The following is a 55,506-nucleotide window of genomic DNA, read 5'->3' on the forward strand; positions in this document are numbered from 1 at the left end:
AGGGGATTGTCAAGGGCGGGGGGGGGGGGGGGAAGGACACATATGTAATATTAGTCCAAATACTTATTATAATATTTTTTAAAAAGAATAAAAAAAAAGCCACAGAAAGTTATATCTCAAAGTCTGGAGACTAGATGTCTGACAAGGATGCTAGCACCATCCGATTCTGGTATGGGCTCTCTTCTGGGTTGTAGACTGCTCTCTTCTCATTAACCCTCAGTGGAAAGAGAGCTGGAGAGTTTTCTGGAGTTTCTTTTCTAAGGAAAACAATTTCATTCATGAAATCTCTACCTTCATGACCTAATTACCTCCCAAAGACCCCCTAATGGGGGGGGGGGATCTCCTAATGCCATCACAATGGAAGTTAGAATTTCAACTTATATATTTGGGGGGGATACAAATATTCAGTCCATAGCTCTCATTTTAATATATGCTAATTATGTGTTAATTAAATTAAAATATTATATATGTAATTACATACATAAGAGGGAGTCCACTGTGCTTTAGGTAGCGAACAGGCCTACCCTCAGGAACCTATTTCTAGAGTTTATAAAGCTGGGGAGGTAAATAAAACATATAAAGTAGGAAACATGCACAGAAAAGATGACAATCACCATTCCAAAAGATCTTGTTAGATTTGAACCGTGAACTGCATCTAACAAGCTATACTTTTAAAATAAAAAACCCTCTACTGTTGTACTGAGACAACACCCAGTGAGGTAAATAAACACACCCAAACTCAAACAACCATAAATGTATAGGAGAGGAAAAACATGACTCATCAGGTATAAAAAGCAAGCTCCTGAGTTCAAAAACAATTGAACCTATCATTTTAAACTTCAACACCTTGTCCAGAGTACATCTTTAATAAGTAATTGTCAAACTGAGCCAGATCATGTTTAGGGAATTTTGCCAATACTCACTCTAAGGAGAGTCGAGAGAGTAATGTGGCTTTAAAAAGGGGGAGGGGGAAGTGGGACCTTCCAATAACTGTATTGGTGGAAAGAGTAAGTTTATAATCTTGCTCAGTTTTTATTGGTCAGGCCGAACTTAGGGCACTGTTCTTAGCTCTGGAGCTGTACTGTAGGAGCAGATAGATAAGCCACGTAAATAGAAAAGAGACAAAGCTATTGAAAGAACCCAAAACTACAGCGTATAAGAAACAGCCTTAGGAAGCTAATGTTTAACTTGTGGAAGAAACCATTTTGTTATTTTCAAATACATGAAATGTAATAAGAGTAACAGTTATCATTTAATAAACAGCTATTATTCCAGTGTGTATATCAGTTAATCCTGCTAACAGATATATGAGGTATCTTTTTTTTTTTTACTGATTAAAATACTGTCACCCAGTGAGGTAAATAAACACACCCAAACTCAAATAGCTAAAAAGGGACAAATCTTAGATTCACTAATGATTCGACTCCAAGGCCAGGGCTATTTATGTTGTACCCATTTTTTGCTCACGTGATGTAGCTTAGGCTGGTTCTGTGTGTCCTCAAAAGACTGAACAATGGCAGACAGATTTCAGCTCAATGCGAGTGAACTGATATTAGTTCATAGGGCAAAATATGGTCAGGTATTTTATTAGTTTCTAGGAGCTCTCTGTAGACTTTTGTTGCTGAAGGCATTCCCTTTAATATAAAAGGATAAATAAAATACTGCACATTGGTAAAATAGCCTATGATAAGCAGAGTTTACCTATGAGTTATCTGTTTTCCAGAGAATGATAAAAGTGGTATTAGAATTAAATGTTCCTTCCAAGCTTCCTAACGCACCCCACTCTCTGCTTTCTACAACCAGTTGGGAGTAATTTGTAGTATTTAGTGCCAATACTTATTGTTCAAATATATATACATACACAAATATACACATGTATGAAAATGAGAATAACCTCAGAATTAGTATGAATTTTACAAAAAATAAAAACTGCCACCTTAGCCCTGATTGACTTACAAATCTATTTCCAAGATAGAAGTGTTTATGGACTTGAAAATGAGGTAGCACATGTTAAAATGTATCAGTATTCCTCGACCAGGCGTGGGCCACTCCAGTTAAGATTATCTATGAGGTTCCTCCTGGAATCTCTACACAAGAAAACAGACCGAGTGAACTCAAATGCTGTTTGGTTTTTGACACGGTTCTCCTGAGAAGCACATGTCCCTACAGGAGGTCTGGAGGTAAAATGAGTAATTCCAAATGGATCTATGAGATTTAAGACGCGGAGGGTAAGCATTATTTTTGGTTGACTTTCCTGGATGCCACAACCAAACCCCTGATTTCTGTAACCAGCCCTGGTGCCTCTTCCCCACCAGACATAAATCAGATGCAACTAGAGCTTCTACTCTAGGAGAAACCTAGGCACTAAGGAGGAAACGTAATAGGTTTCCTTCACAGAAGTTTACTGCATGTTTCTCATTTCTTTTTCGGAGAAAGAATCACTCTGGCTTCAGGCAGGTTTGCAGGGTTGGAAATTCCCATTTGGTGATGTGAAAAGCACGGTTCCCTGTTCGTGAATGTGCAGGAAGGAAGACTAGAGAAGAGGGATTTGTGTCCCCTGCACCCGAATGATTGCGATAGGCAGTAGGGATGGAAGCGGCTGGGGAGTTAAGGGCTGCTCCAGTTGTCTGAGGGCCAATGTCTACAGAGAAACCGGCGCTGGGAAAATAGAGTGATGTCAGCCCCCTTTCTTGTGCTTTTCTGCCGTCAGAAACTAACTCTGTCTGCCTCACTCTCCACGCCTTCCTTCCAACTCCCTTCTCCGTCCTGCCCCTCCTAAGAGGTGTTGCACAGAGTGCCGAGTGGGGAGAACAACTCCTTGGATCGCTTGTGCGCAAAATCCACCCCTTCTCTCCCCTCTTTCTCCTCCAGCCTCTGGATCCCGCACTGCCCTCCCTCCCCCTCCCTCCAGCGGTGTGGGGCTGGGGACTAGTGCCTGTGCTCATGAGGTGGGAGAGGGCTGCAAGCAGAGGAGAACAAACGCCAGATGCTCAGTTCTCCCCTTCTGCCTGATGCTCCTGCCTGGATTCGCCAGGGCTGGGCTCTGTAAGAAATCACAGGAGCCCTGGCAGCGGCTGGAGGAAGCTGCTAAGGCGCGCAGCTCCTGAAAAGTGCCTGGGCTCGCGGTGAACCTCCCAACGTGGTCCCAGCCGGCGGTCAGCACCATGGACAGCGGCGCCGTCCCCAGGAACCCCGGCAACTGCTCTGACCCCTTCGCGCACTCTGCAAGTTGCGCCCCAGCAGCACCGAACCCGGGTTCCTGGGTCAACTTCTCCCACATGGATGGCAACCTGTCCGACCCGTGCGGTCCGAACCGCACGGCGCTGAGCGGGAGCGACAGCCTGTGCCCTCCGACCAGCAGCCCTTCCACGATCACGGCCGTCACCATCATGGCCCTCTACTCCATCGTGTGCGTGGTGGGTCTCTTCGGAAACTTCCTGGTCATGTATGTGATTGTCAGGTAAGAAAGGCGCCTGAGCTCCGAACGGAGCTTTCAGCTGCTAAGCGGGTGGGGGGGCACAAAGGGACACCTGAGCCCCAAGGTAGAGTGTTTGATGGGAAGATGAGAAAAGGGAGGTAAACAGGGGAGAATGGGGGACAACAGATGGGTGGTTGTTTGAGTGCAAAAGCCTACTTTTCTATTCCCCCCCCCCCACACACACACACTGATAAAGAAACATCCAAAATTTCAGAAACAGAGAAGTTGCTTTGGTAAAAGCTATGAAGCTCTGGCCAAAAATAAAAAATAAAAATAAAAATAAATAGCTTGGAGCGCCCTTAATCTGAGCCAAGAGGACTCTTGGGCACACTCCCACAGTTTCTTCAGACAGAAGCTCTGGAAACAGTAATTTGTGAGTAATGGAGGGAGAATTCTAGTTTATTTCCTCTAATTGGGGGGCCAGGTCTCCTACTCAGTCCTTTTCAGAGATGAACCTTGGCAACTTCCCTGCTCATGCTGGCTTCTGTAGAGCCGGCTGCACCATGTCCCCACCCTGCCTCCCTCCTCATAGCAGCCCTTACCCCACTCCTTCTACCTGCAGCCACACTCATAGAGGAAGTTTTCCTGTGTCTCTCCACAGTGTTGCTTTGTTGTAACAAATATGACAGTTGTGTTGCCAGGTTTCAATCAGCAGCTGCGGATCTGCTGGGGGCTGATTCAGTCAGAGCTAAACTGGGTTCAGGAAAAGTGCAGGATATGTCTGTTTCAGGGCTTCCAAAGGGCAACCAGTTAGAAGTGACCAAAAGCAGCATGAAACTGGATTAGACACTATTACATAGGATGTTGCAATGGTTTGCTCTTCAGAGATGAAAAGTGGTTTTATCCAGGGATATTTTTTCGAAAGAGTTTGAGGTCCATTTTCTGTCTCCCAGGTGCTCCCGGCTGAGTTGGCACAGAGTGTGCCAGCTCTCAAGACTCACTGAGATCGAGGTCGATTGTATTAGTGTTGATGCGTGTGTTCAAATCATGCATGTTAATACGGAAGGCTACAGATTCACTTTTGTTAAAGTAGATCACTATTTTTACACTTTGAAAATGGTTCCTGATTTAAGATTTTCTTCCTACTCGGGATCCTATGTGTTCTATGTATGTAATGAACATGGAATTTTCATGTTTGGCTACAATATTTGCTCCATCTATTCAGCAAATATTGCAGGTTTCAGCAGGCCTCCTTTATCACTTAACAGTTTATTTTCCCCATTATGCTTTCATTACCTAGGTACTGCATACTGCTTGTAATCGAGTCTTTCTACTTAGAGGGCTGGTTTCTTTAATTAATGATTATTAAAGAGTGATACTAATTTCCCTGATCTTTTGATGAGGAGTAAGTAGCGTCTCTGAGAAAACAGCACCATCTATTGAGAAGAAAGCTAACAACTGAAGGTAAAGCAGGGAGACAATCAATGGAAGAATTTATTTTTGTAAACATTTGCTTTTTTTAAAGAATTTGTTTTTATAAACATTTTATTTTATAAAAACTCACTTATGTAATCCAATACAAAGATTCATATCAAAGATAAACACCGCACCTCACTTTGCAGTTATGATAATAGAAATCATAAAGGCCTGCCTGATGAAGGGAAAATATGTTTCTCCTTTTCCTTAGAAAATCCATGGAATCATAAGCTTGTAGGACTTAACAGGGACTCTAGAGATTATCAGTGCTAGGTGAGTAAGCTGAGGCACAGAAAATATAAAGGATTTTTCCAAGGACAGATTATTTATTAGTTCAATACCACTGAATGTCTCTAACCGGTATAATTTCTTTTTATTAGAGTGGCAAATCATGATTTTGGTTAATTCAACTAAAGAATGACAGAGTAGGTTTAGTTAGTAGGAATAATGTGGAAATAATAAATTTCCCTATATTTATCTCTGGAATCCTGGAGAATAAAAGATGAAGAGAAATTACCAAAGCACCCAGAAACCCTGCCATCTGAAACATTATATTTTATTCTCTTTTATTGCATCTCTTGGCACTTTCTCTCATCATTTTTCTCCCCTCTAGTTTATGCTTTTCAATAAAGAGACAGCCACTAGAGAAGCAAGTGTCTGTGAAAGAAGCAAATTGATCTTATTCCAGAGTTTAAGAGGGCCCTGGTTAGGTGAGTCTGCTTTAAAGGCATTACCTCTGACCTCTTAGTGACTTGGAAAAGGATGGTGACATTTTACCTTACTGGGAACATGATATTCTGCTTTACTTCTCTGTACTGAAAGTTCCACTAAAAGGTCACCCCCAACACCAACCTGTGGCAACTCAAGTGTTTAATCCAAGGTCAGGCAACCCTCTGAGAAGATGACTGTGAAACAGAAAAAAAGATAGTTCAGTGACCAATGAAGTGATGAGGAAAGTAACCGAGAATTGAAGAAAGTACGTCTGTTTAGCTGAGACTTGTAACTGTACTGTTTCCAGGCTGTGGAGTTTTATCTACAAAATGATCAGTTCAGCGATATTATTGTCCCTTTAAAAAGATGAGGGAAAGGGGGCCAATCATACGGTGATGGAGGGAGATTACACTGTGTGTGGTAAGCACACAATGCAATATAAAGATAGTGTATTTTAGAATTATACACAAGAAACTTACATAATCTATTAACCAGTGTCATACCAATAAATTTAATAAAATTTTAAAAGATGAGTATAATGCTGCATCTTTTAAAGTATTGAGATAAAATGTTCACTTCCTGCTATTATTTAAAATTCAATAAATATCTATATACATAAAAGCCTTAGCGACCGAATGACCAAACGACCAAACAACCAGTCGACTAGTCACTATGACGTGCACTGACCACCAGGGGGCAGACGCTCAATGCAGGAGCTGCCCCCTGGTGGTCAGTGAGGTCCCACAGTGGGAGCTGCGCTCAGCTGACCTACGGGCACCATATCAGGGCTCATGGCTGGCAAGCACAGCTGCAGCAGTGTGAGCCTCTCCCGCCTCCCCGGCAGCGCTACCAAGCAGCGAAGGTGGCAGGCAGGCACAGCAGGGCCGGGTGAGCGGGAGCGGCTGCCTCCGCTTCTCGCACTACTACATCCCTCAGAGAGTTTTAACTGGATGACATATAGTCCAGCTGAACAATGCTCCAGTTTCCACAATCTCTTCAGTGAGGACCGGATCTAAATTCTAGCCAGGAACCCATACAGGATAAAATGAGTAATAAAATGTGAGTTTCCTTCTGAAGAATTCATGGGTCATCAGAGCTATTGCATAAATCAGTGATGGCGAACCTATGACACCTCTGACACGCGAACTCATTTTTTTGGTTGATTTTTCTTTGTTAAATGGCATTTAAATGTATAAAATAAATATCAAAAATATAAGTCTTTGTTTTACTATGGTTGAAAATATCAAAAAATTTCTATATGTGACACAGCACCAGAGTTAGGGTTTTTCAAAATGCTGACACGCCGAGCTCAAAAGGTTCGCCATCACTGGCAGAAATCCTGGCAACACACTGACACGTGGAAGAAGGCCTCCCACATCTTCCATTTCAGTGGCTCTCAGTCTTGGCTGCATCTTAGAATCACCTGGAAAGTGTTTTGTTTTGTTTTTGTTTGTTTGTTTGTTTGTTTTTTTTAATGAAAACCCACCTCTGCCCAAGGCTAATGGAATCAGAATCTCTGGAGGTAGCCCCTGGACTTAGGGAGGTCTAAAATCTCCCAAAGTGGTTTCAATGTGAAGCTAATATTGAGAAGCACAGATCTAGACAAACTTCCCATTTTGTGAATAAGAAAAATGAGACCTGTTTGGCAAGGAGGTTTAAGAGTTCTGTCCATATGTTTACTCCTCTGAACTCCAGGAAGCAATTTATTGAATAAGTTGTAAATTAAATCATCTCTCAAGAAAGCTCAAGCTCAAGATGTTTTAAATTTTTCCTTAAATCTCGCCAATGGACTCTGCATAGTAGACATAAGGGAGTGAACAGAGTGCGAAACCTGAAATAAGACTCAAGTTTGAATCTCTGCCCCTTTCTCGTTATCGTTGTCACATAACCTCCCTAAATCTTTCACTTGCACTGAAAGAATAAAGATCATATTTAATCTCATGGAATTCAGGTCCCACTTAGATAAGATACATAGAAGTGTGCAGAAAACTCTGAAAGTGCTCCACCAAAGTAAGGAGTTTTGTTATTTGCTTCTCTCCCCCTGAGGCTTTATCTGCCTTCTCACAGGGCTCGCACCATCAGCCACCTGGATCTCATCATTCACCTAGTGCGCTGGCCTTCTCATACATCAGCTATATTATCTGTTCTAATATTTTGAAATATAGTTTATCCTTTTGAGTCACAGTTTTGCAGAAGCAAAGCAAGGCTTTGAATGGTGTCACTGTTGTCATTCTCCATTCCAGTCCACTCCTTCCCAATGCACTGGATTCCCCCACAGTCGTCTTCCTGGCAGCCATGATGACGTGAAAGCATTCTAAGGACAGATACTTACAACTTGCTTGACCCCCTATTAATAAGTTCTTTTTATGCCGTCCAATGGATTCAGTGAAGAAAATAGACAACCCAATTACTTTTTGGAGAAAAATAGCTATTTTTGTTACTTAAATGTTTCACATTTAAATTGGTGTTATAGTCAAAAGTCTAGAACAGAATCTGTCTAAATAATGACTGCATGTGATGAAACTCCTTTTTACCGAGCAGAGTCCTTTATTTGAATTAGAAGAAATAACTTGTAATGATGATGTTCTCTGAACACTAACTTTGGAAATTTAGGCATTTAAAATACCATCCCTGCCCAACCGGCATTGCTTAGTGGTTGAGCGGGGGGCCTATGAACCACGAGGTCACAGTTCAATTCCTGGTCAGGGCACATGTCCAAGTTGTGGGCTTGAACCCCAGTGTGGGGCGTGCAGGAGGCAGCCAATCAATGCTTCTCTCTCATCATTGATGTTTCTATCTCTCTCTCCCTCTCCCTTCCTCTCTGAAATTAAAATATATATATATATTTTAATACAATACCATCCCTGTGCCTAGTCCTGGGTTCTGCTGTCACGGTAATACCAATCATAATAAAACCGGTTCAAAAGGTAGAGGTAGAATTAATGATGATACTGTGTGAGTCTGGGTGCCTGTCTATGCCTCACACTTTCATTATGGATTTTTCCAGGACTTCCCAGGCAGTGTTTGTCAACAACCTAAACCCCAGTAGTAAACTCTACTACTACAAGGTAGAAAATCACATCCCTGAGGCTTGCAGAGCTTCTGAGAACTGAGAGCACCCCAAGTATAGAAACTGTGCAGAATAAGGTGATCAATAGAGGCCTTTTTTGCTTCTGAGCATTTTTTTCACTGAAGGTGGGGTTCAGTGCCAGTGAAAGGTTAAGTATTTTTGTGGGGGAGTATTAAATGTTAATTGAAAAGTGCTGCCGGCAGTATAACCTGAACATCAGAACCTGACTGTGCCTGCCAAGAGAACAAGGGAAATTACTGCCAACACTATAATTTCATACTTACTCAGCCCCCATCGCCTCCGAAAAGGAAACCACATGGGCTGAATAAATTTAAATGTGAGCATGTTTCTGGTGATGTTGGTGATCCCAGGCCACTAAAATAGGAGGCCCTGTTAAAAGCAGACAACATTATTTGAGACCCTTCAAATGGTCTTTCTGATGACAAAAGAAAGCTTAATTTTACTTACTTGTAAAATAAACAAAAGATGGATATGCAAGAATAAAGATAATGCCTTTAAGTTTTATACAAATTTAATTTTCATTACATTGAGTAATTTGATTTTTCATAAAATGTTTTGAGTATAGACAGGCTCATTTATTTATTTTCTGTGTTTGTTGAACACTAACTGTACACAAAGCACTTTCCTAGAAGCTCCAGATACACTAGTGAGCAAAATAGGTACAGTCCTCCCTCTCTCCAAAAGTACAGTCCAGTGGGGAAGAGAATTAAACAACTTCACCAGCTGATAAATGCCAAAGACTGAGCCATAAGAGCTAACCTAGTGTTCTTTAACCACAGTATTAGACAAACATCACCCCCAAGGTTTGTTACAATTATTATAATTCATCTTCCTCTATCACCAAGCCCAGCAATGGGATAACTTCAGATTTGTCTCCATCCAATTTTACAGATTTATCTAAAGGTGTTAGTCTCATAGACAAGCTAGAGGAAAAGTGAGGAGAGGGTCATGGATAGTTTTCACAAAACAATGAAAAAGAATTCTGTTGACTGTAATTTATAAGTATTTCTCAAAGTAGATATTGTAAACATTTTACAAGTTGTAAGTATATGGTAGAGTGAAATGGTAAAGTACTAAATGAATGGGATTCAGAGGGGAAAACATCTCAAGACTCATTGCTCTGGGCATGTCTTCCTCTGTCACCGACTGGAAGGATGGCCAGCCTACTTCTGAAGACCCTGTCCCGGAAGACAGGCCGCAGACGGCTCAAGCTAGATGTGAGACCTGACACTTCTGTTCTTTAAAATCACTGTCCTTTGTGTGGAATTTAAAACATAAGTATCAGCGGAGAAATTCATGCCATCTTTTAAAAAAGGACTACCACTCTGAACAAAGTTTTCTGCCTATAAATAAGTATGTCACATTTCCACAAAAGACACTAGTACATGAGCCAATGCCACAAAGCATATATTAATACATATAAACGAACTAAATTTAAAAAAACACACAGACTTATAGACACAGAAAACAAATGGTTGCCAAATGGGAGGGATTGAGGGGCTCAGTGAAAAAAATGAAGGGTTTAGAAAGTACAGATTAATAGTTACAAAATAATCGTGCGATGTAAAGTACATGATAGGGAATATAATCAATAATATTGTAATAACTTATGTATGATGTCAGGTGGGTACTAGACTTATCAGGGAATGACTCTGTAAATTATATAAAGGTCTAACCATTATGCTGTATACCTGAAACTAATATAAAACAATATTGAATGTCAAATGTAATTAAGAAATAAAAAGTACAATAAAACACAAATGACAATTTCCACAGCAGACTATAATTATTTTCTCACCAATTTAGAAACTCAAATACAAATGAACATGCTCTTCTATGTACCCTTGTTTTAATTGCCCTTTAAAACATGTATATTTTTTTAATCCTCACCCGAGGATATTTTTCCATTGATTTTTAGAGAGAGTGGAAGAGAGATGGAAAGACAGAGAGAAATATCCATGTGAAAGAAACACATTGATTGGTTGCCTCCTGCACGAGTCTGGACCAGGGCCCAGGCCGGAGAGGAGCCTGCAACCGAGGTACTTGCCCTTGACCAGAATGAAACCCTGAACCCTTCAGTCTGCAGGCTGACATTATCCACTGAGCCAAACCGGCTAGTGCTAAATCATATTTTACATAAAATATATATGTCCTCTACTCTGTTAAAAACTTACTCTAACTCTAGTACAAAAAAAATAGAAACTATGCTTTGGTATAGCTGAGACATTTTGTTCACACAGTTTGGGAAGTTCAATCTATTAGAAACATAATAGATTGGTCAACACTCTAGTTAAATTAGATGAAGATGTGGAACTTAACAAATCAAAATATTTGATTTGGTGGGGCCTGGCTGGCTGGGTGTCGACCTATGAACCAGAGGGTCACAGGTTTGATTCCCAGTCAGAGCACATGCCTGGGTTGTGGGCTCAGTCCCCAGTAGCAGGTGTGCAGGAGGCAGCCAGTCAATGATTCTCTCTCATCATTAATGTGTCTATCTTTCTGTCCCTCTCCCTTTCTCTCTGAAATCAATAAAAATATATTTTAAAATATTTTGGTGGGGGTAATTGGTCAAGTAAAATCATCGTAATGATGTACACACATGAAGTCATACTGGGTGACTAAAGGAGCTTTGTTGGCCTCTACTATAGTCCAACCATTCAATAGAAAAATACAAGGCTTAGGTCAGGAAAAAGAAGTCCTATTTCACACAAAAATAAATAAATAAACAGGCAATAAAATTTGATAATTATTATCAGTAAAATTAGTAGTAAAATTTGCCAGTGAAAATGTGCTTAACAGAGGTTTATATTTGTCTCTGAAAAACATACACATGATAGACTCACTAGAGAAACAATGAGTCTATCTATCTGGAACATAGATAATAGGTAAGCTTATTTGGGGGTCAACCCTCTTCCAAGGCCTTCCAGCCATCATCAGATTTAAAAGCTTCAGCAGCATGGACCAGCCATATGACCCCAAGAAGTAAATTTAATATTTTCATGGGCACTCTCCATCTGATGACACAAAACTGTAATAATTGCAACTTTCCTGACACCTAAATGCAGGTTAAATGTTCCTTTCAACATTGCCATATCACTCCTACCTTGCCATCATATCTAACATTCTGTTTTGAAACAGTTGGTTATGTTCTCTCACCAGACCTTCGGTCCCCCCAAGGCAGGGGGGACGTAAATCAGTTAAAAATGGTTGCCTAGCATGGTACTTGGCAAAAATTAAAATTAAAAAAGATGTTACATAAATGTATGTTTGACTCAATATTGACCTTCAGAGGGTTTTATCCTGAAGAAAAAGTATTATAAAAATAAAATATATTCTATGAAAATTAAGAACATGTCTTTAAAGCTGTAGATGTTTTATTTCATAAATAAAGTCCAATATAAATTTTACCTTTAGCTAAGAGAACTGTGAAATGTATAACATTGACCATGAAATTAGAGTATTCAACATAAAATTTTATTAGCTTGCTTCTACATGTTAAGGCTATGGTGATGTGTACTTTACTTTTTATATTCTTCAGGTTTTTAAAAATGAATGTGCAATGATCTAATCAAAACACACAATAATATGAAAATTAAAACGGAGAAAATTTTAAAAGTAATAGATGATCCTGAAAGGCAATAAAATATTGTATTAGAGGCTTTTTTATAAAAATATAAATCAAGGTCATATTTGGAGTTTTCCTATAAAAAATACAGTTATACACATTAATTTACAACTAAAGATGTTATTAGTGCCAAATGAGTTTGGTCCAAATTGGAAGACAATTCTAATTGATTTAATAACCCTTATTGGACCATGAGACTGAAATTTTAGATTTTAAAAACGAATGGGACTTATTTGCTCTGCCACATTACCGCTGTATTCATGAATCATATTTTCTTCTAACAAATGCTATTGAATTCTCCACAGGGGAAGAAAAATGCCTTCCAAAAATCTCTCTGCCTAAAATTACTTAGAAAAAAACTCAAGAAATTACTTTCTGTTTCCTAGGAAAATCCCTGGTCAGCATGGCAGTTACATGATAAAGATTTGTCTGCTCCTCAGATGGAAAACAGTCACCATAATGTACAATTGTCTATAAGCCAAGATCTATAGGAGCTAACTGCGTAACTTTTATTTTCCTTCAATCGGTCCCAAAGTTTTGGCGCAGCTACTGTTGCAGGAATTCATTGAATACCAAAATATAGGGTGTCCCCCCAAAATGTATACACATATTTTCAATAATTATGAAGGCAGTGTTTATTAAAATGCATTTCATTCTCAAAATTGAGCTACAGCTGTTAAAGTGTGAATACATTTTTGGGGACACCCGGTATTTACGAGTAGATATCAGAATGTGCCATCACACATTAAAAGGAATGAACAGGGATAGCTCATCCACAGTTTTGACAAATGAACTCTGAAATTGAGTCTTCATGGATGTTAATTAAAAACCTCTGTTGCAAAATTTAAAAGCAATGCTAGCCCTAGCCAGTTTGGCTCTGTGGATAGAGCGTTGGCCTGCAGGCTAAAGGGTCCCAGGTTTAATTCTGGTCAAAGGCACATGCCTGGGTTGCAGTCTCAATTCCAAGCAGGGCGTGTGCAGGAGACAGCCAACCAATGATTCTCTCTCATCATTGATGTTTCTATCTCTCCCTCTCGCTTCCCCTCTGAAATCAATAAAAATATATTCTTTAAAAAAAGCAATGATAACATTTTTATTTCAGCCTCTTACACAGTATCCTGATATATAATTCTCTCCAATATGCTGTACTATTATTAAGCATTGCTAATGGTTATATCTACAAGACACACACACACACACACACACACACACACACACTTACACACAAAACCACCCCCCCAAAATTTAAATTATCTAGGTATTTTACTTGCATAGTAACAAACACTCAGATATTTAAATTTACGATGTTAAACATTTTTGTCCTTGACAATTGTCCTAACCTTCAGTTCTCTTTAATATTAAAACATAACCACAATTGTTGTAGCTACTAATAGGATTTTTGCAAGCATCAATTTACAAAAATATATATAGAAATGCTTACTGTACTTTATAAAGTTACAAGAGCCCCAGTGCATGAAATTCATGCATGGGTAGGGTCCCTAGGCCTGGCCGATGATCAGGGCCAATCAGGGCCTTCCGACTGCTGGCCGGGGCCTTCCTTCATTCTGGTGGTCAGCGCACATCATAGTGAGCGATCAAACTCCCGGTCTTCTGGTTGAACTCCCGAGGGGACACTTTGCATATTGGCCTTATATATATATAAATATAATTTATCATATAGATTATACGATACATATAATTACAGTGCAATGTAATAGTGGAGAACATATACTGTAACAAACAGATATGGATTTAAATTATGCCTCTGCCACTGTTATTTTGAGCAAGTTATTTAACCCCCATGAACCTCAGTTTATTCACGTACAAAAGAAGTAATAATATGCAATTCATAAATCTGTAATGAAAATTAAGTCATAAAACCCAAGTGAAGTGTTAACAGCAATGCTTAGAGGAAAGTAAAGATTCAGTAGAGGTTGGCTAGGGTTATCACACTCCAAAAATAGCATCTATCACCATCATCATTTAATTTGTTCTAATGGTAATTTTTAGGGGTAATATAATCACCTCTTTACAATTGTGGAAATTAAAGTTCAGCCACTTGGTCATGGTCACAAAACCTTGCTTAGACCTATGTGTTTTAATTCCAAGCCCAATGTGTTTCCAACTTGCCCATGCAAGAGTATTTTACTCCTAACTTGATTAAGAACCCAAATCAGGGGGAAATTAACAAAATCAAGGTAGCTTAGTTATTCACTGATCTGTAGGTTCATAGCACTTTGATGGGATTGGTCCTGCTCTTAAGATCAGGTAAACAGTTGGTATGACTCAAGAATCACCAGGAATGTTTCTACCTTAAAAGGTGGGATTTTTATTTCTTAATCTCTTAACACTTAAATGTTTAAATGCAAACATTTTATAGAAGATACAGAAAATAAGCACTTTAAATAGAAACCACTTGATTACAACTAGCAAGTAGGTTTCTGCTTTAATGACTGCTAGATCTAAAGACCACAATCAATAACTAATTGAATGGAATGGAATGCAGAATAGGTAGAGAGTTAACCTAGGACCGTGGCCAGCAAACTGCAGCTCGCGAGCCACATGCGGCTCTTTGGCCCCTTGAGTGTGGCTCTTCCTAAGCCTTAGGAGTACCCTAATTAAGTTAATAACAATGTACCTACCTATATAGTTGAAGTTTAAAAAATGTGGCTCTCAAAAGAAATTTCAATCATTGTACTGTTGATATTTGGCTCTGTTGACTAATGAGTTTGCCGACCACTGACCTAGGACATGGTGAGGATCCAACTACAGCTGCAGTGCATGGTCATGAGCTCTGAAAAAGAAGAGCAGCCCCCTAAAAAGTAAGATGATATCCAATCCAAGCTTTCATCTGGAATGGGTTCTATCTGCTAGACAATGGGTGAGTATGTTTTCCAAGACTCCTGTGGTGCAGGCAGCTGTTGTAGCTACTGTGCTCTCCAAGTGGCCTGTACCCATCTGTGGACATCACTGGAAAATTCCCACTGCTTCCTTCCAATCGCTAATTGCTGCTGGCCTGCTGCTGCTGGGACAACCTCAGGATCCAAGGACACTCTGCTACCCATGCTCACCAGCCAAAATCCACCAGGAATAGACTTGGAGCTCAAACTACTAGGCTTATTAAGCTTGCTTCAGGAGGGGAGAGGGGACACCACCGGGATTTTAGTTTATGTTTGGTGATTAAGGAGAAGATTCAAGGAAGCAGAGATTTGTCTAGATAGGGTATTACTCAAAGCAAGAGTCATTTGACACATGGGCACCAATAATTTCTCATCTAGAGGCTGAATTAGCAGAGTAAGGCTAGAATCATCCTATATAACAAAAGTCTAATATGCTAAGTGTCCAATCATCTGGGCAGCCATTCAACCAATCAAAGTGTAATATGCTAATGAAATGCTAAGGCTGCTCAACTGTTTGCTATGATGTGCACTGACCACCAGGGGGCAGACAGTCGACTGGTGGATCAGTCGCTATGACATGCACTGACCACCAGGGGGAAGATGCTCTGACCGGTAGGTTAGCTTGCTGCTGGGGTCAGGCTGATTGGGACTGAGAGAGATGGGCCGGACACACCCTAGAGCCCTCCTGCCGTCCCTCCCCAGCCCCGATCGTGCACCGGTGGGGTCCCTCAGCCTGGCCTGTGCCCTTTCGCAATCCGGGCTGAGGGTCCCCCCCTACTCCGCCCCCGAGTGCACGGATTTCATGCACCAGGCCTCTAGTCACTGAATAAGAAGCGGTGGGCCCCTCATGTTAACCAGGAGAGGAAGAGGCTGGGCATTTTTGTGGTTCAGGTGATTTGGTTTTACCTCTGGTCAGGTCTGGTTATAGAGACGTCTTTTGGCTTATTGCATCACAGTCATGGAAAGTCCTCATCTGAAGTTGATACTCTAAAGAATTATGTTCCATAAATGAATACCACAGCCTGGCTGTTAGCAACTAAACTGGCTCCCCAAAAGCTCTCAGGAGCTTTTTTCTTTCTCACCATTATACAACCTCACTACTATTACAGTACATGCCATCCTCTCTTCTCCTCTGCCAATAGAGGGAGACAATAATGGGAGTCAATGTGGGGAGTAGTAAGATGACATGAGATGGGAAAGCAGAAAGCATTTCTATGAGATGAACAGGAATGTCTTATTTAAAGAGATATCTAGTTGCAGGCTTAGGGTCAGGAGGACTCATCATGTCGCTCAGCCAAGCAGGCAGCAGAGTACAGACTGATCATGGTCTCTATACTCCAGAAGCTTACAGACCAGAAGACAAAACATGATTTCAATATAATTGTCACATTTATTACACAAGACCAAGATTTCATGTGCAAGCATGCTAAAGGTTGAAAGTTATTCTCAAGTTCATTAAGAGTGCCAGATATGCTTTTATACAATACTCAAACTAAAACCTTGTTTAAAGGTATTCCTATGCAATGTATCATTTTCAGGATGGCTGATTGAGAACAAACTCTAGAACAACTTTTAGAAATTATTTTTTAAAGAAAACAAATTAAGCAATAAATCAATGAAAAGCCATACACAAATATATGAAAATGATGGGGAAATTCTTGGTAGGCAGTCTGAATGTTTAAAGGATCCTATGAAATGTCACTCCTTCTTCCCCTGCTGATGTTTGGACAAATTGAGAGAGAGGATGAAATGAATCAGCAGATAGAAAAAAATACATCATCTTTATTGTTGGCAAATACTTTGCTGGTGGTTGTGACTTAGCTGTGCAGTTATAATAGCTTCCTAATTCTAATCCCAGAATGAATACACAAACACATCTAGTCACAGACCTGGACCACAGCTAACCTCCTAATATGGGGACCAGTCCCTTTAAAACTTACTACCTGGAATAGTTGGCTACAATATGTGTTTCCTTTGGGCAGCTGAACCTTAGGAAGAGACCATGGAAGGGACAGAACGGTGTATATCCTATTCTTCAACCTTAACATATAAACATAAAAGCCATTCCTTCTCCTTTTGAAAGAAGTGAATGATGCAACAGAGGCAGGTCAAGAGTGTTAGGGTCATTGATGACTTCATTCATGAAATATGAGTTCATAAGGAGGGTTTTCCACAACGGAGTGGATTTCCACAGTAGTGGCAGCCTTGTCAGTTGCCGCTGGTGTGTTTTCCAGTCTACAGGTGACACAGAAAGGCCACACAATGTCCATTTAAAAACTGGTGCAGTGCTTGGGGCAGAGATACTGGCTATACATAGGAAACCAGCAATGCTCTGGAGGATTAAAAGGCAGCCACCAGGGCACGGTGTCTCCCTCAAGCCCATGCTGTCCTCTGCTCTTACTGGAAACTGTATGGTACAGTCTAATTGCAGCTCCCGTCTCGGTCAACCCACACAGCAGAAACAGCGAGCAATCTACCAAGGCATCTTCACTTCAAGGGTCAACTCAAAATCAATATAATCGGATTGTGAATGAATGACTATACCATGAAAGACATTGGGGGAGGATACAACAAACAAGAGAATTTACACTCAAAGAAACAGAATTAAATAGCAATCATACAAGGACTTTAAAATAACATATTTAATATCTGCAGGGGATGAAAGAAATTATTTTGTGAAACAAGAAGCAAATAGAACATAATAAGAGACGGTTATTAACTAGCAAAGCATTGTAGCTAATGACCCACAAATAATCTGGGCTTGAATCCTGGCTCCAACAATTGTTACTGATTATTTTGCTGTCATCGATCGTGGTGATATGTATGAGAAAGGAAAAACACACTTTGGGAAGTGTTGCATTTGAGAAGCCAATTGCAGGCGCAGATGTTCAAAAGAAAGTTGGAACGGCAGTCAAAGAACTGAAGAGATGGACTGTGAGTCCTAGAGTTGATAGTATTAAACTATGGACTATTAGAGAGTTAAACAAAAATGGAACAAACTCAACACTCCTCTAAAAAAATATAATTCTGCTACAACATTGGATTTTTATTTTTTAAGTCTCAGGATTTCCAATGGCCCCGGCATGGGCATCTTTGAAAAGAATATGAAAAAGCTTTGCATGCTTACCTTGTTTTAGCTAACAGTGGGCTGAGTATTTCTGGGACAAACTACATTTTCAGAAATGCACTCCCGAAATTACACATGGCCCAGCATACAGCATAGTGGCATATTTTTAGTTTTAGATGGAATCTAGAAAAACAGGAGAAAAATCTCAAATGTTTGCACAGCTTTCTGTCCCTCAGGTTCTCTAGCCATGATGCAAGGTAGCCACGCAATGTGGTCTTCAAAGCTCCTTCCTGATCCTACTTCTCATCATTCATGACCTTCTATGACCAAAGTTCTTTTTTAATTTAACAACAAGTTGACAAGGCCAAAAGGAATTTTCCGTTCACTTTTACTTCAAAAGCTTCAGATTTCCTTTGTTAAAGTTTGTTTCATTATACCATAAAAAAAATAAAGTCACCCAAACCCTTCCTCCTACATTTAATTCTATTCAACAAGCATTTACTGTATTCATCTTGTGCTGGGCTCTGTACCAAATGGATAATCCAATTCTATCTTTATTTCGTTTAACTTTTATATTCATGCTGTCTTTTATATTTTACTTATATTGAGTGATTATATGTATAATATCATCACCAAAAATATAGATAAAGCTTTATATTTATTGTACTAAGTACAATAGATAATAATTTTACTGACTATGCCCTCTAAAATATTTGTAATCTACAACATACGCTCAGGTTTCTTCAAAAAACAATTTTCTAATATTAATATTGGTAAAATTATTTTATCCTATTTTGAAGTCATTTTCATTGTTGTTCTTTCAATATATATAAGAAATACCTAGGGATATAACATTATTTGATGATATATAACATGACTTTTTTTTACATACACAACTACTAGATTTTAAAAATAGAAGAAATTTCATTTTCTTATAGAACTCTCAAATTTGAAAGCAAATAATTTTTAAGCTCTAGAAACTAAGTATTTATAAGAAATACAGAACATCTTTATCTATGAACCCAAATGTACTATCTCCTGAGACAGATGTTCTGATGCTGTTTTTGAAGTCATTTGGTCTAAAGAGATGAATAATCTACATATCTGCAAACAAAGATCTAAAGTCTTGAATAAGACTATTCCAGCCTACTATAATGGTTTATATACATCAAAGGATTTAGCCTAGTAATATATGTCTATGTGACATAAATATTAGTTATATCAGAATACAGAAATCAAGAAAGCAAAACATGATTTTGATATAAACTTCTGATCAAAGAAATGCTATTCATGTCCTAAAGTAGAATGAGCAGAAGTCAAATAAAGCAGGAAATAAGCACTTCCTAAAAGTATAAGTTAAAGATGGTTAAGCAAAGTCTCTTAGCTATAATGGAAGCATCTCTCCTTTCATTTCCAGAGAAGTGGCACATGGATGGACATAAGGACATGTTCTCACCCCATGCTCCACAATTTTAACTATAAAAATCTGAATTTTATATATATTTAGAATTAAAATGAATTATTATCCAGTGTCTGGATACTTGACTGAGAGCTACCTGTGCCTGGCACATTATAAATAAATCAGTATGATACCTATTATCATAACCATTTTATAGGTAAGAAAACTGATAGGTAGAGAAATTATATATTTAGCCTATAGGCACATGGCTATAAATAGCCAATCTAATATTAGCCATGCTGTTTTGCCCGGCCAGCATGGCTCAGTGGTTGAGCATCAATCTACGAACCAAGAGGTCATGGTTCAATTCCTGATAATGGCACATGCCCAGGTTGATTCTCCTTCATCATTGATGTTTCTATCTCTCTCTCTCCCTCTCTAAGAAAACAGTTCTTCCATAATGAATCTCAAATGCTTTCCGCTAATCCTTGCAGTTTTTTGGTTTTGTTTTGTTTTTTAATTATTGGAAGCTTACCAGTATGTCACATTGCTGCCTGTTTCTGACCCAGCCTCTGCTCTTCCTTCATTTTCTAGATACACCAAAATGAAGACAGCCACCAACATCTATATCTTTAACCTTGCTCTGGCCGATGCCTTGGCGACCAGTACCCTGCCATTCCAGAGTGTCAATTACCTCATGGGAACATGGCCGTTTGGAACCGTCCTCTGCAAGATAGTGATCTCCATAGACTACTACAACATGTTCACCAGCATATTCACGCTCTGTACCATGAGCGTGGATCGCTACATCGCCGTCTGCCACCCCGTCAAGGCCCTGGATTTCCGTACTCCCCGCAATGCCAAAATCATCAATGTCTGCAACTGGATCCTCTCTTCGGCCATCGGCCTGCCTGTGATGTTCATGGCGACAACAAAGTACAGGCATGGTGAGTGATGTTGCAGGCCTGAGGGATGGAGAGTTAATTGAACCAAATGTTGGTGAAGTCAGAAGCCAACTGGAATTTTTTGGAGAGTTCCAATGTCTTAGTCAAACTGTGATTTTAATAAAATTGTTTTCTAGAAAAATGCCTTTGAATAATTTTTGAAATGGGAATTTTCCCTATGATTTTAAGCCCACTAAACATTCCAAAGAGAATATAATCTATTGGTTCTGGAGGTCTCTGCATTTCATCAAAACGATGAGAAAATAAAAATACAGCCAAAACTGGTTTGGCTCAGTGGATAGAGTGTCGGCCTGCGGACTGAAGTGTCCCAGGTTCAATTCCTGTCAAGGGCAAGTACCTTGGTTGCGGGCATATCTCCAGTGGGAGATGTGCAGGAGGCAGCTGGTCGATGTTTCTCTTTCATTGATGTTTCTAGCTCTCTATCTCTCTCCCTTCCTCTCTGTAAAAAATCAATAAAATATATTTTTAAAAAAATACAGTTCTTCCAAGAGTAATTACAACTGAAACCCAAAGCAAGCAGAGGCTTGTTTTATAATTTCAAGTGGCTGCTCCATAAAAACATGTATCTTTCTAGACCTCATGTCAGAATGATAAACCACCCATCAAAAAGTGGAGTGAAAACATCCATTAGCTGGAATGTCCTATAGACTTTGGACAGTGATTATGTTTTGTATATCAACATAGACCCCGTAGAGGATATAGCTCATGGCGGGAAGTCCATAATTGTTGGCTGAATGAAAACTTAATGTGACCAAAGTGGACAGCAAAATGAGATCTTTAGAAATAAATAAATTCTCCAGTGGATGTGCAGGAGGCAGCTGGTCGATGTTTCTCTTTCATTGATGTTTCTAGCTCTCTATCTCTCTCCCTTCCTCTCTGTAAAAAATCAATAAAATATATTTTTAAAAAAATACAGTTCTTCCAAGAGTAATTACAACTGAAACCCAAAGCAAGCAGAGGCTTGTTTTATAATTTCAAGTGGCTGCTCCATAAAAACATGTATCTTTCTAGACCTCATGTCAGAATGATAAACCACCCATCAAAAAGTGGAGTGAAAACATCCATTAGCTGGAATGTCCTATAGACTTTGGACAGTGATTATGTTTTGTATATCAACATAGACCCCGTAGAGGATATAGCTCATGGCGGGAAGTCCATAATTGTTGGCTGAATGAAAACTTAATGTGACCAAAGTGGACAGCAAAATGAGATCTTTAGAAATAAATAAATAAATAAATAAATAAAACTATTTCTAAAAATCAACAGAGAGCTGAGTTTCTCCCACCATTTCTTTAAATACTTCTTTACTAGCATGTATACTAATAGACTTACGTTAGCTTAAGGTCAAGCTTAAAAATTAGTAAGCAAGATGGCAATGTTAATACCTACTGTCATAATTAAATGGTGCTTCTAATTCTTCCTTGTAATTTTTTTTTTTCATCTAGGTTCCGTAGATTGCACACTAACATTCTCTCACCCAGCCTGGTACTGGGAAAACCTGCTGAAAATCTGTGTTTTCATCTTCGCCTTCATCATGCCTGTCCTCATCATCACGGTGTGCTACGGACTAATGATCTTACGCCTCAAGAGTGTCCGTATGCTCTCTGGCTCCAAAGAAAAGGACAGGAATCTTCGGAGGATCACCAGGATGGTGCTGGTGGTCGTAGCTGTGTTCATCGTCTGCTGGACCCCCATTCACATTTACGTCATCATTAAAGCCTTGATCACAATCCCAGAAACTACTTTTCAGACTGTTTCCTGGCACTTCTGCATTGCTCTAGGTTACACAAACAGCTGCCTGAACCCAGTCCTTTACGCATTTCTGGATGAAAACTTCAAGCGATGCTTCAGAGAGTTCTGTATCCCAACTTCCTCCACCATTGAGCAGCAGAACTCCACTCGAATTCGTCAGAACACTAGAGACCACCCCTCCACGGCCAACACAGTGGATAGGACTAACCACCAGGTACGCAGCTTCTAGAATTGGGTACACTTACTGGGGATGATATGAAATGATAGAGTTTGTACCAATCCAAGATTCAATCCATTAGAAAGAGACCAGTAACAAGGAGATTGGGGTTCAGCATGAATATAGAGGGAGGAGGGGAGCAAACTTTGACCACTGTATTGGAGGGGCGCTTCATTTATCAGCCGAGCTCTGTATATTTGCATTTTGCCTTTATATTAGAGACCTGCCAACTAGAAACCTGTAAAGCCTCTAAAAATCATTATCTCCACAGCCTTGTCTTCTTTTCAAAATGAATGACTCTTAGCATATTGTGGAAGTGACCCTGATCTAGAATTCTCCTCATTTTCCCCCAGCAATGTCATGTATTTTATGCAGATCGCTCCAATATCCCTGTCACTTCTCAAACGCCAGGCCTGCTCTGGTTCTGTGGTAAAAGAGAAAGGTCAGCACTTTGCTGACTCTGGTGACAGGTACAAGATGTTCCCAGCAAATCAGTGTCACCGCAAAGGAGGAAAGAAAGAACAAAATGAGGAAGGATGATTTGCTGGAAAATGTATTCCTACGTGCAGAAGAGTATAGATGCTGGCCTGCATGAAAGATTCAAGATTCACGCACAATCTTACCATTAAATAAGGAATCAAAAAGGAGGATAGAGAAAAATCCATCTCTAAGTTAAATATTGGCTTAGGAAGCCACTGGTTTGGAGTCTGGCCTTTAAAGTAAATCAAGCATATCAAGTCATTATTGCGGTTAATTAAATAAATTTTCAAATAATGGTGCCAGCACCCAAAATTTACAGCTTGTGTAATTTTATAACCCAGAACTGAAATTCAAACTTCCTGTAGAGTAAATTCTTGAGTCAGAAGCTTCGATAAAGTTCTTAGGGCCAGGGGTGGGCCTATGGGGACAGATGGTTCCATAACAAGGACTAGAAAGAGAATAGCAGGAGAGGAAGGGAGAGTTAGCTGCCTCCTCTCCGCTGTCTCCCCACCACGCCCACCTCACTGTCCCCACTGCGGCCACCCAGCCAAACCCAGACTCACCCTTTCTAATTGACCACGGGACTGATGCAATCCTGTGGCCCAGAGGGGTCATTAATCCGCATGCCCCTGCTATTAAATAATGCTAAAGGAACACAGGAACTGGAACCCCCAGAGAGGATGAGATAATGATGGCAGACTCACTTTCAACCAAAGGGAAATTAACTTATCATGTCTCACTTCTGAATCCATCTCAGAAATAAAAGCCAGAAAGAAATGGTTTCCTACCCTGAGTCTTTTCTCTTATTTTTTTTCCACATCAAGACCTTCAAACCTGCCTCCTTTCCTAAGCAGCTCTCCTGGGCAGCTATCAAAAGCTTGCAAGTAACTTAAAGAGGGCAGGGATTTAAATAGATTTTCTTCAACCTGGGGATAACATATTAAAGAATGCAATTTAAAAGTCTCAGTTCTAAAGTTGAAATATGTTCCATTGAAGCAAAATACTTCCATTGGAGACCAAGATGGCCATTATGAAACACTGGTTCTTTCTCCTTGAGTGCCCACCCACACCTTCCCTCTGCTTTCTGGCACTTTAGGGTGTGGCTGTCGGTAGTGTACCCTGGGCCACTGCCCCACTGCCTGGGCCTCCTGTCACATCTGATCCTCCCAGTATCCTCCACTCACCCTGCTCTCCCGGCAATTCAGCCCCCAGCCGCCTGCTGGAGCGTTTCCCCTGACTTCAGCATGACTGTCCTTCAGTGGCCCTGGGCAGTGCCCTTGACTCCCTTCCAAACCCAGTGTTTTCACATCACTGTGGTTCTTGCATAGCCAGAGAGAGGAGAAAGGAAGCTAATTGGGGAAGCTCTGTTCTAAGTAACTAAAAGGTTTGCTTTAAAAATGCATCCAATTAGCGCTTATCTCCATTGCTGCCTCCATGAAACAGCATCAGTGTCAGATCACAGCAGAAACACATTAGCCCTGGAATTGGCTGCTTTCCCAAAATGCCCAGCTGGGAGAGCCGGACAAAGAGCGAGCGGCTGCCAGGAAAAGAGGAAAAGACACTCTGACATATTTGAAAATTAAGATAAATCAAAGATCCTTTCGCTAATCGCCACTAATGTGATCATTAGAATCAAGGCAGTTACACAGACATCTGGAAGGATATATCAGCCTTTGGTGAGAGTTTCAATAATACATCAAAATAATAAAATTATTTGAAAGAGAAATCAGAGACTGTCTGTAGGACATAGTGGATTTGTTGTTCAAATTCAGAATGTGACAAACAGGTTGTTGTGTGTGTGTGTGGGGGGTGGGGGGGTTGTGTTTTTTTTTTAAACATCCTGAGCCATTATGCTAGGAAACAAAGCTAACTGGATTTGCATTAACTTTTTAACTGCTTGTTTGAAGTTTGTATTGTTGTAGATGTTTGTGTCTGCTTGTGTATTTGTGTTTTCTCCAAGAAATATACTGTATATGTCACATCTCAAGCACATTAGTCAACTTCATATTCTGCAGATCAGAGAGCCAATATCAAACCTTCCCAGGGTGTCTGTATTCTGACAACTGTGTACTGAGACCATGCCCATACAGCGCAAAGTGAAGTGGAGAGTTGGCAGTTATCAAGGTAATTGGATAAGCCGTATGAGAAAATTCTGGACCCAAAATAAACTCTGAATCATACTTACATGGTGAAGAGCTGTCAGTCAGCTTTGGCTGCATAACAAGTCATTCTAAAATTCCGTAGCTTAAAGCGACCATTTTTTTTAGTTTGAGAGTCTATAGATCAGTAATTTGGGCTGCAGTGGTCTGGACAGTTCTTCTAGATCAGTTGTCAACTAGCGGATCGAGGATGCCCACAGGAAGAATGGCCAGCTCCACATGGACCTTCCTCTTCCAGCAGCTTAGCCCAGGCTTGTTCGCACGGTGGGCACAGTTTTGAGATTCAATGGGGTGGCAAACAGACTCTGCCTATGGATGGTAGATGCTGCTGTCACATTGCAAAGGGGTGTGGATATAGAGAGAGAAGTAACTGTGGTCACTATTGCTAACCATCTACAGGAGGCACATGTTGTATGGGACACGCCATCACTTCTTGAGAGCATGAACCACATCTGCCTTCTTGTGCCTCCAGTGTCTACCAAGCACACTGTCTGGCACATTACAATTTCGTCCAAGAATATCTGTGGACTGAATGAATAATCAGAGGGCCACTATTGCTAACCATCTACAGGAGGCACATGTTGCATGGGACACGCCATCACTTCTTGAGCGCATGAACCACATCTGCCTTCTTGTGCCTCCAGTATCTACCAAGCACATGTCTGGCACATTACAATTTCTTCCAAGAATATCTGTGGACTGAATGAATAATCAGAGGGCTCATGATATTCAGGAGATATGAGGGGTGGTGGGAATGGCCTCTTCCATGTTCAACTGATTGACAACCTAAATGACTATGTAACACACTGACATTATCTCAGGCTCATCCTTCAGATCCTAAAAAATACTCACAGGAGGGGGTCTTCATTTTCTCTTGGCTGATCCTCTGATCAGAAGTTATACTGTTCAAACACATGCTTATTTACACTTGTGCTGTGTCAATTTTATTTTTTAACAAGTGCTGTTGATGAGGAGGCCAAGAACTGGATGCAGTGCCCAAAGAGATCTTGCCTTGGCTAAGCATTAAAAAAAAAATGGTCTCATGTTATTTTGTGTATTTCAAGGCTCAGTCACAGCTCCAGCTGTAGCATTCCACGCCTGTTCAACTTATCATCTTCATAGCTACTAGGTTTTTGTTAAGTAGACTCACACTTAGGCATCCATTTTCCATGCTCTTCATGCAATTTGATTTCTCTGTGCATACTTCTTCAAGTCATTTTATTTCAACTTTATCTTTCAGAGCAAATTATCTCTATTCTAAAATATTATTAAGAAAGAAGTAAGGCTAATAAAGGTGAAGATAATTTTTAGAGAACTAGGAGGCTCTGAATGAGCTCAAATCTCCTGGTGATCTTAAAACAGTAAGAGAACTTTTAAATGATACATAATTAATGAAACACAAATGATAACTTCAGAAGCAAAAAATGGGAGGAGCCTAAAAATCTAGGGGAAAGAGAGTCCTAATTTTAATGGGAACTTTGTGGCAACTGAAAACCACTTTGCATTTATTGTTTTTAGAGCCTAGATCACATTATTAAAATATATTTTGAGAGCACTTAGAAAGGAAGCAGTAATCTCTAGAAAGCAACTAAGCTTTCTAAGAATTAGTTATGACAAAACAAATTTTATCTTCTTAGAGGATCACAGGACAGGGAAATCAAGTAAACCCAAGAGATTTGGCAAGCTTTTGTTAATTTCTGTAATTCTATGCTATGTTGAATTATGATCTGGATATATGGTACAGTGACATAGATTTATAAACTTTGATTGCCATCTTAACCATCCAATCAATGGAGGAATGCTGATTATAATAGGATAATGAACCAAACTTAAGTTATAAAAGTTACCAGAGAAGAAATTAAATCCAAAAATCCAACTCTCCTATATAATAAAAGGGTAATATGCAAATAGACCGGATGGTGGAGCAGCCGGTCGCTATGATATGCACTGACCACCAGGGGGCAGATGCTCAAAGCAGAAGATGTCCCCTGGTGGTCAGTGCGCTCCCACAGGGGGAGCATTACTTAGCCACAAGTCAAGCTGATGGCTGATGAGTGCAGCAGCAGTGGTGGGAGCCTCTCCAGTGCACAAATGTCGTGCACCGGGCCTCTAGTAGAAACATAAAATATGAATGACTGCAGATATGGACAAAAAAAGCCCTAGAGATTTTTTAAAATATACATATATATTATTTTTTATTATTTTCAGAGAGGAAAGGAGAGGGAGAGAGACAGAAACATCAATGGTGAGAATCATTGATCAGCTGCCTCCTGCACACCCCCTACTGGGGATCCTGCCAAAACCTGGGCAACAGGGCATGTGCCCTGACTGGGAATTGAACCTGACATTGGTTCATAGGTCAACACTCAACTACTGAGCCTGCCAGCCAGGCGAGGTTTTCTTTTATGGAATAACAGTATGATACAGTCCATCTCAACTGTTGCAATTACAGCTTGATTGCATCAACAAATGTCTAGTGTCTAGAGCCAAAGAAATGTTAGCTTCACTATCAGGAATGAAATTAATAAACTAGCTTGTGTTCAGAGATGAGCAACCAAGAAGGTGAAGGGAGTTAGAATTCCTCACTATGGTTGAAATAAGAGCACGTGATTAGCCTGGGAAACAGAAAACTCTGGACAAAACAGTAATCTTCATATACTTAAAGGGATGCAGTAAGGAATTGGACTTAGCCAATACAACTCTACTAATGAAAGCTAAAGGGTGGAAGCTACAGGGAAAGGATTTCAATACGACCAAAGAAAGATTCTTCTAAGCTTTGAGATATAAGGATTTCCTTGTTACTGGAAGTCTCAAACATTTAGCATCAGCATGACTGGGATGGTACAGGAATTCAGGTGTTAAGATTTGATGCTTAAAGAATCATAGGGGATAACTCTCCAATTAGTTTTACAAATTCTACCAGGGTCCTATAGAACATTACTGCGCAAAATGTTAATATGTGATCCATGAAAAAATAGCTCTTAGGCAAATGTTAGAAAATATTACCTATCTTATTTTTGGTCTCGAACTTATACTATATATTAACATTTTAAAGCTTTGAAAAACCCTAGTGTTTGTTTGTGTGTGTGTGTGTGTGTGTGTATACTGCATATATCTATATATTTGCATTTTGTTTTTTAAGCTGAATCTCTCAAACTTATCTGAGCACAGGCCCAGTTTTTCAAGGGACACTTTGTAACATCTCAGAGAATGAAGGTTTCATCAAGCAGTTTCCAAATGCCCACTATAGACCATCAGGCCCATTCGTGCACAAATCTATTCAAAAGTCAATGTTTCACTGGAATAAATGGAAACATCCCATAATTCCAGGTCTTCACCACTGTTCCAAAATTGTTTATCTCTTTTACTCACTGATTTAAAATATATGGTCTAAATACAAACAAAATGCTGAAACTCCATATCTCTGAAAATAGAACAGGCTGGGCTTTGTTTGGGTTTTCACTTCTGTGTTGCTTTGTTTTGGGTCTTGCCACTTTCTGGTTGCCGTCCTAAAGCGGGTGGGGGAGGGGGGAGGGCATTCTATGTCACTTTCTGATATGTTTCCACTGATGGAAACCACATTGTTGCTAAGAACAAGCCTTATCACTGACCCATTGTTTTGAGTGAAACATCCTTGAGAAAAATAGCTTTCTTTTTAAAAGGCATCCACTGCCGAGGTAAGAAGCACACCACATGTTGAATAATCTCAACCTTTCTTGCCAAGAGCAGAGGACTGGAAGGCAGGGAACACAGATTCTGTCGGCAGCTGACAGCCAGCTGGGTGAGCTGGGCATCTGTGCCACTGGCCACTCCGGGCATCCCTTGGCAAGCAGGACTTGCCCAGCCTTTTCTGACTGACAACCCATTAGGACTCATTTCTGTGTCTGACTGACTCTGCGGGGCTAGCATCGTCTAGTGAGCAAGGGTAACCCCCAAAGCTCCCTTTGATGAGAGAAAAGATATATTGAGGGGAAAAAAAGTCCGTATTAGTAGATGGCATATTAAGTCTGAGTCCTTTGAACTACCAGATTATTCTACCTCCCCTTGAATTCTTGTTTACTAAAGTTTGACCCCCTTGTAATACCTCCAACCCAATAGGTGTGAGTCCAGCAATGGAGCTTGAAAGAAGAGACGAGTTCTCTATGATGTAGTTAAATGGAGAACTTTGCCACGGAGTCATCAACTCTAAAAGTATTCCGTGTGGCTCTGCTTCGATGGTTCTGTAATGAATGCAATTTTGAAGCGTGTTATTGACTGAAACATTGATCCGCTTCAACAGTACCCAAGGCTGTTATTAGTTTCAATTGCAACTTTGTATGGCATCACAAATAGGAAAGAGACAATGGAAGTGGAAGAGAGTAGCAAAAAAAAAAATATTAAGCCAGCTTTCCCTGACCAATATACTTGGGCATGTCACTTCACCCTCTAAAGACCTCTGCTTCCTTCCGTAGATTAATGAAGTTGGAAAAGGCGATCTGATCTCTTCCATTCCCTCCAGGGGTAGGGAACATCTCCAATCACTGTATGGATAGAAATGAAAAGTGCTTTCAATAAGCTTCAGTTCGAATCTAAAAGTTTCTCCAAAACTTTATTTTTCAAAATAGGCTAAAAAAAAATAGCCCAAAAGGATTTGCTCATTGACTTCCTGAAAATAAATAAATAAATAAAAGATTAAAAATCTGTTGGCAAAACTGGAAAACGGATGGTAGATTAACACACTGTATCGATGTCAAATGTCAAGTTTACTGAAGTGCATAACATTGCTATGGTCACTGTCAGGAAAAAAGCCCAGTCTTAGAAAAGGGTGGGGAGTTACAAGTTTCCAAAGACGAGATCTCAGCAAGCGGCAGGTCAGCTGGCCACCACAGTACGGATGACAGTAAACAATGTGACGCAATGGACCAGAGAAAGCAGTTTATTACCAAAGCTCAGCAAACAGCAGACACATCAGCACAGGGGCGCTGGCTCCCTGGCCCACATGCCCCGTGGTGCGACACAATGGGCTCAGGTGGCTGCTGTGCACGCAGTGGCTGCACTAAAGCTGAAGAGCCCGGAGCTAAGGCCTCAGCACCTTTGCAGCAATCAGTAAACAAACCTATCCTTCTCCCCTGAGAGCAGGGGCAGGCAATCACAAAGTGGTCATGCTGTGGTCCTCATGTGGTCTGGCAGCAAAGGTTCTTAATTGACTGTGTGACTATAGAAATGACTCAGAGTCAAAAGATATTTACGCCTTGCATTTCAGCTCAGTAGGCAAGCATGTGCAGGGATGCGTGGTGGACTGCCTCTCCCAGTAATTCACCTGTTGGCTGGACATATTCTTGGCTGAATTCAATTTTCATATATTTATATCACCCCATTAGCAATTTGGGTTAAACATACTGACAAGGGCTAGGAACAAATCCGTTCCATTTATTTCCAACAATACTTGATTAGGGTTATTATTCACAGAACCCCCATCCGCAGGATCAGATCAGAACGGCAGTGTTGACCTCAGCCACGCACTTCAGGATCCTAGACTAAAAAGAGTTAGTCCCAGAGAGGACCAATCGGTCTGAGCTCAGATAGCCATTGAGCTTCCTCTTTTATGGTATGCATGGATTGTGCCACCATACCGTTGGTATTAATTAGAACCCAACAGGAGTGGTTGGCAACCATACCAACCAGAATGTAGTCCAAGGCCAATTGATGGATCCACGTGTGAGCAGGGAGATTAGCCTGAGCGATTGATCTCCTATGGCTTGTTCTGTCTCATTGGCTATGGTAGCTCAAGTTAAAGACAGGTTTGTGACCTGTCTCTCAAATGTGGACTCAGATGCCAGGGAACAACACTCACACTGCCGTATGGAGACAAGAATCCATGTTTCCCTCAGGTAGAACAGCTCTCTTTTACCTGGAGGCCTAGCGAAAGGAATGTGACCCAAGGATTGGTATTACAGCCAATCATTGCAGGGGGGCAAAGGTGCGTCAAACTGCTCAGCCTTGCGCGATAAAGACATGTCCTGTGGCCCACTCTTCCCCACGTGAAACCATGTAACTGAAGGGGACAGGTTCGATTTGGGATTTGTTGATACGTTTAATTTGGGTGACTACTACATTAACTTGGGTATTCCATATGGGCACTGTCACCAAATAGCTTTTGTGTTGAAAGCCATCCATGGTATAACCCCAGGGCACTCAGGAGTTAGGAAGAGCATAGGACCTGGTATGAGCCTGACTGTGCTTATACATGTACAAGGGACTTCACATTTAGGAGCCGCCTTTGATAATATCAGGCACGTAGAGTAACTCAGGGCCAGCCAAGCCCACATGAGTTTTTCTGATCCCATCCATATCGGCTGAAGTGATAAGCCCTGAAGTAGGTCAGGTTGGCAGTCAGAGCTGCTGCTTGTCTCAGTGGAGCACGTGATTATTTTACCAGGATGCAGGACTGGAGTTTAGAGAAAAAGATAAGAGTCCATCATTTCCCCCTCCCAGTACCTCCAAGGTCTAAAGTATTCCTTCCCCAATTGAAGTGGTTATTGGTGCCAGGGAGGCACCAATAGGTCTCCTTCCAAATTTGGCAGATTTTCTAATTAGCTTATTTGCAGCCTCAACAAAATGCATGCATAGATAAGGCACAGATTGTCTCAATGCCTGAATATTGCAATGAAGTGCCAAGCTTCCTTTCTGGTATTGGGAAGCCATCGCACAGGAAATATTTTCTTTACTGTCATTAGGATCCACTTTTAAGTGGTTACTCACATTCCTCCCAAAATGTTGAGTTGTGTGGTTAGTCTCTGAATCTTATCAGAATTAATTACCAATCCTGGGCCTTCGCATGAGTTAGCATCTGCTAATTTCATTGGGGCTTATTGACATAAAATCATCATCATAGTAGGACCAAGTCACTTGCAAGAAGAGAGGGGCTAGTTCTGGGTTCTGACCTACTCATTGGTGACAAATCACAGGAGAAACTAAGTATTACTGTGGCTGCACAGTAGCATGTTTAGGAAGCTGAGTCAGGGTAAGGATCTTGATTTTCAAGTGCCAAAGGGATTGAGAAAAAGACATGACCAAAGCCCAAGATGGCATTCCAGGTGCCATCGTGGGCAACTGATTCAGTTACGGTCACAATGTCTGGAACAGCCAGAACTGAAGAAGCAAAAACTGAATTCTGTTGGCAATGATCCTCCATCAGTCTCCAGACCCCGAGAGCTTTATTCATTGGCCACACAAGGCTATTCTACCAGAAGGGAACCTGAAGCTGAATTGTCATCTGTTGTGTCTGTGTCCCACCCTCACCTCTCTATAAGTAGCTCTTCCAGACTGGGCATGTCTCCCATGGACATTATGAGCATTCACAGAACAAGCATGGAAATTATCAATACCAATTACATAGCCTTGGGAGCAGCAGAAGTGGTCATAACAGCCCCACTCAAATGTCACAGTCACTGCCTTCCCTAATTGACTCTGTTCCAAAGATGGCTAGTAAATGAGTGGTCCTCAACCCTCGAGAGAGCCTGGTATATTCGTCATCTGAGCACAGATATCAAAAAGACAAAGAAGTTTATGCTTGCCCACTCTTTCTCCCCTACTCCATTTTGCCCTCCTTAAGGGGTAAGACCCTCTGAGATCTCTTGAGAATGAAGGCACCTTAAAGCAGGGGTCCTCAAACTACGGCCCGCGGGCCACATGCAAATACAAATATTGTATTTGTTCCCATTTTGTTTTTTTACTTCAAAATAAGATATGTGCAGTGTGCATAGGAATTTGTTCATAGTTTTTTTTTAAAACTATAGTCCGGCCCTCCAACAGTCTGAGGGACAGTGAACTGGCCCCCTGTTTAAAAAGTTTGAGGACCCCTGCCTTAAAGGCTTCCCAATGCAGGACTGAGGTTCTGAGGGAGCCATTTGTTCTAAGGCAGCCACCTGGCTTTCTGGTTCCTGCATGAGAGAGAGTGACTCCACAAAGCATCTGGATCTACAGAAGCATGCAGAGCTTGATCTGCCTGAATGACTAACTGCCTCCTTGGAGCCCAACAGAGCCTCATATCTGAGCTGCAAGTCTTTGGTGCTCATTGCTTCAGTCCCTACTTTGGGAACCTTGATTTTAATAGGCATATCCACAATGCCTTGTGTTTTTCTGTCCTGGGCTTTGTCTTGGATTCCAGAGTCCCGGTTTAGGAAGTACTATCCTGGACATCTATGGCCCTAAATCAACACAGCTTCCAGCACAGGGCCTCACAGCGAGAAAGATAGTGAAGTGGGACACCTTGGGGGGTAGGGGGCAATCTTAAAAACTTCATCAGCCATTTTCTAGATAAGAATCATGATCAGGCTGTCATGATCAGTCCATCTAGGACTGATGCAGTCTAGAGCAACTTCAGCCCTCAGACTCTGAACAGCTTCTTCCATGGAATTTCATGGGATTTTACTATCCTCAAGAAAGTCTCTTTAGGTTAGCCATCATGGAGTCATTAAAATGGGGTTCCACAGTGGCAAACCTCATTGTGAAGAATGATGCTGTCCCAATTAAATACTATGCACAGCGGCTTAAATCATGGGGACTAACGTCAAACAACCTAGGTGCTTCCTTTACCCTCTAAGAGCATAACGTTCCCCACTCCTCTGTCAGCCGTGTGTCTGTCAGTTCCTCAGTCTATTGATCAAAACACCCCTGGGCTTTCTTCCTTTCCCTCTCACTGTGGGGCTGCATCTCTCTACTCACTGTAGGGGCATATTGTCCTCTAGATGTTTTCAGTTTTGACTTGAGACAGGGTGCAATTGTACTTTCCTTGCTGGTGAGGCCCAGAGTGCTCTCTTAGACCCCTAGTCCATGGGAGAGCAAGCAGCAACCAGACACCATTTGGGCAGCTGGTTAGAGCTTATCCTTCAGCCTCTATCCATCAACTCAATTTGTGTTTATCAGCAACTAGGACAGAGGTGGGCCCCTCACTCCTCTCTCTGCATCCTTGGGCCAGCAGAAGGTTTCTCATGGTAGTACCTTCCCTGCCCACACTCCTACAGGATGATGCAATGGAACCTCATGGTGGCTGCACACACAGAGGGTTGTGTAGAGCTCAGCTCTTCTGCAGCAAGCAGCAAACAAACCTCCCTGGGACTAAGCAGTCACACACTGGTCAATGCTGTGGTCACCTCGACCTACTTCATTACTTATGTGACAATTTACAGAAACTGTGCCCCGTGAGAGGGCAGGGAGGCTAGCTTCACAATAGTAGTGGGGGTGGGGAAATCCCAGAACTTCAAACCAATTTCTTCAGAAAAAGATCCATTCATTTTGAGAATTGAGGAGAAAATAAAAAATGTCTTTGTCCAGAAATAAAAACAAAACATGCTGCAATTTTCTTTTGAAATTTTGATCAAATCATGAATAGTGTGAGGATAAGGAGAGAAAAATAGGGTCAAGGACAGAGGGGTGAAAAGAGTTTGCATTAAAATATATATTTTAAGAGAAGCCATCAAAAATATATCTTTGATGATTAGTATATAGTTCTTATTCATTAGTGTATACAAATACAAAAACATACTCATAATGACCCAAGAGATTATGAATAATGACCCAAGAGATTATATAATATCTTGACATTTAAGAGAAACTCTGAGAGTTGCAGGAAAAAGTATACACAAAGACTCCCAATACAGTTCCGACACACAGAAGATGCCCAATAAATGTGTGCTATAACCCAATCTGAAATGCTCACTGTCTTTGTTTTTTCTTCTCTTCTTCTAGCTGGAAAATCTGGAAGTAGAAACAGCTCCATTGCCCTAACTGGGTCTTCCTGACATTGAGACCCTCACTGAGCTTAGATGCCACCATCTTATGTGGAAGCAGGTCACTGCCCGAGTGTGTGGGAAGCTTTCATGTTCGAGGAATGTGTCTGCTCTGTCATCAAAACTTATTCCTCTCTGGTCACTTCACTCTGCATCATTAGAGAGACATCCCAACTAAGTCAAGCACTGGGAAGGAAAGAACGACTAATGAGTTCAGCCTGTGTACATAATCACAAGGAAGATGCCCAATGGGACCATAACAGGCTACATTCTGTAAATTCAGGTCGTCATGGAAGATGAACTTTCTGTAGGTAATATTTTTTTCAAGCAAATATTTATGGCCTCATCAAAGAAAAACCACAGATTGTTTAATTCACCATAGTAACACGTGAAGTAAATGCTACCTCTGATCAAAGCACCTTGGGTGGACATCCAAGACTTTCTAGTCTTCTGTAAGACAATACTTTGCTCTGTTTTTGACCTTTAATGTTAACCTTAAAAGTATCTTCTGGATAAGACTTCATTTCTACCTTCGTTTCTTGGTTCTATATTTTAAAGAAAAACATCTCCATTATTGCCAGGGAAGAGATTAACATGAAAGGCAATCTGAAACCCAGTAATGTGTCAGCTGCAGAAAGGTTGATTCTTGTGCATTGCAAGTGCTTCCTAAGCGTTCAAAAGGGAATAGGGGTCAATGAGCTCATCATTTTATCATGCAGGAAGTCAAGCACTACAATGTACTCTTCATTTCTCAGTAGTTTCTCCACACAGCATGCTCCTTTTACATATAATTTTCTTTTGTTAACGCTGCTCAGAATACTTGTGCTTTTTGAATCAGAGTGATAAATTGACAGATGTTTTTGATGACTTTTAGAACAGCTTAAAATTTTCTAAAAATATGGATTCAATAAGCTTAATCTCAAAACAGATAGACTCATATGACCATAGAGAAAAATAGATCATCTATTTTTCAATCCTGTATTGTTACTTGGACATGAAATATTGACAATGACCCAAGAATACTTTCCTGAAGGTTGTGTTTATGTAATGTCTGCACTGATATGTTGGTCTTTCTGATCTTTGCTAAATGCCAAGATTTTCTTTGTAAAATGTCAGTCTTCTGAGTAGTTTCTCTAAGACAATTCTCTTTGGCTGGTATGAAACACCGCAGATTTGGCAATCACTCATTTTGTTTGATCTATATAGACCTTCAAGTCAGATGGCCCATGCCAGAAAGCTCTCCACTATGAATCTTTGTCTGCGTTTATTAAAGGAATCAAGTAGATGGTAGTTATCCATGAAGACACAAGTAGAAAACTAGGTGTCCGCTTCCCTGATAAGAGCATTCCGGAGCTGCCAGTAGCACCAGCTTTAAAATTGCATCTGCCTTCAATCTAACAAGGCACAGATATGCACCAGACATCCAAAGTGGATGTCTCAGGAAGACAGCTGTCATGGATCAGAATAACTGTATTTACTGTCTCAGATCTGATAGGCTGTAATTATGTGGACCCAACCCAAGTATCAACTGGATGAAGAAAAAACAAAAGCCAAGATAAGTGTTTTAATGTTTCCTTCTAATGAAGTCTTATATTTGCCTCTAATAACCTCCTCCATTTCTCAAATATTATGTCCCAGGATGTATATGCATTATTTTTTAATTTTTCACATTTTCTGATCAAAGTAAAACTAGGGCCTTAAAATAATTTAGAATGTTAAATAGATGTATGTGTATATATATATTTATATATATGTACTACTAGGGCTTCCACAAGTAAAAGGAATATTTCAAATGAAACACAATAAGGGGAAATGTAATATTTGTATATAAGTCACTGGGGAGGAAAATTCATTTTTAATGAGCTATAATAGCATGAGCTCTCTCAAAATGATATAGTACTGCTTTCTGCTCATAAGGTTGTTTCTCAACAATCACTAGCTCAGCCTAATGACCAGCTCTCAAATTAAAAGCAAATAAGTATGTTTCAATCAAAACCACTTTTATCATAAATTTGCTAAAACTACCTTGCAATTCCCTGGCAAATAGGGAAGTAGCAGCCTTGACTCAGTCAGATGGGCTCAAGTTTCTTATGAAATGTGAAAGCAAAGAAAATGCATTGTTCTGCTTTGTCCTTGTAGACGGGATCTCTTCCTAGTTCGGTGGCACAGTAATGCAGATTGTAGATGTGAAGTGGAAGTTCTGCTTCTTCATCTAATTACTCGCTGTGGAGATTTTAATCTCAAGTAGGCCCTGTTCTCTCCTTTAACCTCAGCCTTCACGGTTACTTTCCTCCTACAGCCTTCTCTCCCTGCCAGTCACTGTGAAGGAAAGAGAGAGATGAGACAAGGCTGGGGCAAGTGTCAGTCACTGGGTATTTGATCTCATTTTTGTTTTGTTTTTGTGTGTGTGTGGCATTTTTATTCAAATATATTTTTTATTGATTTCAAAAGAAGGGAGAGAGAGACAGAGAGAGAGAGAGAGAGAGTGGCATTTTTATTCAAATATATTTTTATTGATTTTAAAAGAAGGGAGAGACAGAGACAGAGAGAGAGAGAGAGAGAGAGAGAGAGAAACATCAATGATGGGAGAGAATCATCAATTGGCCACCTCCTGCATGCCCCACACTGGGTTTCAAGCCCGCAACCTCAGCATGTGCCCTGACTGGGAATCAAACCATGACTTCCTGGCTTATAGATCAATGCTCAACCACTGAACCATGCTGGCTGGACTCTCATTTTTGTTTTAAACCTTTAGTTGTAACAGTCTTGATCCATATTAACAATCTGATGATGTTAAATAAAAAGTTTGTGAAGAAACTAAAAGTTTAAGCTTCAAAGTCATCTGCATCCATGTCTAAGCACACGTTGTGGCATTTTTTGGCTTTGTGACTTCGAGCAACATATGTAAGCTCTGTTAGCTCCAGTATCCTCTTAAAAACAGGGCCAATAATAGCAAAACTATTGGGCTGTGGTCAGGACCAAGTGAGATAATGAATATAACAAGCTTGGCCTACTATCTAGCAAATGCTCTCTATTTACAGTGAAAATTAGAAATGAAAACTACCCATGTCAAAAAATAGAGATAAACTCGGTGAATTCTCATGGGAACCACCACTCTGCTCACTTGAGAGTGACCTGCCTCTTGAGAAGACAGGAAATGTCTCCACTAGAAACTCCACCTGTGATAGAATGGCCTTCCAACAGTGCCATCAAAAGAAGTCGAGCTCTTAATTTGGCCGTTGGAAACACTTCTCAACATTGAAATAGACAGTTGGCAGCTTTAAAATAAACTCTTCCAAAAATTAGGTTTGCGTTGGTAACACGGTATTCACTTCCTTAGATAATATGACATGTATTGCTAAAACTGACATCCATTCACTTGCAAATTTCATCATTGAAAAGGCACACTTAGTTCATTTAATATTACCTAAAAAGATGCTAACAGAATTCTCTTTTCAGTGTTCTCACAGTGTGCCCTTTTCATCTCAGGATCCAGGGAAAAGTTAAAATTTAGAAGCACAGACACAAAGCCTCGTCAAGATAAGTAACTGAGACACAAAGAAAAGATCCTTTCTGACCCCATTGGTCACAAAGTCCCAAAGCATTTAAAGCCCTTAAGTCAAGTATGTTTATTTGTTCAAAAGTAAAGTCAAACCCTTCCCATATGCTTGGATTAAATGTTTCATTCAAAACGTGTTGTTTCTCCTATAACTAAGGTGAACAATTTGTACAGACATTCTCAGTCTGCCAGCAATCACCAAGATGAGGTGGCCCATGAGCAATGCTTCCGGCCTCAGCCGTAAATACTGCAGAAGCTGCTTTTACCTCTTGGGGTTTCCCAAACTTTTCAGCCTTCTCTCCAAAGCAAACTGAGGATAGGACTTGGTAGTCTCAGCTTCTCAGCTTCTCTACTGGCCACACATGCTCCTGTTTATATGCAGCCAAAAGCACGGCCCCCTTCCGGGAAATAGCCGATAGGAAATGGGTGTCTCAAGGAATTCTTACTGCCATTGTAGACACATCAAGATCCTTAACAAAGATTCTCCACATCATTTTTTTTCTGACAGGACATACTACTTGGGTTAGGAGAAGTAGGAAGAAATGTGGACCTGCCTGGGTACCTTGGCCTTACCACTATATTTTCTCTGTGTAAGATACTTCAGGATTCATAGTCACAGAATATGGCATCCAGATTATATTTAAGACCATTGTTATTAGGACTTTAGGACCTAACGTGACACGTCAAAGAGTTGAACTTTGGGATATCCATCCAAGAGCCAGTTGAGTTGAATTAGAAATAATTTCAACTCACAGTCATTGTTTTCCAGTTATGTACATTACTGACTGTTTAAGAATTAAGCAAAACCAAATACTTAGTGGGCTGCAGTGTATGGCAAATATTCAAACTGGTGTCATGCAATTCTGTAACATTTCTTAAAGGGAGCAGCAAATGGGTCAAATTCAACTTAATTCCAACAATATTATTGTGTCCTAGGCACTTGGGTTACAATAAGGACCACTGACACTGAGATTTTAAGAACACTCAAAGTGGGTTAAGGGTAGATTAAAAGTAAAGGTCTTGAAGGAATTAAATGGTGGCATCTTTTTAAAAAAGTGCTTCCTATTAACAAGGGACTTTTCAAATAAACATTTAATAGCTTCATATGCATTTTTAAAATATATTTTTATTGATTTTAGAGAGAGGAGAAGGAACAGGGATAGAGAGATAGAAACATCAACAATGAGAGAATCATTGATTGGCTGCCTGCTGCGTGCCCCACACTGGGGATCGAGACTGCAACCCGGGCATATGCCCTGACTGGGAATCAAATCGTGACCTCCTGGTTCATAGGTCGACACTCAATCACTGAGCCACGCTGGTTGGGCTGCATATGCATTTTAAAGGAGTTTTAAGAGTTCAGAAATCATTAAATGAATATATCTATCTCTTAAAGCATCTCTTGACTCAAATATATGAACAGATGATTCTAGAGCCTGGGCATATATTCAGAGAAAGATCAATTTTCTGGGGTTCTTCTCATCACACATTTAATACAAATTTAATGATATATTTTTTCAACTCACTTTGCATTTCCTATAAGGGATAGTAAGTAACTCCATTAAATTCTGCATTGAAATTGCACTTAAGCTTTACAAAATTACAGAGGACGTTGGGAGAGTTACTGTGCCTCTGGGCTTTGAGAGAGGTGCAGGCTTGCATTTCACAGCAAACCTACTTGGGAACCAATGCTTGGCTATGCCCCTGACCCCATCCCTAAAAGGAACAGCCTGATAAACTTGTGTGGTACAAGAGGTGAGCTCTTCCTTCGCTCCCAACCTCCAGAAACTTAGATGTCTTTGATCCATTCATATCCAAAAGAGATCCTCATATGCTTGAAGAAAAAAATAAAAGTCTCTGGCATTAGATTAAGATGTTCCCAGAGTCTACTACTAGTTCTGAGACAATACAGACATTTGTTTATTTGTTTAGAAAAATTGAGTTAAGACTCAAGTAGAACCAATATTGGATAAGGAAGGAAGGGGTGAGCTTACTCATTTTTATCATTCCACCATTCTAATTATTTTGCAGCACACTTCACAACTACTTAGAGAAAGTAACTGGCATTGCTACCCTTTATACAAAGAGATTTTCTCTAAGAAGCACCCAGATGATTTGCAGGGCAGGTATCAATCTATTCAAAGTTGCAAAAGTCCTTTAGAATCTATCAGAAACAGGAACCCCCAGAACCAAGCTTGAGTGCAAGCAGCTTCACTGGATAGATTTACAGCTCTGTTTTTGGAGAACTCTGTAGTTGTGAAAACAACATAAAACAGTCCTGTGTTGGTGTAAACATTGTCTGATATTAATCACAACAGTGCCAAATTTTTCATTGGAAGCATAGATATGTTTATTTTCTTCAGATCAGGTGTCTTCAGTTTGGGTTTTGAAAGAAGGGTAATATTAAGTGGATCTCATGAGGAGGGAGGCTCACAATTTCTGCAGTGACTGAATTTGCCTGTGTCCACACATCCCAAAGCTTGGACATCTCAGTGATTTGTTGTCATGCAGGGCTATCACATAAATCAAATATAGTTTGCCTCTCACCCCACAATCATGGGCATGACATCTGAACCAGTGCAATTGAGAAAGAGGGTCATTGCTTAAATCCCATCTATAGTATCACATTCTTAGCAATGTGTGCATCGTTAACAAAGAAAAGTGTGTGTGTGTTTTATGGGTCCAGGGGAGGACCACAGAGGTCATTTTGGAGGCAGTGAAGAAAATGCGTCTTAGTATTATCACATGAACTGAAATAACGATGTTTAGCTACAAAAATCTGCCAGTAAAAGGTGGCTTGAAACAGTGCCTACAACTTTTTTCTTCTTGCCTTGCAATTTGAATTTTGTAAAAAAAAACCATAAATCTTCAGAACAGGCTATCATACTTGCTTTCAAGTCTCTTAAAAGAAATGTCTATTGTTTTGATTCAAATACATAAGTAGGATTAGTATTACCCATTAATATTAGAAATTTTCAATGAAAACACTAGATTACAAAATACCAAATGAAAATGAGAGGAGAAGTGATACAAACTAAGGGAACTATAGGAAGAAAAAGGGAAGAAAGAAATGAGACAAAGATATTCTTTGAAATCCAAAGAAATAAACTGTCCTCCTAAGAGTCTGGGTAAAATCAAACACAATCACACACACTGAGCAGTGTGAGGGTGCTTCATAGTTTAAGTAGAGTAAAACTGTTTGAATTAACAAATTGTGGAGAAAAGGGAGAGATGATTACATTTGTGTGACCTGATGACTGTGATTTCACCATCCATAGTGGAGGAAGAAGTTGATGAATCTCTGAGAACAGCAACGATTTCCCCCCATTTTGAGGAGGGCAGAAGTGCCTCCACACTATGCAATATTTTCAAAATTCACATATCTCACAGGCTCTCCCATCTTGGGTTCCCTTTGGAAACCAGAGGTGGGCTTCTGGTTTGCAGAGATATTTTTTACATTCCATATCCGGATCTGGCTGGCATGTCACTGCCCGAACTGCTGTGACACCCAAACAACCAGGCCAAGAGATCAGCAGGTACCTCTTCCAGTCTTCAAGCGCCTGGGTAGATTTGGCTTCCAGAGATATTCCCATCTATAGGCGTATAGTTGTCTTCATGAAGTCTTTAGAGGATCTTCTATCAGAATTAAAACTGTGAAAATCCCACTGATTTTTTTTTTGAGTGACATACTAGAGTTCTTATACTCCCAAGACAATAAAAGGCAATTTGCATGAATTTCCCATCATACAGCATAGCAATGAGACGCAATATTAAGTTCTGTACTTTTCCTGGCAGAGTGGTACATATGACCCGTCTCTTGCCAGGGTCAAGACCTTCTTTGAAACTAGAGCACATTAGTCAGTCTAAGGAATCTGATTACCAGAGACTTCCAAACGAGAAGAGTTTCTATTTATAAAGGGAACTGGATAAAACAGGAGTTTCCGAATGCCTGTTTGGTATTTGCCTACTCTTTGATGTGTTTTTGTTTATTGGTTGGTTAGTTGGTTGGTTGGTTGTTTTTGTTGTTGCTGCTCAAGATATTTTACTTCTGGAATGTTTGTCGTCACAGATACATGCTCCTCTATTTTCTGTACTGAATGAATCTCCCTGTGTAATGACTAGAGCAGGGGGTCAGCATCACCTGAATAAAGTGGAAAATTGAGACATACATTTGCTCACAGCTTAACATCAAGGTATTATCGATGGGGAGATCTCCACATCTCCACCAGTTGCTAGTGGGACTGGGCTCCCTGCGATATCCCAAGAAAAGGAATTTCCTGAGACTCACACCGGGAGATGAGATATTGTAGAAAGCTTTATTTCTGTGGAAATAAACCCCTGAGTTTCCAAGGTCCCATTTCCTTTTGTCCCACCAAGAAAGAAGTCCTGTTTTGCTTCCAGAAGAACTAAAATCAAAGCCAGTGTCCAGGTTTCCGTATCCTGTTAAGGCATAGTCTGAGGCAGCATCAGGCCAGCTTAGGTTGTGTTTTCTGCTGCACTCCATCAGTCCACCGCATGTGAGATCTACATGGCCACATGGCCATTGAGGGAACCCCAGGCAGGAGCAAAGCCAAAGAGAGCAGAGAGCCAAGAGAGAGAGAGCCAATCGAGTGAGCTCCGTTAGGGGAGGGGAGGGATTATATATTCCCAACCTTTCACAGGCTTGCAATGGCCCTGCCTGTTCTAGCCAATCCACAGTTCCCCAGGCTTGACAGGCTTCATCCATATGTCATCCCAACTTTACTGCGCATGTATTCATCTCCCCTCTGTTGGACCCCTTCCTCCAGTGAGCTGTAGGGAATGGGCTGGTGGTTCCCTGGGGAGTGTGAAATTGCAGCGTCCTGGTGAAGCTGCCCAAATGACATGCCTATGTCTGGCCTTCCTTTTGCTTCTTTTCTGTTATTAATAACTAGCTAATTACAATGGTATCAATGGTGGGCCACCTACATTACCATTTCATCAAAAAATGGCTCCCTTCTCTGCATAATTTTGACTTTAGAATCTGTCAGAATTCAGCCTCCAATATCCTGACTACTACAGGAAACCCATCAGCCTATTCTTGTTCTCCTGCCTCTCTGCAGGTAGTAAACTCGATTCCTAGTGCCCGCTCCTGCCTCTGCAGGGGTCCTTTGAGAAAACAGAAAAATAACAAGGCCTTCCTGTTACTCTCTTTGGTTGTGAGACAATTTGTTCCCATCTGCCCCCAGGCTCTCCCAGTGCTCTGACTCAGTGGGAAGCTGCTACTGATCACTGCTGTATTAACTCAAAACTCATTTGCTTGCTTTATGGAAACTCATGGCCCTTATTTCTCAAGGGAATGGAGAAAACCAATAGGCCTCCTACCCAGCTGGGTACTTTCCATGCAAGTTACTGCATCTAAATAAATGAGTTTCAAATAACATTAGGTTATTTTCAGGATTTATAAAATCAACATTGTAAATAGTAGAATCTGTCAAGTGTTGTTAGGATGCCCTTGCTATCCGCGAATCAATCACATCATTTCTACATGGATTGGAGGAAAATAACAACAATAAGAAAAACATTTGTTTACATGAACAACTGCCCAATGATTTTTGTTTGTTTTAATAAATTCCATCTATTTACATTTATGGGGAGGGAATAGGGATGGAAATAATCTGATTATATGATTTCTTTTTCACCTTTATTATGAAATCCTTCCTTCTTTAAGAATGAACTAAACCTTATCTAAACCAAATTTATAAGCCAAATGGCATAATATAATTCTTAATAATGGTTGATGATCCATTCATTTTCAGTAATGTTCACAACAATAAAATTCCCATGAAAAGTAAGAATTGGGAAAGTCCATTGAAGTTACTTGTACCTGACTTCACCTATACGTATTAATATGCACATAAAAAAATATGAGTATTTCTTTTAAAGTATCATTTTCTTATAACAAGGCTGAAGCTTCCAGTAGAAACTTGGGAAATCAAGTTGGCTAGTTTCTTATTGATTCTGAAGACTATTGAAGTGATCATGCTGGCTGTCCACTAACTGGCTTGTTTCTCACTTAGACTGAGCAATTAAAGACAGACACTTTGAGGAAAAGGGCTACCTTATGTTTCAGCGGCGCTGTGGGAGAGGAGTTAGAAATCCAGTAAATGCTAACTGCCTGGTAACAGCCATGCTGTTCGCGACATAAATTTAAAAACTAAAAGTGTTTCCTCTCTGTTTTTGTATGGCACACAGATATCTTTGTAAAAATGGGAAATTAAGATTAGGTTGAATCTATAAACAGAAGTCAATTTGACTCTATTATGCTAAAAAAAATAATTTTGATCTGTATCTATATTTTATAATGTTTTTAAGTCTAAGAAGCTCCTGACAATAGTATATAATATTGGAGACTCCCACATACAAGTATAATTTGAGTTTGAATGCCCACTGTTTGAAAAAATCCATAACCAGGTGTTTTGCTTTATATAGTTTATTTTAAAATAAATGTCACCAACACACACACACAGTAGCAAAATGGATCCTTAAAAATTAGATGGTAACTAGAGGTCCGGTGCACGAATTTGTGCACAGGTGGTTCGCCCTGATTGGGGCCAATTCAGGCCAGGCCAGCCGGGGGCAGGGGCTGCAGGCTGTTGGCCAGCTGGCCCTGCCCCCTGGCCAAACTTCTGGTTGAACTCCCGGTCAAGGGGACAATTTGCATATTAGCCTTTTATTATATAGGATTGTAATCCAAATAGAAAGCAATCATTAAAATTAAATTTATCAAGGTCTTAGCTCCTTATTTGAAAGTCCACAATCAATAAATTACTTGCAGACTCGTTATTTACATTTATATTTTGGAAATAAACTTAAAATAAAAATTAGAAGATGCTTTCAACTGTACCTTCGCTATTTAAATCTTAATTTGAATTTCAAATTATGCTATTATCTCCACTCAACACATCAGTTTCACTGAAAAGTTTGAATTATCATAAATCCTGGGTCCATAAAATTCAGTGCTGCAACTTATAATGTAATAGTGCCACCATAAAAATTTCTGTTCTATGACTATCAGAATATAAATCCCCATTAATTTAATGAGAATTAAATTTAAAATATTGGTATATGTATTCCCATTATATTACCAATGTAAATGGAATATATATAAGGGGAACATATATCTACATATACCAATATAAACTTACTATATGTTTATATCAGTATAAAAATTTTCATTAATTTGGGGGGAATTAAAGAAGAATTACCAATTTCCACTAACTCACCCTCCCCTTGGCAAGGCATTTTCTGACCTTTTAATCTACTTAGTAATTCTAAAAACTTAAAATTACAAGTGATCTTATTATTTTCATTTCACTATGTTAAATGAAAAACCTGAAATTTCGCAACTGGAGTTTTACAAAAAAAGAGATTGAAAAATCTGCTCTAGCAAATGTAGAAAATAGGCAAGTTTTTAAAAGTGTAAATCTAACCATTAGGTGCTCTGTCACTTGTCATTACATTTTGGTAACATTAATGACACATTTGTGCTTTCCAACGATAATTTCCATTAGAAAAGAGATGTGCTGTACATTTTTAATTACTTTAGAAGTTCAGGTAACTAAAAGCACTTCATTTTATTTTTCCCTGGGAAAAATAAAAATATTATAAAGAATATGTTTCCTTAAATAAGACTCTTTGTGGTTGAGTTAGTTCAAATATTTTTTTAACAGACTCTAGCCCACAAACTACCTTCCTCCCAGCAATAGAAATGGCAGCAGAATTGCTACTTTCCTTTCTGAACTTGAAGTCAAACCTAACAGAAGCAATCAACTCTCTACCAATGTGATCATTCTAGTGGCTCCCATGCAAGGGTCTGTGAGAAGAGCATAATCCATCCTTTTTCGTAGGAGTGTTGGAGGGTGAAAGGAAAGATACAGACCTGCTGCTCTGCCTATGGATTCTCTGCAGCAGTCAAATATCTAAAGAGCATATAGGCGTGCCCAACCATAACATACACTACGTCTAGAATAGTTCATGTTTTACAGATTTTGTAACTAAGATTTGTATTTAACAATGAGCACAACGTGCTTCCTGTGTTCATTTTCAGATCTTCTCCCATATCTGCCTTTATCACAATAAGTCAAATATATTGGCCTGGGTAACTGTGCAGTATTTCACCTATGTGCCCATGCCACAAAAATAGAGACAGATGAATATATTGTTGGTTGTGGTAGCACACAAAAAGAAATGTTTAAAGATATACAACATTCTTTATTTTGATGGCCCGCTAATTTTGCTTTAGTTTTCTGTTTGTCTGGGGGTTTTTGTTGTTGTTGTTTAATTAGTGTGCTATTCTCGTCATAATTATTTTTCACTGTTGAAAATTATTTTCTCTTGCAGTGAAGACTAAGCTATCATTTCCCAGGTCATGGACCTTTCCAGGTAGGGCAGGGTAATCAGCTGTAGCTTTCAAAAGGATGACCCACCACATCACAGTGGTCTCATGAGCAGATCAAAATGGTGACTTGTACATCAGTGAGCGTATCGCTACGTGATTTTTACATTGTTCCTACTTGACTGTTTAAGGTAATTATATGTAAAATAAAATTTTGCATTGTATTAGTCTTGTTGTGCCAGTATACATAAACATTTTAGGCCGTATTATAATTTTCTTGCATGTAATGTATGATGACACATATATATATGTATATCTAATAAAGAAAACCTGATCGTGATACAAATTTAGATTTTTCTCTTGTCTTTCTCGTTCATACATGATAGCTGACCTGTTTAAAAAGTATATTCTCCAGGTTAAGTGATGCAAAGTAGGTCAGGCATACCAGAATCAGAGTAACGGATGACTTTGCTCTGGATTAGCTCTTCAAAATGAATGAAAGAAGTGAGCTTTTCTCTTTGTAAATTATTTCCATTTTTTGTCCCTAAAACTTGAAAACCATGACTCCTTCAGCTAGAACTGCTGAACAAACTGAAAAATCAATCCTCTGCTGTAACATCTGTAGTTGCAAATATATGTAGCTACATTCATTTTATTTTTTTAATATATTTTTACTAGTGGCCCAGTGCATGAAATTCATGCACGGGGTCGGGGGTGTCCCTCAGCCTGGCCTGCACCCTCACCAATCTGGGACCCCACGGGGGATGTCCAACTGCCGGTTTAGTCAGGCATCCCTCTCGCAATCCGGGACCACTGGCTCCTAACCACTCACCTACCTGCCTGCCTGATTGCCCCTAACCACTCTGCCGGATGGCCTGCTCACCCCAAACTTCCCCCCACCCTCCCGCCAGCCTTCTCACCCCCAACTGCATTCCCTTGCTGGCCTGATCGCCCCCAACTGCCCTCCCCTATAGTACATAGTTGCTTAGAGTTGCAGCTGAGAGGCCGGCAAGTTAGGCGGGGAACGTTGGAGTCCGCAGTCACTGGAGCAAGCAAGCCTCCCTGCACGCTTCAGTGCATGGCTGCCGGCCGCCATCTTGGCTGACATTTAATTTGCATAAGGATATGCTGATTAGCCAATGGGAAGGGTAGCGGTCGTATGCTAATTACCATGTTTCTCTTTTATTAGTGTAGATTCCCTTCAGAGAGGAAGGAAGAGGGAGAGAAAGATAGAAACATCAATGATGAGAGAGAATCATTGATTGGCTGGTTTCTGCACGCCCCATACTGGGGATCAAGTCCACAACCCGGGCATATGTCCTGACCAGGAATGAAACCATGACCTCCTGGTTCATAGGTCAAGGCTCAACCCCTGAACCACACTGCCAGGTAGCTCCATTCACTTCTAATCTACTCTTAAAAAATACATTTGATATCTGATGAAGTTACATTCTTTTCAAGCAAACAAAAAGAACAGGAATTTCACTAGGGCAACATTTAGAGCATAGTATATATTGTTAGGAACGATTTTTTTGAATGTGGAAGTAGTCTCGACATAAAAGCACTTTATTGTAAGAAAACAGCTATTTCAAAATAACATTAATAGCTCCAGTTACATATTGAAAATAGTTATAGACATGAACCCTCTGAAAAGAAAAACCTACATCCAAATCCCAATACATGAAAATACCTTCTCTGCCTACCCACATGCAACTTCCTGCCTTATAGCTCTGTTCTGCTCAAAACCTCTGAAAGGGGTTCCATTAGTTACGAATTAAAGTCCAGTCACTTTGCATGGCATATAAGGGCCTTCATACATTGTGTGAATATATCACAATTTATTCATTTATTCTGCTGTTCATGGACGGTTGGGTTGTTCCCTGTCTCAGGCTATCATAAACCATGTTAGTATGTGCATATCTTCTGGTGCACATACATATGCACTTATCTTGGGTACATGCCTGGGGGTGGAATTATCTGATAATTAATACTGAATGGTCTTCTAAGGTTTACCCTCCCTCTAGCATGTGTGTGAACAATTTCCAGTGTTATGCATCCTTGCTAACTTTTAATATTTTCCATTTTTAACAATTTTTGCCATCTTACTGGTATACAGTGATCTCTTATTATGAGTTAATTTGCATTTACCTGATATAATTATGCTGAGCATTTCATAACCTTATTGGCATTTGGGAATTCTCTATTGTAAAATGACTAGATAAGCTTTTGCCTATTTTTATTGGGTTATATGTCACATTCTATTGACTTGTAGCTCTTTGTGTTCTATGGATATATGTATGGAAAGTCATTCCCACTATATGTCTTAATTTTCTACTATTTTACTGGCATATTAGATGAATGAAAGTTCTAGATTTTAATATAGTCAAATTTATCAATAACAGTGGCTTGTATGTCCTATTTAAGACATCTTTTTCCACTACAAATTGAAGAAAATATTCTGTATTTGCTTCAAGATTTTATCATTCAGAACCTATAATCCACCTGAAAACTATTTATATGTATGATATGAAGTAGGTATAATGTTCATTGCTTCCATATGAACATTCAATTGAGCCAGTACCATTTATTGAAAAGATTCTTTCTCCTTTGCATTACCCTATACCTATGCAATAATTCAGGCAACCCTGTACGTATGGTTCAAACTATTCCATTGGTCTATTGAGACAGTTTTATATACTATAACTTTACAATGAGTCATGATCACCTCATAGTGTAAGGTTTCCAACGTTGTTCTTTGTCCTCATGATTGACTTTGTTGCTCTTGGTCCTTTACATCTTCATATAAATTTTATTTTATTTTTTTAAAAATATATTTTATTGATTTTTTTTTTTTACAGAGAGGAAGGGAGAGGGATAGAGAGTTAGAAACATCGATGAGAGAGAAACATTGATCAGCTGCCTCCTGCACACTCCCTACTGGGTATGTGCCCGAAACCAAGGTACATGCCCTTGGCCGGAATCGAGCCCGGGACCCTTGAGTCTGCAGGCCGAGGCTCCATCTACTGAGCCAAACCGGCTAGGGCTTCATATAAATTTTAGAATCAACTTATTTCTATAGAAAAGGCCAAATGGATGTTAATATAAAGTGTTGCCTCCTGGAAATGGCCTATGACAGCAGTATAGGGTTTGAGGGCTGAACGATGGGGGAAGATTCAAGTTTGGCTGAAGCCAAATTTTAAAGGACTTTGAATGTTATTTAGGAATGTATGCTTTATTTAGAGGAGAGTAGGGAGCCACCAGAGATTTTCAAGCAGGGAAGTCAGATGATTGGATCTGTATTTTTGAAAGATCAGCAGGAAGCAGCATCCATGCCCAACTCTATCCACCTAAATCCCCAGATGCCCACTTTAGAAGTAGGGTTGTATTGATAGCCAGGTGTGGGGAAATGAGTTATTCTTTCTGGAACCCCGAAACAGAGATGCGTCTGTTTTATGCCAGGGACTGCTGGGGGATAGGACTCCTCATGTGACAGAGTAAACACAGGAGCCCTACGTATTATTGTGGATATTAACTTCTTTCTGATGCACCAACATTCAGTCCAAGACTTGGTTTGGGCAGAAAAGTGCTCTATCTCTCTGAACCAGTTTTTGGCTGCCTGGAAGACAGAGTTCTCTGGGATGTCGAGATGATGAGAGCAGATACAATGACTCTGGCACTGGAGTTGTGACCAAAGTACCCACCCAATACCCCACATCATCCCTCCCCCTTCTCCCAACCCCTGAGTCAGGGGACATGCTCCGCACGGAAAGTGCTGAAAGTGCTGGAGGCATCAGACTTCAGAAGCCACACTATGTACACTAAGCTGCACACCAAACAGCAACTTGTTAAAAGCTATTCAACCATGACTCAGACGCCTTCCCCTCCAACTTCTGACCCAGATAGCAGGAGCAATCCGGCACAGACAGTTCCCTCCCAGAGCCCAGCTGGCTGAGAAGCTTAGTTAAAAATTCATAAGCATTTTTAGGACAAGAGTCAAAGAAGAAACGCTCTTTGAAAGAAGAAATGTGAACAGCAGTTAACCCACTTATCAAAAGTAAGTGACGGGAACTGCTGTTTAAGTTCGATTTCATATTGAGATGTTATCTCAGAACCCTGTTTTATTTCCCTCCCATCTCCTATGGGGTCTTGGGGCTTCCAGGGGCACTCCGATGGCCAACTGAGCCTTTGACCTTTCCTGTTGGTCAAATCTACCCTCCACATCCCGAGGAAGCGTTGCTTGCTGTATGTATCATGGAATTAATTAGAGGGGTCTTGTGAAAAAGCAAAAAAGACCAGAATAACTAGAAGTCTATGAGAAGAGATATCGCTCCTTATTACGTTTGTGTACGCTTCGTAGGGGAGACTGATGGACTTAGTCTCTTCCCAGACCAGGGGGAACTTTAGTTCTATCCTTTCCCTGGTGAGGGGCTCCATGGACAGCATATGAAAGGCTTGGGCCAGCCATGGAGCCCAACCTCTCTGAGCTACCTGGGCCTCATATCCAAGCCTCATCCTCTCAGCCTTGGCAGGGACAGTTGGAGGCTCAGGGAGATGAAGGAAGTCGTGTGGGCTTCATTCCAAATTTCCCTGGCTCAGCCCGATGCTGGCAGAGTGCTCAAGCTTTCCCATCAAAACCGGGCATGCACTTTCTCAGAGGACAATCAAAGCAGGCACACTGAAAGCACCAAGATAGAGAGAGAAAATGGAAAGGATTTTGATATTAATATTCCCTAAAGAGCACCATGTAATCATAACAGAAAAACTCAAATGCTCACTGGAATTTTTTAGCATTGACTATTTTCACTATTTTGATTTGCTATGCAGAGTAGGCGAACCATTATCTTTCGAGGGGTGAGGACTATAAACACATAAGTCAGCTCTGCCCATTCAGAAAGCCTGAGACATCATACCCCAGAGAGTCCTGGTGGGTCATATGGAAATGGCTGGGTGAATCTGTGGGTCCTGGATATCATGAAAGAGCAGAAAGCCATATCAAAGGGATACATGCACAGTCCTACCTGTGTTCAACCTGCCGCTAGTGCTGTCTTCCCGGCCTGTTGTCAGCACCCTCTCACCCCTCCCGTTTCTGATATTCACCTGTCCTTGACTCAAACAATGGTACCAAGTTTCAGCTAAATCATGTGGAAACTGATGTTAGATAGAGCCAAGTGGATCTGCAGGCTGAGCTCATCTAATTCTCTCAGGCCTACCTTACACTCCCTCTCTAGAACGGCTAAGGGACCTCCTGTCGCACCAGAACGTTCAGCCCCTCAGCCTCCTTCCTGAGCCCTCTTTTCCTGCTGGCCCAACATCCCCACAGACAGGGGCCAAGCCACATTCTGAAATGCAGGTGCAACGAACATGCACAGCCCTTTAAATTCAAATACATGAAAGTGCAGTGAAAACTGGTAGCTGGAGAGTCAGACTGAGTGACATCCAATCTTTTGACTGGTCCCGCCCTCAGGGCATGGCTCTGCCTTTGCCCTGAGTCCCAGCTGATGTAAATTAAGTCAAGTGTATTCTAAAGGCCCTTAACATCAGAGTGAAAGACACTTGTTAGTGTCAGAAGCATTCAAACCTGTAAAGAATTTTTGTGACTTTGAGGCAAACTGTCAACCATTGCCTGGAAGCAGAATTTCAATGTATTGAGATAATGTTCTGCAGAATGGAAGTTTTTTAACCTATTTTTATAAGTTACCATCAAAGGAGGAGATATAAGTGGGTTACATGAAATCCATTGGTGATAGATGAGGGAGGTAGGAGAATGCAAAGGGGCGGGGGGACCTCTGGGATTGGATAATAAGTAAAATGATAGACACATGCTTCTTTTACACAGGTGGGTACAGCTAACAGTCAACAATTAACAAGATGACAATGACAATGAGGGAATCTGTGGTCTTAGCCCTGGGTCCTGGTGCAACGGTTGTTCCCTGAAGGTTCCAGAAAAAGGGAAGTTACAAGTTACCCTGACATTCAAAGGTATGTTATGGTAGATGCAACAAGACAATAGAATCAGTTAAGATCAAAGTTGATTTTTGTCAGGGAATATACTGGCCTAAGACAAGACTACCCACCATTGACTGCTTTTTAATTTAAAAAAGTTTTAATTCCAGACCATCCTCTGTGGTGACTTTATGTCTCTGAGTTTGCAAGGCCACCATGCAGGCTTTGCCTGAGCTAGTCAGGTTAGCATGTGCCCCCTTTTTGTCCACACACTTAAGGATCCTCACAAGTGTGGGTAACCATTTACTAGTACACCAACCCCTAACTAACACCCAGCTTGTAGGAAGGTAATCAATACTTTTCATCTTCTCCACTGTATATGAAACAAAAGACAAGATCTGCAGACCAAAACGGCCGGGAACAAAGAGTATGATCCCACTGTCCACATTTTAAGCGTCCGGAGGATGATACCTCTTGGCAAAAGTTGCACTTGAACTGACCTGCCCCACAGAAAGATGAAAAAGCAAGAGTGCAGACCCCAGCTACACCTTCAGGCTCTCAGCAGAAAGCACAGAGGTTTCTGACACATTGATATGCAAGTGCTGTGAGGCTATGAGTCAGTATTCTTCTCAAAACAATTAGCAATTACCAGCATTTATTCAGGGAGCAGAACGCAGGCTGACAGTCCATCATTATCACAACAAAAGAACCACAGCTTTTATCCTCCCCAGAGGAAGTGAAATTTTAAGAACTCCAACTTTCAGGCTCACACTATTCCCAGACCTATTATTTATTTCATCATCAACCTTAAAAATAATATAAAGTTCAACCATTTATTTTTAAGAAGCACCGTCCTCCCCAGGATCAGGTGCAGCCCCAGAAAGCTCTGAAACTACGGAACTTAGATTTAATAGCTCAACCTACAGGGGGCGCCACCTCTACACTCACCACCCTATTGACTGCCTTCTGGGAGAGGGCACCCTTTCTGCAAACTCCCTGCAGAGGGCTGCCCTTTTGCCACACCCTAACCCAGCGATTCTCAACCTGTGGGTCGCAACCCCTTTGGGGGTCGAATGACCCTTTCACAGGGGTCGCCTAAGACCATCGGAAAACACATATACAATTACATATTGTTTTTGTGATTAATCACTATGCTTTAATTATGTTCAGTTTGTAACAATGAAATTGGGGGTCACCACAACATGAGAAACTGTATTAAAGGGTCGCGGCATTAGGAAGGTTGAGAACCACTGCCCTAACCATTCTGCTGCTGTTTTGATGTGGTCAAATCAATCATTATTTGCCACATTCCAATTAAGGGCAATACTAGACACTGTAGAGGCAAGAATGAACCGAGGACCCTTGTATGGTCCCAGCTCCTGAGTACTAGCCCTACAGTTCGGTCAGAGTTTCAGTAATGGAGTCAAAACCAAACTGGAATCAAATCTTTCCCACCTCCAGCCCTCACTGGTCGCACAATGTGGGGCACAGCATCTACCACACAGAGCTTTAGTTTAGTTCCTCATTTACCAAAAGGATAGAACCTACCGCACATAAAATTTTTTTTAAAAAGATAATATACAAAGTGGGACAAAAGTAGGTTTACAGTTCATCTGGAAATGAACACAAAAACTAATAAATAACAATACAAGAATAAACTGTTTCTAATACAAGAATAAGCTGTTTCACAGACTCACAACTGTAAACCTCCTTTGCCTCACCCTGTATATAAAGCACCCTGCCTTACACACAATACCTGGTCAACCACCTGGCCAGCCTGCCCCTGCGGGCCTCCCACACCCACCTCTCTCTGGGCTTCTATTTCCACCGGAAGATGTGGCTCTCCAGGGCTGGGCCACTTCTAGCACAAGGAAGGCGCCCAGCGTCTGTTAAAGATGCAAAACCAGCGCGGTGGCCGAGTTCTCTTCCAGGACATGCTGACACCTCCCCGAGAAGAGTGGGCAAAATGCAGGGCGCCATGGAAGCCACCAGAGGTCTGGCAAGGGACCTGACCCTGGCCCTTCGAGAGCTGCAGGCCCTTATCCCTGTGACTTCCTGCAGAACCACTTCCGGGGTGAGGAGGTGAAACTCATCAAGGAGATGGGTGACACCTGACTCACCTCCGCAGGCTGCGGCCCCCAGGCTGTGCTGGGCGAGTATCTCTTCAAAAGGCTCCCCCTCAAGCACGACCAGGAGCCTGTGGAGTCCAGAGGCCTTTGAGGGGCCCCTCTGCCTTCCCCTGGGGTCTGGCTTTTGCCTAAGCCTCTGCCCCAAAACCACTGGCCATTCTTTTAACCACCCAGGAGCCCTCTCCCATGCATTGGACCAAGTGAAACAATAAAGCTTTTTGCAGCAAAAAAAAAAATAATAATAATAATAATAATAATAAATAAATAAAAGCTAGAAATTTTTTTGCTTTTCTACTCAAAAAGATAGAATTACCTCTTCTATGGTGATCCACATTTTAATAAAATCCAATTCAAATCACATGGTATGACAAAAAGGACTTTCATGCTTGTAGTTAAACCTTGGCAATCTTGGAATTTCGGGGGTGGGGGTGTGATGATGATTCAGGGGGATGAAGCAGAATATTTGAAGTAGAAATGTATGGTGGGCAA

At 40.6% G+C, this 55,506-nt stretch overlaps 1 protein-coding gene across 1 annotated transcript; it reads left to right on the top strand.

Annotated features, from left to right (window-relative positions):
* The first annotated feature begins 2,707 nt into the window (after nt 1-2,707).
* OPRM1 (opioid receptor, mu 1) lies at nt 2,708-35,895 on the top strand. Its single transcript, XM_014545053.1, has 4 exons — nt 2,708-3,460; nt 20,282-20,634; nt 22,098-22,618; nt 34,990-35,895. Exons 1-4 carry the CDS (start codon nt 3,165-3,167, stop codon nt 35,026-35,028), a joined length of 1,209 nt encoding a protein of 402 aa, XP_014400539.1. The 5' UTR covers nt 2,708-3,164; the 3' UTR covers nt 35,029-35,895.
* The last annotated feature ends 19,611 nt before the right edge of the window (nt 35,896-55,506 follow it).

Source organism: Myotis brandtii, unplaced genomic scaffold (assembly GCF_000412655.1).
Source record: "Myotis brandtii unplaced genomic scaffold, ASM41265v1 scaffold395, whole genome shotgun sequence".
In the NCBI taxonomy this organism is placed as follows: domain Eukaryota; kingdom Metazoa; phylum Chordata; class Mammalia; order Chiroptera; family Vespertilionidae; genus Myotis; species Myotis brandtii.

Excerpts from the sequence above, each read along its gene's own strand:
- OPRM1 (XM_014545053.1), top strand. The coding sequence starts at position 3,165 with ATGGACAGCGGCGCCGTCCCCAGGAACCCCGGCAACTGCTCTGACCCC. Across the intron at positions 3,461-20,281 it reads GTCATGTATGTGATTGTCAG|ATACACCAAAATGAAGACAG; the intron begins GTAAGAAAGGCG and ends TTCATTTTCTAG. Across the intron at positions 22,619-34,989 it reads TGGATAGGACTAACCACCAG|CTGGAAAATCTGGAAGTAGA; the intron begins GTACGCAGCTTC and ends CTCTTCTTCTAG.